Source organism: Balaenoptera acutorostrata, chromosome 1 (genome assembly GCF_949987535.1).
Source record: "Balaenoptera acutorostrata chromosome 1, mBalAcu1.1, whole genome shotgun sequence".
In the NCBI taxonomy this organism is placed as follows: Eukaryota; Metazoa; Chordata; class Mammalia; order Artiodactyla; family Balaenopteridae; genus Balaenoptera; species Balaenoptera acutorostrata.
Window position 1 is genome coordinate 72,738,431 of NC_080064.1, and position 72,089 is coordinate 72,810,519.

The window sequence follows — 72,089 nt, forward strand, 5'->3', positions numbered from 1 at the left end:
TAATGGATTGACTCATAATAGACAGTCAACAATTACATGTTAGAATGGCTACACTAGGAAGAGTTGAGCACATAACCTGGAAATAGAAATCATTTTTGGAAAGTGATTTGGGAGCATGGCTGGATTAGATAATAAGACCTTAGGAGGCTGAAATAGATGGCTGAGGAGGACAGGAGAAGTCATTCCAGTTGAGGAAATTAGAGAACCCCTTGCCGCATAATAAAATCAAGAGTATTTTTTGTTCCCATCATGATTGATCTATCAGCAGTATTTAATACTATTAATATATTTTTCTTGAAACACACTCTTATCTTGGTGTCTATATTATCACACACAAATGGTTTCACCTCTCTTTTCTTTTCTTTTCTCTCGCCTTTGTTAGTTCTTTTTCCTAAAACTCACTTTTCAATAACATTCAAATTGGAAACTGCAGATGACATGATGCTATACATAAAAAATCCTAAAGAACCTCCAAAAATCTACTAGAACTCAACAATAAATTCAGTAAAATTGTAGGATATAAAATTAACATACAGAAATCTGTTGCATTTCTATACACTAACAATGAATTCTCAGAAAGAGAAATTTTAAAAGACAATCCCATTTATAATCACAAGAAAAACAATAAAATACCTAGGAATAAATATTCCTAAGGAGGTGAAAGACCTGTACTGGGATAACTATAAGACCCTGATGAAAGAAATTGAAGAATAAACAAACAGAAAGGAAAGATACACCATGTTCACTGTAAAGACTAATATTGTATATTACCCAAGGCAATCTACAGATTTAATGCAATCCCTATCAAAATACCAATGGCATTTTTCACAGAACTATAACAATTAATTCTAAAATTTGTATGGAAACACAAAGATCCTGAATAACCCAAACAATTTTGATAAAAAAGAACAAAGCTGGAGATCTCGTGCTACCAGATTTTGAACTATACTACAAAGCTACAGTAATCAAAACAATATGGTACTGGTACAAAAACAGACTTATAGATCAATGGAACAGAGTTAACAGCCCAGAAGTGAATCCACATTTATATGGGTAATTAATCTATGACTAAGGAAGCAAGAATATACAATGGGGAAAAGACAGCCTCTTCAATAAATGGTGTTGGGAAAACCTGACAGCTCTATGCAAAGAATCAAACTAGACTACTTTCTCACACCATATACATGAATAAATCCAAAATGGATTAAAGACTTAAATGTAAGACCTGAAGCAATGAAACTTCAAGAAGAAAACATAGGCAGTCACTCTTTGACATTGATCTTAGCAATATATATATATATATATATTATTTTTTTTAATCTCTGGCAAGGGAAAGAAAAGCAAAAATTTTAAAAATAGGTCAACATGAAACTAAAAAGCTTTTTGCATAGCAAAGGAAACTATCAACAAAATGAAAAGGCCACCTACTGAATGAAAGAAGTTATTTGCAAACAATTTATCTGACAAGGAGTTAATACCCCAAATATACAAAGAACTTCTACAACTCAACATCAGGAAAACAAGTAACCCAATTAAAAAATGGGCAGAGGACCTGAGTAGATATTTTTCAAAAGAAGATATACAGATGGCCAACAGGCACATGCAAAGGTGCTCAACATCACTAATCATCAGAGAAATAAAAATCAAAACCACAGTGAGATACCAGCTCACACCTGTCGGAGTGGCTATTATCAAAAAAAAAAAAAAATACCCAAAAAACAAAAAACAAAATACAAAAACAAAAGCAAAAACAAAAAGCAAGTGTTGGCAAGTATGTGGAGAAAAGGGAATCCTTGTGCACTGTTGGTGGGAATGGAAAATGGTGTAGTCACTATGGAAAGCAGTAGGAGTTTCCCCCCAAAATTAAAAATAGAACTACCATGTGATGCTGGGTATTTATCTGAAGAAATTGAAAGCACTAATCAGAGAAGATATATGCATCCTCTGTTCATTGCAACATTATTTAAAATAGCCAAGATATGGAAGCAACTGAAGTGCCCATCGATAGATGAATGGATAAAGAAAATGTATGTGTGTGTGTATATATATATATAGTGGAATATATCTCAGCCATAAGAAAGAATAAAATCTTGCCCTTTGAGACAACATGGATGGACCTAGAGGGTATTATCCTAGGTGAAATAAGTCAGACAAAGACAAATAATGTATGATTCCTCTTATACGTGGAATCTAAAAAACAAAACAAATGAACAAACATAACTAAGCAGAAACAGAGTCATAGGTATAGAGAACAAACAGGTGGCTACCAGAGGGGAGGGGGTTGTGGGTAGGAGAAATATAAGTGAGGGAGATGAAGAGGTCCAAACTTTCAGGTACAAAATAAATGAGTCACAGAGAATATAGTCAATAATTATGCAATATGTTTGCAGGGTGATAGATGACAAGTAGACTTATCTTGGTAATTATTTTGAAATTTATAGAAATATAGAATCATTATGTTGTGTACCAGGAACTAACAGTGTTTTAGGTTAAATATACTTTAAAAACAAACAAATAAACAAACTCATAGGAAAAGATTTCAGATTTGTGGTTACCAAAGGCAGGGAGTGAGGGGAGGGAGAACTGGATGAAGGCAGTCAAAACGTACAAACTTCCAGTTATAAGATAAATAAGTACTAGGAATATAAGTACAGCATGATACATATAATTAAGACTGCTGTAAGTTTTATACAAAAGTTGTCAAGAGTAAATTCTAAGAGTTGTCATCTTCCTTGTCATCCACAAGGTAGAAAGTTTTTTCTACTTCTTTAAGTTGTATCTCATTGAGATGGCGGGTATTCACTAAACTTATTATGGTAATCACTTCATGATGTATTAAGTCAAATCATTATGCTGTACACCTTAAACGTATACAGTGCTGTATGTCAATTATATCTCAACACAATTGGAAGAAAATGAATTTTTTAAAAGCCCTCTAAATCAGTAATTCCACTATTTAGAATCTCTCCTGAAAATTAAAAACTCATAGAAACATGAGTATAAAGGTTGTCAGTGGTAATATATTCGCAAAAACTGAAAACCATCTACATTTACTTCAGTAGAGGAGTGATACAAGAACTTATGTTAGATTCATACTCTATGGTATACTGTAGTTATTAGAAATGTGTAAGCTATACATCAAAGAGAATGTAAGCTTTAATTGGGCAGGGATTTTTGTTCCCTGTTGTATTTCCAGCAAGTAGGAAAAGGACTGGTACATTGTAGCTGTTTAGGAAATATTTGGTAAATAAATGAATTTAATATGTGTTGTTATGGAAAGTTACCTATATCATAAGTAAAAAAACAATTAAATTCCAGGATAATTCATGGGGCAAGATCTAATTTATGTTCAAAGAAACAAACATAGAGATAAAGAACCAGAATTATACCTGTTAAACTGTCACCAGAAGTAACCTCTGAGTTGTGGAATAGGAGTGGTGGGGATAAAGGGGAGAGCTTCAGTTATGTTTCATATCTGTAGATAGCTATTGCTTGCCTCTTTTAGAAAAAGCATATATTCATGCATCATTAAAAAAATCATCATACATCATTTAAAAATCATTTAAATCATGATCTAAAGTAGGACAATTATACTTTGAAGAGGAAATAGTAATATTAGCTAAAAACTTACTGAATGTTGGTCATGTGCCAGACACTGTATAAATGCTGTGCATGTATTAACACACCTATTTCTGACTCATTTAATCCTAAGAGAGAAGTGTTAGCACTCTTGCCATTTTACAGATGAGGACACTGAGGATAAGGTGCTTGTCTAAGGCCACACAGCTAGGGAGTAGTGAACACAGAATACAAACCCAGGCAATCAAGCTTCAGAATTCACAATCTGAACTGTCCCATTAATGCTGTGTTTGAATAAAGTCGATACTCTGAGCCAATGAAAACCCGATTGGAATATTGAGAAAGAAGAGAGGGACAATAGGTCTATGAAGGCTGATAGCAACTCTTAAAATCAAATACTGAAGTATATAGATTTTTTTTTTTTTTATTCAACAGAGGAGTGTGAGTATGATCAACTCCTGTAAAGATGCTGATGTTTTTTGCAAGGGGAATGGAGTGTGGAGTGCCTAGAAGATAGTCATCCTGACTAATGTAAGAATAGGGGAAATGGATAAAAATAACATACTTTAAAATCCATTATTGAAAACAAAGGTAGCCACATTTGACAGTGGATGATCATAGAACTAATGGATAAAGATATCAAAACTGACTGAATTGTATATTTAGAATAATGTTATTATTAATAACAATGGTGAGTATTGGAGAAGATGGTTTCTTTAGTAAAGCTGAGGGCATTGGGTCCTCTAGCCAGGCCTAACTCACTTTCCAGGCACAATGTGTATTTGAACACCTTTGAAACATTGCTCATTCTCTTGGCTGGAAATTTCCCTACCCCTCCTGCAATGGCACATTCCTACTCATTTTTCAAGGTCAAACTCAAGAGCTATCTCTTTTTGGGGTATTTCCTTGAATACCCCAAAAAAGAAGAGATAAATCATTTCCTCCTCAGTATTTCCTTGCTCCTTTAGTAATTTTTCTATTATCATACTTATTATGTTGCCTTATTGTGAATTATTCACATAAGTATCTCCCTAGATAGATGCTACGTGTTCTTCAAGATCTAGTCTTAGTTTATTGGATCCCTGTTTGGCAAAGGCCAGCACAGTATCAGGAAGGACAAGTGTTCATGAAACAGTAAATGAATGGATGCATGATATTAATACATTTACTTAATTATACCCTTATAATGTCTTACAAACTTAATAATAAATTAATAAATTTCTTGTAGCTAAGTTTATTGAACTTGATGGACACTGCTAAATATGTGTGTGTGTCTCATTTCACTGTTGATCCATTTAGCAGTTGAAGAAACTAAGGCTAACAAAAGTGAATGTGACAAAGGTCAAACTAGTTACAACTCTCAAAGTCAAGCTTCAATCTCAGGTTTGTTTGACTCCAAAGCTTATAATTTCATTAGATGAAAATTAGAAGCCATGAGAAAGATAAGCAAAGGCAACCAAAGTGTAAGAAGAAAATGTCTGCTGGTTAGAGCAGCGTGATCTCTACCACTGGTCTGGAAAAACACCGTGATGACTCAGGCACACACAGTGAGCTAATTCAAACTTCCATGCCAATATTTCAGGAATAAACTAGAAATAAAACAATGACCACGGTGACAGCACCTCTATCTTATTTCTTACATTTATATTGAATGTTAGACTCATTTCATTCAGTTCACAATTTTTTTTTCTTGTATTATCCAGAAACTTGACTTTATTTTGTCCAATAGTAGACATAATGTTCAAATAACTTTAGATATCTTATTTCCAGATTGCGAAAACAGAAACTCTAGCTGTAATGCATCGGGAAAAATAATATTCTGTGACTATTAACCATCACCTCTGAGTCTGGAAATACATCCTAGGAATTAGTCATTTGAAGCTGATAAATTCCAGACATCTTTCTATGCATAAGTTGTCAATAATTTTGTAGGAGAAAATATTCCTAAGAAGAATTGACTGATATAAATTCCTTTTAAAAACCAGTGACAGCCAAAATCAGATTATCTTACCTACTAATATTTCATATTTAGATAGATATTCTATCTTGATAAATGAACAGGATGACGAAAATTCTCTAGAACTTGGAGTCTTTAATCATCTTCTTAATAACATATTCTAAGTTATTCAGGGAAGTATTTAGGAGCTGACTATTATTAACTTGCTTAGTTGATGACTGAAGCAGTGTGGATCCTGCATGATAGAATTTTTCTTTAATTACCACAAGGTTAGCTGAAGATGAATCACGCAATTTGAGGTGACTCCTCCCCAAATTGGTTGGGGAGGTTCGTCATTCTCTTGTTTACGTAAGAATCGATCACGAACAGCTGATGTTGCATCTGCCTCTCATAGAATGTACTTTACAAAAAATAACAAAAACCGGAATCTGCTTACTAGATAAGATAGTGGCTGATCTCATGCAGCAGTAAAAATTGATCCTGGTCATTCTGCCAAGCGTCACATATTTTGTAGGTCTTTCTGCTGAGTTGAAAAAAAAAAAAAAAAAAGTTGGGTTTTATATTAAATTTTGCCTTTGGGCATTATTACTTTGAAAGTAATCCAAATATTTTGTTTATATTAGAAGGGTTCAGTGAGACATACTTAACTGAGAATAGAATCCAAAACAATAACTCTGGAAAAGAACCATTCCCTTTGGTCAGAGGCTATTGTGTCAGCGGTTAGGCCGAGTCAATCAAAAAGAAGAAAGAAAGAGAGAGGACACCAACTGTGAGAATGGACCTGTCCAGCTGATTGACTAGATAGCAATATAAAATTTGAAATGTTTTTTGTCATAAGGTAAATACTCAATTTTTATCTGAGCATTGGCAAAAACTAAGTACAACAACCTGAAAATCCTACAGAATTGTCATCATAGAGAAATATAGAAAAACTAAATTACCTTTGCATAAAACTGAAAGCAACGACAACAGAAATTGTCTAATGACACTGTTTCATTCCATAGAGACTTTTCAAGAAGAATTTATGACTAAATTTCAGAACTGCATATGTGCTCAGTAGTGAATCTTTTTCTTTTCTACAAGATCCACTAGATTTGTTTTAGTTGTTTTATGTGAGTTATTTGATCTTTAGGAAAATGTTTTAAACTGTAAGAGTGGAGCACTAGAGAACTTTTTTATCAAACCCTATTGATTTGAAGAATAAAACTGAAATAATAGAAAATACAATTTATTTAATTTGTTTTTTTAATTTATATTGCAAATTACTCTTAAGCCTCTTGTGCATGGTTCCATTTGACTTTTCTGCTATTGCTAAGAAATAAAGCATTAGAGACCCCATGTTGGTAGGCATCTGTTAACTTTCATTCCTTAGCTACAGTGCTGTTGACCTGAGCAATTGGTCAATAAAGGGTTCAGTGAACTGATATTTCTCTATAATTAGTGTTCCTTCTTATTTCCCCATTCATATCTTGGCTTACCATCCATTTTCCATTTTGTTGGGTTTTTTTATTTGGCCTATATAGATTTTGATTAACTTATATTTTGAAAATTTAATTAAAATGGGCTATCTCATTACATTATCCATCACTTTCTCTGCTTACTGATAGATTTCATGTCAAGTCAAATGTTTTCCTTCCTATATTAAATATTTTTCATTTGATCTTTTAAATTAAATATAAAATACTCTTCATTTGGCTAATTCTGTCCTTCTGGCTCATTTACTATCTCCTTCATTTTGAACTCTTTATATAGACTTAAAATTTTGTTTTGAAGTTAACTCCTATATACAGAATATAAATCAATTTTCCCACTTTTTATTTCATCTATTTTTAAGTGCCATCTGAAAACAAATTTGTTCTATTTCCTGTTTTACAAGTTCCTGTCTACATTTCAGTATGTTCATAAAAAAATATTTAAAGAGCATTTGCATCCTCTTCATTTTATGGTTCAGTACATTATTTACTCTTTAAACTATTTCTAAGAAAACATGTTTGTTATTGCTATATCATTATCCCAATTGATGTCTGTGTGACCACTGAGCATGTCAATCCAGTGTTCAGTCAACCACAGTAAAATGAAGCTGAAAAGGTCTCTATAATTTATACTCACAGTTGAAAGAATTGTAACTGAACATTTGGAAAGATCTCTGGAAAGGGAAGAAGTAAAGAAACAATACGTTATTTAACATTTCAAATGCATTTTTATTCATTTGTGGAATATCATATTTTCTCAAATTAATCACTTGCATTTATTTTCTTAAAGAACAGTGAAAGTGTTAAACTGGAAATCATTAAGTATTTTGTACAAATTTAACTATTTTGTCTAATTATGCAGTTTTCTTTAATCCTTTGGGCACTGCACTTTATTAGATATATATCATTATATTTGATATATATCAATATAATATTTGCATTATATATTGGGTTGGCAAAAAGTGCCTTCAGTTTTTAAGTAAAAATAGACACATTTTTCATTTTCACCAAGAACTTTATTGAACAACGTATTCACCCTTTTGTTCCACTATCCTCTGCCATTTTTCAGGCAACTTCATAATTCCATCTTCCCAAAACTTTTTATCTTTTTGAGCAAAGAACTGTTCCAGGTGCCTTTTACAGTCTTCCAGGGAATTGAAATTTTTTCCATTAAGAGAATTTTGTAAAGACCAAAATAAATGGAAATCTGAAAGTGCAATGTCTGGTGAATATGGCAGATGAATCAGAGCTTCCCAGCCAAGTTGTAACAGTTTTTGCCTGGTCATCAAAGAAACATGCAGTCTTGCCTTATCCTGATGGAAGATTATGCGTTTTCTGTTGACTAATTCTGGACGCTTTTCTTCGAGTGCTGCTTTCAGTTGGTCTAATTGGGAGCAGCACTTGTTGGAATTAATCATTTGGTTTTCCAGAAGGAGCTCATAATAGAGGACCCCTTTCCAATCCCACCATGTACACAACATCACCTTCTTCAGATGAAGACTGGCCTTTGGTGTTGTTGGTGGTGGTTCATTTCGCTTGCCCCATGACCTCTTCCATTCCACATTATTGTACAGTATCCACTTTTCATTGTCTGTCACAATTTGTTTTAAAAACAGAACGTTTTCATTACATTTAAGTAGAGAATCGCATGTGGAAATACAGTCAAGAAGGTTTTCTTTCGCTTAACTTACGTGGAACTCAAACATCAAAGCAATTAACATAACCAAGCTGGTGCAAATGATTTTCAACACTTGATTTGGATATTTTGAGTATGTCAGCTATCTCCTGTGTGGTATAACGTTGATTGTTCTCAATTAATGTCTCGATTTGATCGCTATCAACTTCAACTGGTCTATCTGACCATGGAGCATCGTCCAGCAAGAAATCTCTAGCACAAAACTTCGCAAACCACTTTTGACATGTTAGATCAGTCACAGCATATTCTCCATACACTGCACAAATCTTATTTTTGCATTTCAGTTGTGTTTTTACCTTTCTTGAAATAACAAAGCATCATATGCCGAAAATGTGGCTTTTTTCTTCCATCTTCAATATTAAAATGGCTACACAAAAATTCACCAAATTTGATGTCTTTTTTTAAATGCACACTGATATGACAGCTGTCACAATACAATCTAAACAAATTGTTTCGAATGAAGTTAAAGACAACTGAGCGCTACTAGAGTCATCTTACAGAAAAAACTGAACAAAACTTTTGGCTAACCCAATAAAACTGTATGTAGTTATTAAATATAATAGTTTATTGCAGTAGTTACACTTTCAATTAAAACTGTAATGCTATTTTTAATATCTTTTATGGTAAATTTCAAGAGCTGGACTTCATACGGAAAGTCCTGCCAACTACACTGTTCTTTGGAAGCAGCTTGGTATCTTGTAAGTCTTGGGAATGCGAAAGGGCCTGTCTCTGCTAGTTAGCTTTGTAATCTTGAAAAAAATATTTCTTCTTTCTAGGCTCAGTTTCCCATGTTATGGAATAAAATTATTGGATTAAATTACTTCAAATCTATTGATGCCTCTAAAACTTTGATAACATTATAATTCTACCCCAGTTTTTACAGATTCCTTATGAAACAGCAATCTTTTGAGGGAATATTAAAAAACATGTATATTACAACATGCACAAGGCATTGATAGTATATGGGAGTATAATATAAGCAAATAATTTTATAAACTGTAGTATTTTAAATTAGTGTTTTATATTAGATTGATAAATTTTTGTTTGTTTGTTTTTGTTTTTTTTACTCTGCAGTTTTCATGTGGCAATCTGTGATTCTCTAAACTTTGAGAAGACTTTAAAGTTTATATTAGGAAACTATGATTAACCAAATAATGTTACGAAATTATTCTCTCTGTCTTTGCTCTGAAAACTCATGTTGGCTGCTCTCAATTAGAAATGAAGATAAAATTAATTGTCTGATTTTTGATAGGGATTTTCAAAAGCTTAGCAGATTTTTATTAGCTAATCCAAACAATGTCTGGGTGAAACACTTTCCCCCTTCTTTTCTCCTTTCTCCTGCCCCCATCACTTTTCATAATCTGGACTTGGAAAAGTAAGTTGACAGGTGAACACTGGAGCCAGAGGAGTTGGTTCTTTTTCTTTCAGAGTCCTTGTTCTTTTCAGCTTGGCTTATATTCTAATAATAAGGAAAAAGTCAGCATTTCACATCCCAAGAGCATGAACTTCCTGCCCTGCTTTGACTTAGGCAAAGAACATCTCCAGGTGTATAAGATGTATACACCGTTTCTAGTGGTGTATAAGTATACTGACAATTTTTATCACATGGCCTGCCTTGCAGCCCTTTCTTCAGTACCTTTCCATGATTAAGAACTCACAGATGTAAAAGAAACCTGCCAGTGCCTTGAAGTGAAATCTCAGAACATCACAGCATATCATGCTGAAAGAAATGTAAATAAAAACAGGTATTGAGGTCTGAAGAAATAAGAGAAGTTGAACACCACAAAGTCTAGGACAAGGCTCTTTAGTTCGATGCCTCAGCACTCAGCTTTGGCACGGGAAAATGTTAAAGAAGGTGGTACACCTTTGGCTTTGAATGTTTCACCAATTGATTCCCCTGGCTGCCTTCCCAGAGTCTATGAGTATCACAGTCCCCTAATAAAGGTTTCACTGCATTCTTTTGAACTAATTCCTGCCAATATCAAAGCAGCACAGCAGAAACAAAAACACTGCTGTGATGTTAGAAATCACAATCGTTAACTTTGAAAAGAAATCTTGGTATGTGGGTTAGAACAATATCCATGTGGTTCAAGTAGTAGATTGATGAATTCACTGGGAGGCGCTCTAGCACATACGTGGCTGGGAAAAATAGTTTTTTTCTGGAAACCTATTTAGAAAAGTAGAGGTGGATTTAAATATCATGACGCCATGTTTAATATTTTAAAGCATTTGCTTCTTGCAGGGGACTTTACAGAGGAATGGAAATGCAAAGATGTAAAAAAAAATTTTATTGTGTCCTCTAAATAGAGTTGAAATATATGAAACACATAAAGACAAAAATGTAAAAATTCTAACAAGATTGTGCTATTTCTTGAAAAATGTAGTGTAAACCATGCAATCTCATTTTGAAGATTTGTAACATCTGGCAGTCAATACTCTTGTGATATCTCAGAAAAGTACTGACATTAAACTTGATGTTTCTGGATTTGAAGTGACCTTAAAAAGTTATGAATAGCTTCTTAGAATACATTCTTTTTCTAGATTTGTCCCTCAGAGGCTAATTGTTGATGTTATTAATAGCTGCCTTTCCCAATTTTAAGACTTCCTTCATTCTACATTAGAGTATATGACTCAATTATTGTATCATGTCCATCTTTTATTGATAAATCTTCTATACTCAAAAGTCTTTAAATGCATTATATCTAGTGAAAGTTCTCATTTTATAGAAGTTACCAAATTTATAAATTCATTGCTGATTTCTTGTTCTGCCCTGGGTTAAGTCTGCCCTGGGTTAGCTGCTCTGTGCCTCAGTTCCTCTACCTTTATATACTAAATCAGGTCACCAAAATAATGTTATAATGTGCCTGAAGTTGACAACTTGGTCCCAGATAAAGCACAATAGCTTTACTTTTAGGACAAATGTATGAACAGGCAGAGCTGGTTGTCTGCTCACCAACTCTAAATACAACTGCCTTTCTTTAGAAAAATCTGTTTAATGAGACTTTGCAGCATTTAGTATATCTCTCTAATCCAATATTCCTTGGTAATGCTCTAATAGCTGCTTGTCTTCTCCACACTAACCTCGAGCTCCTTAATGAAAAGGGCCATGACTCTCTCTCATTCTCTCACTATGTACAGCCCCTAATACCATCCCTTGTACAATATGGACTCTCAATAAGTGCTTGTTAAATACATGGACGAATGAGTGAATGTATGTATGGATGCTTGGAATGACCCCGGTCAAACCTGCAAATGACAAACTTGTTTCAGTAGGCTGCCTCCTTCTCTTTCTTTTTCACCTGGCTATGAAATTAAGCTTCATTTCATAATAAAACCAGGGTGCGAATCATAACACTCAACCAGATTACAGTGATTCATCTATTTTAAAAATAAAGGAGAAACAAATCGGGAGGGAAAATCTTTATAGGTATGCGTAGGGCTATTTGGAGAAGAAACTAACTTCGCTATTATTGCAAACTTATTAATGTTTGCAGTTGTCCTGATTATTCTAACGCAAACCAAATGGCATTTAATTTGGGAGAAATTGCTCTGGACGTGCAATCTAAAGAGGCGAGAAATGGAACAGACTTTCTTTATGCAGTGTTTGGGATGTGGTTAAATTATTTTAGGATGTTCAACAGTGTAGTGCAAATTCAAATCCTGTGGGCAAAGCTAAACAAGCAATGCTAGGCAGCTTAGCCACTTAATCTTTTGGTGTTCAGTCTGTTGGGTCTGAGCTGTGAAATGGCTCCTGTGGCTTTCATGTGGAAAATGAGACTGTTCTGTAACGGCTGATGTGGGAATAAAGAAGTAAATACAAGGAAACTCTTACAAGCTCTTAATATTAACTGCACTAAGCAAGTGTAACTAACTGCATTAAGTTATTGATTTATCAGGGCTTGACCAAATACTATTTCCCTTTGTCCTTTTTAGGGACAAGGACAAAAAGTACAAGGGAGTTAAATGAGGCAGTTGTTAACTGGGTTATTGATGAATGTACTGACTATCCTCCTAGCTGTCTTAGGAGAATGTCCAAGGGACCATTTATAATGGCAGGAAAACTGACGAAGACTTATTGATCCTGATCATCTAATAATTAAGCTATCAATAAATACATATTTCTACAGAATTTTGTATAGTTTGTCTCCTTAATTAATTAAACACTCTAGAACCATCTGGGCTGAAACTTCAAATTTTATACAGGTGCCCCATTACATTTTATTTTCTCTTTTAAAATATTACTAAGTTACTTTAACCCTAGTTTATAATGATGGGGGAAAAAAAAGCATAGCCTGTTTAACATGGCTAAATGAAATAAACTATTAACCGGTAAATAAACAGTAGATTGGTGTTTGGGGATGAAGTTTAACGTGATACATTTAGGCCATGCAAACGACACTTCAATTTCAGTCACATTTGGGTGGGTTCCAGACCCTATTAAAACTGACAATGAAGGCAACTTTATTTACTTAGAGCTGTGAGGGGTGTTCTAGGGGTTTTCTCTACCACTAACTGCCAGACTCAGAGGAGTTGTAGTGTCCTTTCTCTCGAATTGGTGATTAGACTTTTGGACCATTTTATAGGATGCAGAGGGGGTTTCTCTCTGCTTCTAAGGCTTTTAAGCACAAATCCCAGTTGTGAGCTTCAACACACTTGAATTCTGATTACCTTTTCAGTCCCTAATTACCCAGGAATCAGGTTATAAGCAGGCACTGTTAACAACAACAAAACCAGAAAATAGTGTATATGGTTTCCTGTCTAGAGAATAAGCTGTCTTTCAGTATATACTCACTGAAAACATAAATTATTTGGTGCACCAGAAACACTCAACACTGCCTCCCCCTCTGCCAAAAAAAGAAAAACAAGCAAAAACCTAAAACCAAATCAAACAAAAAAGTACAAACAAAACAAGTTCATCTCCCTAACCCTACCCTCTTCGTAAAACTTAGGCATATTCAGGCAGAAAAAGGCAAGTCTTTCTAACCATAAGATACTAAAGTAAACCTGAAGATTACTCATAATGCACATATGTAAAACAAGTCTTTGAATGGTGCTGCTTAAATTATTCCATTCCTAGTATAATCCCTTAAAGAAAACAGATATTATTTACCACATCATTGCCTTTTCTATTAATCATACTAAAAACTTCCCTAGCTGAATTTTCTTGATGATAGGGACTGTGTCTTATAATTTTGCATATCCTTCACAGAATATAGTAGAAAGAAGGTCAATAATAATTAGCTACCTGATATAAAATAAACATATGTTTGAGTATTATTTTTCCACAACTCTGATTATCCTCTAAAAGATCAGAAAGTAAAATGTTAGGTTTTGAGATCGTATTTTATAAGTTATAATCAGGGATAGAATTTTCCCTCCCAGAGGGAGTTTATAAAAGATCACCAGAAAGACTACTTTTTTCTATTTTGTTATTATGGAATATTTATATTTTCCTCTCAAAGTATACTTATTCACGCTTATAAAAAAATTATCTTTTGTTGGCCTAGATATTACAGCTGCACCTTACTTTTTCCTATCTGTTCCCACTGCCTAGGCTGGCCTAGTGCAGCATTTCCCAGGCTTTAACCCACTAAACACATATCCTATGAATATAGGTTGCAAAGTTCTAATGGGTTATAAGAAATCGATTGATACAATTTTGAAGGAATATTATATATAAGTATTGAATAATTATCTAGTTAATAAATTTAAAGAATAATTAATATTTAAAAATGATATTCTTACTAGACAATCATCTCCAGCTGTTTACCTGATAAGGTATTCCTCACTATCAGTTCTTTCTTAGTATCATACAAATATACTGTTATACCTTGCAACTTAAAAAAATGAACAAAATTTTCACCCTACTCACCTTTCAAATTATTACCCATTTCTTTTCTTTCTTTATTTTTCTCTTTCTTTGTTTCTCTCTCTTTCTTTCTGTCTCCCTTACTCCTCCTTCCCTCCCTCCCTCCCTCCATCTCTCTCTCTCTTTCTTTCCTTCCTTCCTTCCCTCCTTCCTTTCTTTCTTTCTTTCTTTCTTTCTTTCTTTCTTTCTTTCATTCTTTCTTTCTTTCTTTCAAAGTCCTAGGGTAATATCCATCATGGCTGCTCCAATGCCTCTTCCCCCCTTCTCTCTTGATTTCACTCCATTCAGACTTTGGCCTTCACCACTGCAACAAAACTGCTCATGTCAAGGTGTATATGTGTATACCACATATTTTAAATTGAGAGTATCCATATAAAATTTCAATATTTAGTTGAATTTTCACTATTATATTTTTTAAATGATTATTTGAACTATATAAGAAAATTCTTGGCTTTCATATATTGATTTTGGTCCTAGTTAATTCAGTATGTTCTCTAATTAGTTCTAAATAATATATCTGTTGTTTCTTCTGGTATACAGTCTTCCCTAGTATCCATGGGGGATTGGTTTCAGGACCCCCAGAGATACCAAAATCTATGATGCTCAAAGTGTCTTACACAAAATGGCATAATGCAGTCGAACCTGGGTATTTGCCGATACAGAAACTGCCCCACCCAGAGGACCAAATGTTTGCCACTTTATCTAAAAATAGTACTGATTTTTGTCTTTATTGTTAATCATCATAAGTCTTGTTTCTGTTACCAAACTTATTACATTTGCAAAACATTAAGGCATTTGGTCTTGCTCCCTCCTCGCCGGGTCTCTGGGTCTGTCTGGTGGTCGGGCTGTCTTTGTGGACCCTTTGTGACTGGGAGGGACCTGGCAAGCCCAGTGTAAGGTGTGGACGAGGATGTGGTGGGGCAGCTTCCCGCTGGCATCCTCTGCACTGCCCTCCGACCCCCACCAAGCTTGGGAAGTAAAATCAAACCAAAAGGGAGGGAGGCCTGGAGGCAGGAGCTGGCCAAGTGAAGGGAAACGCATGAACCAGGGACGAGAGGGTCTTGGTGCTTCGGCCAGGTGTCAGGACTGAGCCTCTGAGGTGGGAGAGCCAAGGTCAGGACATTGGTCCACCAAAGACCTCCCGGCCCCTAGTAATATCAATTGGTAAGAGCTCTCCAGGAGATCTGCATCTCAGTGCTAAGACCCAGCTCCACTCAACGACCACCAAGCTCCAGTGCTGGACACACCATGCCAAACAACTAGCAAGACAGGAACACAACACCACCCATTAGCAGAGAGGCTGCCTAAAATCATACTAAGTTCACAGACACCCCAAAACTCACCAACAGATGCTGTCCTCCCCACGAGAAAGACAAGATACAGCCTCATCCACCAGAACACAGGCACCAGTCCCCTCCACCCAGAAGCCTATACAATCCAAGGAACCAACCTTACCCACTGGGGGCAGACACCAAAAACAATGGGAACTACGAACCTGAGGCCTGTGAAAAGGAGACCCCAAAAACAGTAAGTTAAGCAAAATGAGAAGACAGAGAAATATGCAGCAGATGAAGGAGCAAGGTAAAAACCCAGCAGACCAAACAAATGAAGAGGAAATGGGCAGGCTACATGAAAGAGAATTCAGAGTAATGACAGTAAAGATGATCCAAAATCTTGGAAAAAGAATGGAGAAGATACAAGAAACGTTTAACAAGGACCTAGAAGAAATAAAGAGCAAACAAACAATGATGAACAACACAACAAATGAAATTAAAAATTCTCTAGAAGGAATTAATAGGGGAATAACAGAGGCAGAAAAACAGATAAGTGACCTGCAGGATAAAATAGTGGAAATAACTACCACAAAGCAGAATAAAGAAAAAAGAATGAAAAGAATTGAGGACAGTCTCAGAGACTTCTGGGACCACATTAAATGCACCAACATTCAAATTATAGGGTGTCAGAAGAAGAAGAGAAAAAGAAAGGGACTGAGAAAACATTTGAAGAGATTATAGTTGAAAACTTCCCTAATATGGGGAAGGAAATAGTTAGCCAAGTCTAGGAAGCACAGTGTCCCACACAGAATAAATCTAAGGAGAAACACGCCCAGACACATATTACTCAAACTATCAAAAATTAAATACAAAGAAAAAATATTGAAAGCAGCAAGGGAAAAGCAACAAATAACACACAAGGGAATCCCCATAAGGTTAACAGTTGGTCTTTCAGCAGAAACTCTGCAAGCCAGAAGGGTGTGGCAGGACATATTTAAAGTGATGAAAGGGAAAAACCTACAACAAAGATTACTCTACCAAACAAGGATTTCATTCAGATTCGATGAAGAAATTAAAACCTTTACAAATAAACAAAGGCTAAGAGAATTCAGTACCACCAAACCATCTTTACAACAAATGTTAAAGGAACTTCTCTAGGCAGGAAACACAGAGAAAGAAAAGACCTACAATAACAAAACAAAAACAAGAAAATGGTAATAGGAACATACATATCAATAATTACCTTCAGGTTTCCCTGGTGGTGCAGTGGTTGAGAGTCTGCCTGCCAATGCAGGGGACACGGGTTCAAGCCCTGGTCTGGGAAGATCCCACATGCCGCAGAGCGGCTAGGCCCGTGAGCCACGACTACTGAGCCTGCGCGTCTGGAGCCCGTGCTCCGCAACAAGAGAGGCCGTGACAGTGAGAGGCCCGCGCACCGCGATGAAGAGTGGACCCCGCTCGCTGGAACTGGAGAAAGCCCTCGCACAGAAACGAAGACCCAACACACCCAAAAATAAATAAATAAATAAATTAAAAAAAAAAAAACCTTTAAAAAATAATTACCTTCAATGTAAATGGATTAAAGGCTCCAACCAAAGGACATAGACTGGCTCAATGGATACAAAAACAAGACCTGTACATATACTGTCTACAAGAGACCCATTTCAGACCTAGGGAAAAATACAGACTGAAAGTGACGGGATGGAAAAAAATATTCCATGCAAATGGAAAACAAAAGAAAGCTGGAGAAGCAATTCTCATATCAGACAAAATGGACTTTAAAATAAAGACAAGAGACAAAGAAGGACACTACATAATGTTCAAGGGATCGATCCAAGAAGAAGATATAAAAATTGTAAGTACTTATGCACCCAACATAGGAGCACATCAATACATAAGGCAAATGCTAACAGCCATAAAAAGGGAAATTGACAGTAACACAATAATAGCGGGGACTTTAACAGGCCACTTTCTCCAATAGACAGATCATCCAAAATGAAAATAAATAAGGAAACACAAGCTTTAAAGGACACATTAGGCAAGCCAGACTTACTTGATATTTATAGGACATTCCATCCAAAAACAACAGAATACACTTTCTTCTCAACTGCTCATGGAACATTCTCCAGGATAGATCACATCATGGGTTACAAATCAAGCCTTGGTAAATGTAAGAAAATTGAAATCGTATCAAGTATCTTTTCCAGCCACAACGCTATGAGACTAGATATCAATTACAGGAAAAACCAAAAATACAAACACATGGAAGCTAAACAATACACTACTAAATAACCAAGATATGACTAAAGAAATCAAAGAGGAAATCAAAAAATACATAGAAACAAATAACAGTGAGAACATGACGACCCAAAACCTATGGGACGCAGCAAAAGCAGTTCTAAGAGGGAAGTTTATTGCAATAAAATACTACCTCAAGAAACAAGAAACATCTCACATAAACAACCTAACCTTACACCTAAAGCTATTAGAGAAAGAAGAACAAAAAACCCCCAAAGTTAGCAGAAGGAAAGAAATCATAAAGATCAGATAAGAAATAAATGAAAAAGAAATGAAGGAAACGATAGCAAAGATCAATAAAACTAAAAGCTTGTTCTTTCAGAAGATAAACAAAATTGATAAACCATCAGCCACATTTATCAAGAGAAAAAGGGAGAAGACTCAAATCAATAGAATTAGAAATGAAAACAAAGAAGTGTCAACTGACACTACAGAAATACAAAGGATCATGCGAGACTACTACAAGCAACTATATGCCAATAAAATGGACAACCTGGAAGTAAAGGACAAATTCTTAGAAAAGCACAACCTCCCGAGACTGATCCAGGAAAAAAAAGAAAATATAAACCGACCAATCACAAGCACTGAAATTGAAACTGTGATTAAAAATCTTCCAACAAACAAAAGCCCAGGACCAGATGGCTTCACAGGCAAATTCTATCAAACATTTAGAGAAGAGCTAAAACCTATACTTCTCAAACTCTTCCAAAATATAGCAGAGGGAGGAACAGTCCCAGACTCATTCTATGAGGCCGCCTTCACCCTGATACCAAAACCAGACAATGATGTAACAAAAAAAAAAAGAAAACTACAGGCCAATATCACTGATGAACATAGGTGCAAAAATTCTCAATGAAATACCAGCAAATAGAATCCAACAGCACATTAAAAGGATCATATACCATGATCAAGTGGGATATTTCCCAGGAATGCAAAGATTCTTCAATATACGCAAATCAATCAATGTGATACACCATATTAGCAAATTGAAAGATAAAACCATATGATCATCTCAATAGATGCAGAAAAAGCTTTTGAGAAAATTCAACACCCATTTATGATAAAAACCCTCCAGAAAGTAGGCATAGAGGAAACTTACCTCAACATAATAGAGGCCATATATGACAAACTAAGAGCCAACATCATTCTCAGTGGTGAAAAACTGAAACCATTTCCACCAAGATCAGGAATAAGACAAGGTTGCCACTCTCACCACTATTATTCAACATAGTTTTGGAAGTTTTGGCCACAACATTGACAGTAGAAATAGAAATAAAAGGAATCCAAATCAGAAAAGAAGAAGTAAAACTGTCACTGTTTGCAGATGACATGACACTATACATAGAGAATCCTAAAGATGCTACCAGAAAACTCCTAGAACAAATCAATGAACTTGGTAAAGTAGCAGGACACAAAATTAATGCACAGAAATCTCTTGCATTCCTATACACTAATGATGAAAAATCTGAAAGAGAAATTAATGAAACACTACCATTTACCATTTCAACAAAAAGAATAAAATACCTAGGAATAAAGCTACCTAAGGAGACAAAAGTCCTGTATGCAGAAAACTATAAGACACTGATGAAAGAAATTAAAGATGATACAAAGAGATGGAGAGATATACCATGTTCTTGGATTGGAAGAATCAATATTGTGAAAATGACTATAATACCCAAGGCAATCTACAGATTCAATACAATCCTTATAAAACTACCAATGGCATTTTTCACAGAACTAGAACAAAAAATTCACAATTTGTATGGAAACACAAAAGACCCCGAATAGCAAAAGCAATCTTGAGGAAGAAAAACGGAGCTGCAGGAATCAGGATTTCTGACTTCAGACTATACTACAAAGCTACAGTAATCAAGGCAGTAGGGTACTGGCACAAAAACAGAAATATAGATTAATGGAACAGGATAGAAAGCCCAGAGATAAACCCACACTCCTATGGTCAACTTATTTTTGATAAAGGAAGCAAGAATATACAGTGGAGAAAAGGCAGCCTCTTCAATAAATGATGCTGGGAAAACTGGACAGCTACATGCAAAGAATGAGATTAGAACACTCCCTGACACCATACACACAAATAAACTCAAAATGGATTAAAGACCTAAATGTAAGGCCAGACACTATAAAACTCTTAGAAGAAAACATAGGCAGAGCACTCTATGACATAAATACAGCAAGATCCTTTTTGACCCACCTCCTAGAGAAATGGAAATAAAAACAAAAATAAACAAATGAAACCTAATGAAACTTAAAAGCTTTTGAATAGTGAAGGAAACCTTAAACAAGACAAAGGGACAACCCTCAGAATGGGAGAAAATATTTGCAAACACAGCAACTGACAAAGCATTAATCTCCAAAATATACAAACAGCACATGCAGCTCAATATAAAAAAAAAAAAACAACCGAATCCAAAAAATGGACAGAAGACCTAAATAGACATTTCTGCAAAGATATACAGATTGCCAACAAACAAATGAAAGGATGCTCAACAACACTAACCATTACAGAAATGCATATCAAATCTACAATGAGGTATCACCTCACACTGGTCAGAATGGCTATCATCAAATAGTCTACAAACAATAAATGCTGGAGAGGGTGCGGAGAAAAGGGACCCCTCCTGCACTTTTGGTGGGAATGTAAATTGACACAGCCAGTTGAGAGAACTGTATGGAGGTTCCTTAATAAACTAAAACTAGAACTACCATATGACTCAGCAATCCCACTATTGGGCATATACCCAGAGAAAACCATAATTCAAAAAGAGTCATGTACCACAATGTTCATTGCAGCACTATTTACAATAGCAGGACATGGAAGCAACCTAAATGTCCATAAACAGATGAATGGATAAAGATGTGGCACATATATACAATGGAATATTACCAGCCATAAAAGAAACAAAATTGAGTTATCTGTAGTGAGGTGGATGGACCTAGAGTCTGTCATACACAGTAAAGTAAGTGAGAAAGAGAAAAACAAATATCATATGCTAACACATATATATATGGAATCTAAAAAAAAAAAAAAAAGTTTCTGAAGAACCTAGGGTCCGGACAGGAATATAGATGCAGATGTAGAGAATGGACTTGAGGACAGGGGTAGAGGGAAGTGTAAGCTGGGACAAAGTGAGAGAGTGGCATGTACATGTATACACTACCAAATGTAAAATTGATAGCTAGTGGGAAGCAGCCGCAAGGCACAGGGAGATCAGCTCTGTGCTTTGTGACCACCTAGAGTGGTGGGTAGGGAGGGTGGGAGGGAGACGCAAGAAGGAGTGGATATGAGGATATATGTATACGTATAGCTGATTCACTTTGTTGTACAGCAGAAACTAACACACCATTGTAAAGCAATTATACTCCAATAATGATGTATGAAACAAAAATACCTTTGATCTTATTGTTGATTTTAATAGAATTACTCTAGTATGTTAGTGGTCTGGGGGAGTACAACTAGGGCCTCCCAAGGTGAGGGTCAAGTAAACCAGGGAGGGAGAAAGGAAGCATGTAAGCACTCAGAAGTTCATCCTATAACCATATAAAAAAATTCTCTTGGCTCTACCTTTATATACTTCTAAATTCTATTTCTTCATGCATCAGTGCTCTTACTTTGTTTTTTAGTGCTGTAAATCTGGCCATGACCTGCCATGAGAAATTATTAAAATGCTGGTATTCTATTTAATCTACTTATATAATGTATTATGTTAATGTATTTCCTAAAAACTAAATGAGCTTTTCTTTCTTGGTATTGTCCTGACATGTTTAGGGTATTTATTGTTTAATTTACAATCCAAATTTTTTTAAAGATTTGGCAACTAAAGTATTCTTATTTTAAGATTGCTAATATTTTTCTTATTTTGGTTAAAGTTTACTTTGGCAAGGATCAGCAATAGAGTTTTTCTTGCTTCTGAAATGATTTTGTGGTTTTTCATCTTATTTGATGTCCTGGAATAGATATTAGTATATTGGAAATACATATTTCTTAGAACACTGAAACTGTCCGAGCCAGGAATCCTTTTGCAGATATTTCTTTGATATAGAAGCTGAACACATTATCAAAGAAATTGATATTAGCAGTTTGCTTTTCTGGAATAAACATTTTTTTCCCCTAGAACATTAAACAGCTTATTGAAATATTCAAATTTTTAACATACATTTTCAAAACCAAAATATACGATGTAAAAAATAGCTTCATCTATGTTGCTCTATTTTCTTATTTATAATTTACTGGCTTGTGTTTTATCTTTTCAAGTTAATTAGTTTGTTTTCATCTTTTTTATTTATTCTCTCTTGTTTTTTCTTGCAATTTTGTTGTTGCTATTGTTGTTTCCTATGTCTTAATTGAATTCTAAATATCGATTTTATTTGCATTGTTTAATAAGTAAGATGTTAAACAGAGTGTTTTGCCTCTGAATACAGATTTGAGAGCATCCCATACCTTTAATTATCAAGGTAGTTTATTCTCATTATTTTCTATATAGTTTGTAATTATATTTTAATTTTTTAATCTAAATGCTACTAGAAAAGTTTTTAACCTCCATTTTATTTATTTACATGTATGTTCTTATTTCTCCTTTCATTGAATGGTAGTTATAAAATATAATCTGCACCTTTTCACCTTGTAAAATTTTCCTTCTTGCCTAGTCTATGGCCAATTATTATAAAAGGTTCATGGACCCTTGTAATGAGGGTATAATTTCTTAAAGGTGAAAAATTGATCAATTATAGTGTTCATCAAAGCACTTTTCTATCTAAAATTCTATTTTTTCTAACAATAATCAATATCCCTGATTACTTAATTTTTTTCCTAATATCATCCATATCTTGTCTGCTGCCATGTTAATTATAAATCTGCTGATTATCATTTATAAATAAGGGCAGTACATGGATTTGAGCCTAGATGTTGGAAAAATCTATATCCAAAGAGATAATGTATTAGAGATGTTGCATATGCCTTTATAATTCAAATAATAGAGGGCATAGATACCAAAAAAATCAGAAATCAAAATTATCTGTAATTATCTATATTTTGTCTACAGCATCTATGTTCAGAGTGTAGGAATAAAATACCAGGTGCCATTTAATGTGAAAGGCAACATCTTGTAGTTTTAGAAATTCCTATAACAACTCAACTTTGAAAAAGATTCCTACATGAGACCCTGCAAACAAAAAGTGAAATAAAACAGAGTTTATTAATGAGACATATCTTCATCCTTTTAACAAGTCAATTCAGTTTCATAGAAATGATGGAAAGTTGACAGGCTCGAGAAAGTGTTTTTTTTTTGTTTTACTTTAAGTCCTCTCATTTATGAAACAGATATCATTAATTAAATAGAAAAGTAACAACAAGAACAAAACAGTAAATGAAAAATAAAGCTCTTCTTTTTTTTTAAGTTGTCTTGGGGCAATCAGCTATTTTCAGTGTCTGGTTTTGTAGTAACAGCTACTACTTATACCAATGATGAGACAGTGAAAACCCAAATTTAGAACATTCACACTGAAGTTCAGTGATGAGACAGTACCTGTCCAACATAATTTTCATATCAATGAACCCAGACAGGGGTTGGCTTTTTTTAGTTTTTATGCTATAGAACAATGGTGAAACTGTTATAAAAAGCTCCTGCTGCTACTTCTGAGGTAGCTGTGTTGTAGTTAAAAAAAAAAAAAAAAAAAGCTTTAGAACTAGAAGGAATTTTGAGATTTAGTTCTGACACTACTAACAGTTTGATATTGAGAAAGTCATTGAACATTTACGTTCTTGTTATGTTATTTGTAAAATGAGAAACTTTTGTAAAGAGAAAATAAAATTTAATGAGAACCTCTTTTTCTGGACACAATATCAGGAGCTCTTCATACATTGTCCTAAGTAATCTACACAATGATCCAAGAGTTATGTGTGATTATTCTCAATTTATAGATTTAGAAGTTAATATTTCTAGAAGTTAAGAACCAAGCTTAAGGTCAAAGAGCTACTAAGAATTTAGGTCCAAAATGTAGTTTGACTCTAAAACTGTGCTCTTTTCTCTGTGTTTATTATCATGATTTCTGCAACTAAAACTTTGTATGGGGTTCAAAACGCACTAATCTTTCTTCAAATATATTCTCTGAGAGGATGGTATATAATGTAGATAGTTGAAAATCTCCAAGGAAAAATACTAAGTAAATCTAAAATACTGGCAATATTATTACTTCATAACATTTATGTACCATGGAAATTATAGTAATAGTAGTCAAAGATTATTGACTGTAAATTGTTTGGACCTGTTAAACTTCTGGTCTGCAAGATATTTCCTGGACTATGGGGTTCTAACCAGCTTGTAATATATTTTTTTTTCAGCTTGTAATATTTTATTACAACTACCTATAGCTTCACACTAAGACTTGGAATTTAAATGCTATAGTGGCTGGGTGGGGGGGGACCTTCAAGATGGCAGAACAGTAAGACATGGAGATCACCTTCCTCCCTACAAATACATCAGAAATACATCTACATGTGGAACAACTCCTACAGAACACCTACTGAACGCTGGCAGAAGACCTTAGACCTCCAAAAAGGCAAAAACTCCCCACGTACCTGGGTAGGGCAAAAGAAAAAAAGAAAAAACAGAGACAAAAGAATAGGGACAGGACCTGGCCCTCTGGGAGGGAGCTGGGAAGGACTAAAAGTTTTGACACACTAGTAAACCCCTTCATAGACAGAGACGGGGGGAGTGGCGGGAGAGGAAGCTCCAGAGACACAGAGGAGAGCAAAGCAATAAGGGTGCGGAGGGCAAAACAGAGAGATTACCGCACAGAGGACCGGTGCCGACCAGCACTCACCAGCCTGAGAGGCTTGTCTGCTCCTCTGCCAGGGCAGGTGGGGGCTGGGAGCTGAGGCTCGGGCTTTGGAGACCAGATCCGAGGGAGAGGACTGGGGTTGGCTCTGTGAACACAGCCTGAAGGGGGCTAATGCGTCACAGCTAGACAGTAGGGAGGCCGGGAAAGAGTCTGGACCTGCCTAAGAGGCAAGAGACCATTGTTTCAGGGTGTGTGAGGAGAGGGGATACAGAGAACCACCTAAACAAGCTCCAGAGAAGGGTGCGAGCCACGGCTATCAGCGTGGACACCAGAGATGGGCATGAGATGCTAAGTCTGCTGCTGCCGCCACCAAGAAGCCTGTGTGCGAGCACAGGTCACTCTCCACACCTCTCCTCCCAGGAGCCTGTGCAGCCCACCACTACCAGGGTCCTGTGATCCAGGGACAACTTCCCTGGGAGAACACACGGCACCTCAGGCTGGTGCAACATCACACAGGCTTCTGCCACTGCAGGCTTGCCCCGCATTCCATACCCCTCCCTCCTTCCTGCCTGAGTGAGCCAGAGCCCTTTACTTAGCTGCTCCTTTAACCCTGTCCTGTATGAGCTGGAACAGACGCCCTCAGGCGACCTACACGCAGAGACGGGACCAAATCCAAAGCTGAAACACAGGAGCTGTATGAACAAAGAAGAGAAAGGGAAACCTCTCCCAGCAGCCTCAGGAGCAGTGGATTAAATCTCCACAATCAACTTGATATACCCTGCATCTCTGGAATACCTGAATAGACAACGAATCATCCCAAATTGAGCAGGTGGACTTTGGGAGCAAAGGTAGCTCCCAAAGTAGTTTTGCTTTTACCATTTGTCCTAGGGTGCTGTCTCCATGTTTTTTGGGGGTTTTTTAGTATAGTTTTTAGTACTTCTTATGACTGGTGGATTTGTTTTTGGGTTTGGTTGCTCTCTTCTTTCTTTCTTTATTTCTTTTTAAAATTACATTTTCATTTTTTAAAATTTAATAATTATTTCTTACTTTAATAACTATTTTATTTTATTTTATTATTTTTTTCTTTCTTTTCTTCTCCCTTTTATTCTGAGCCATGTGGATACCAAGATCTTGGTGCTCTGGCAAGGTGTCAGGCCTGTGCCTATGAGGTGGGACAGCCCAGTACAGACATTGGTCCACAAGAGACCTCCCAGCTCCATGTAATATCAAAGGGCAAAAATCTCCCAGAGATCTCCATCTCAATGCCAAGACCCAGCTCTACTCAACGACTAGCAAGCAACATTGCTGGACACCCTATGACAACTAGCAAGACAGGAACACAACTCAACCCACTGGCAGAAAGGTTGCCTAAAATCATAATAGGGTCACAGACACCCCAAAACACACCACCGGACGTGGACCTGCAAACCAGAAAGACGAGATCCAGTATCATCCACCAGAACACAGGTACTAGTCCCCTCCACCAGGAAGCCTACACAACCCACTGAACCAAACTTAGCACTGGCGGCAGACACCAAAAACAATGGGAACTACGAAGCTGCAGCCTGTGAAAAGGAGACCAGAAACACAGTAAGGTAAGCAAAATGAGAAGACAGAGAAACATACAGCAGATGAAGGTGCAAGGTAAAAACCCACCAAACCAAACAAATGAAGAGGAAATAGGCAGTCTACCTGAAAAAGAATTCAGAGTAATGATAGTAAAGTGATCCAAAATCTTGGAAATAGAATGGAGAAAATACAAGAAACATTTAACAAGGACCTAGAAGATCTAAAGAGCAAATAAACAATGATGAACAACACAATAAATGAAATTTAAAATTCTCTAGAAGGAATCAATAGCGGAATAACTGAGGCAGAAGAACGGATAAGTGACCTGGAAGATAAAATAGTGGAAATAACTACCGCAGAGCAAAATAAAGAAAAAAGAATGAAAAGAATTGAGGACAGTCTCAGAGACCTCTGGGACAACATTAAATGCAACAACATTCGAATTATAGGGGTCCCAGAAGAAGAAGAGAAAAAGAAAGGGAAGGAGAAGATATTTGAAGAAATTATACATGAAAACTTCCCTAATGTGGGAAAGGAAATAGTCAATCAAGTATAGGAAACGCAGAGAGGCCCATACTGGATAAATCCAAGGAGAAACACGCCAAGACACATATTAATAAAACTATCAAATATTAAACACAAAGAAAATATATTAAAAGCAGCATGGGAAAAAACAACAAATAAGATACAAGGGCATCCCCATAAGGTTAACAGCTGATCTTTCAGCAGAAACTCTGCAAGCCAGAGGGAGTGGCAGGACATATTTAAAGTGATGAAAGGGAAAAACCTACAACCAAGATAACTCTACCCAGAAAGGATCTCATTCAGATTCGATGGAGGAATTAAAACCTTTACAGACAAGCAAAAGCTACGAGAATTCAGCACCACCAAACCAGCTTTACAACAAATGCTAAAGGAACTTCCCTGGGCAGGAAACACAATAGAAGGAAAACACCTACAATAACAAACCCAAAACAATTAAGAAAACGGTAATAGGAACATACATATCGATAATTATCTTAAATATAAATGGATTAAATGCTCCAACCAAAAGACATAGACTGGCTGAATGGATACAAAATCAAGACCCATACATATGCTGTCTACAAGAGACCCACTTCAGACCCAGGAACACAGAGAGAATGAAAGTGAGGAGATGGAAAAAGTTATTCCATGCAAATGGAAAACAAAAGAAAGTTGGAGCAGCAATTCTCATATCAGACAAAATGGACTTTAAAATAAAGACTATTACAAGAGACAAAGAAGGACACTAAATAATGATCAAGGGATCAATCCAAGCACAAAATATAACAATTGTAAATATTTATGCACCAAACATTGGAGCACCTCAATACATAAGGCAAATGTTAATGGACATAAAAGGAGAAATCAACAGTAACACAATCATAGTAGGGGACTTTAACACCCCAGTTTCACCAAAGGACAGATCATCCAAAATGAAAATAAATAAGGAAACACAAGCTTTAAATGATACATTAAACAAGATGGACTTACTTGATATTGATAGGACATTCCAACCAAAAACAACAGAATACACTTTCTTCTCAAGTGCTCACGGAACATTCTTCAGCATAAATCTTATCTTGGGTCACAAATTAAGCCTTGTTAAATTTAAGAAAATTGAAATCCTATCAAATATCTTTTCCGACCACAATGCTATGAGACTAGATATCAATTACAGGAAAAAATCCGTAAAAAATACAAACACATGGAGGCTAAACAATACACTACTTAATAACCAAGATATCACTGAAGAAATCAAAGAGGAAGTCAAAAAATACCTAGAAACAAATGACAACTAAAACACAACAACCCAAAACCTATGGGATGCAGCAAAAGCAGTTCTAAGAGGGAAGTTTAGAGCAATACAATCCTACATTAAGAAACAAGAAACAACTCAAATAAACAACCCAACCTTACACCTAAACAATTAGAGAAAGAAGAACAAAAAAATTCCAAAGTTAGCAGAAGGAAAGAAATCATAAAGATCAGATAAGAAATAAATGAAAAAGAAATGAATGAAACAATAGCAAAGGTCAATAAAACTAAAAGCTGGTTCTCTGAGAAGATAAATAAAATTGATCAACCATTAGCCATATTCATCAAGAAAAAAAGGAAGAAGACTCAAATCAATAGAATTAGAAATGAAAAAGGAGAAGTAACAACTCACACTGTAGAAATACAAAGGATCATGAGAAATTACTACAAGCAACTATATGCCAATAAAATGGACAACCTGGAAGAGATGGACAAGTTCTTAGAAAAGCGCAGCCTTCTGAGCCTGAACCAGGAAAAAATAGAAAGTATAAACAGACCAATCACAAGCACTGTAATTGAAACTGTGATTAAAAATCCTCCAACAAACAAAAGCCCAGGACCAGAAGCCTTCAAGGAGAATTCTATCAAACATTTAGAGAAGAGTTACCATCTATCCTTCTCAAACTCTTCCAAAATATAGCAGAGGGAGGAACACTCCCCAACTCATTCTACGAGGCCACCATCACCCTGATACCAAAACCACACAAAAAAAGAAAACTACAGGCCAATATCACTGATGAACATAGATGCAAAAATCCTCAACAAAATACTAGCAAACAGAATCCAACAGCACATTAAAAGGATCATACACCATGATCAAGTGGGCTTTATTCCAGAAATGCAAGGATTCTTCAGTATATGCAAATCAATCAATGTGATACACCATATTAACAAACTGAAGGAGAAAAACCATATGATCATCTCAATAAATGCAGAAAAAGGTTTGGACAAAATTCAACACCCATTTATGATAAAAACCCTCCAGAAAGTAGGCATAGAGGGAACTTTTCTCAACATAATAAAGGCCATATATGACAAAGCCACAGCCAACATCGTCCATAATGGTGAAAAACTGAAAGCATTTCCACTAATATCAGGAAAAAGACAAGGTTGCCCACTCTCACCACTATTATTCAACATTATTTTGGAAGTGTTAGCCACAGCAGTCAGAGAAGAAAAAGAAATAAAAGGAATCAAAATCTGCAAAGAAGTAAAGCTGTCACTATTTGCAGATGACATGATACTATGCATAGAGAATCCTAAAGATGCTACCAGAACACTACTAGAGCTAATCAATGAATTTGGTAACATAGCAGGATACAAAATTCATGCACAGAAGTCTCTTGCGTTTGTATACACTAATGATGAAAAATCTGAAAGAGAAATCAAGGAAACACTATCATTTACCACTGCAACAAAAACAATAAAATACCTAGGAATAAACCTACCTAAGGAGCCAAAAGACCTGTATGCAGAAAATTATAGAGAGTGATGAAAGAAATTAAAGATGATAAAAACAGGTGGAGAGATATACCATGTTCTTGGATTGGAAGAATCAACATAGTGAAAATGAATATACTACCCAAAGCAATCTGCAGATTTAATGCAATCCCAATCAAACTACCACTGGCATTTTTTCATAGAACTAGAACAAAAGATTTCACAATTTTTGTGGAAACACAAAAGACCCCGAATAGCCAAAGCAATCTTGGGAAAGAAAAATGGAGCTGCAGGAATCAAGCTCCCAGACTTCAGACTATACTACACAGCTACAATAATCAAGACAGTTTGGTACTGGCACAAAAACAGAAATATAGATCAATGGAACAGGATAGAAAGCCCGAGATAAACCCACACACATATGGTCAACTTATTTTTGATAAAGGAGGCAAGAATATACAATAGAGAAAAGACAGCCTCTTCAATAAGTGGTGCTGTGAATACTGGACAGCTACATGTAAAAGAATGAAATTAGAACACTCTCTAACACCATACACAAAAATAAATTCGAAATGGATTAAAGACCTAAATGTAAGGCCAGACACTATAAACTCTTAGAGGAAAACATAGTCAGAACACTCTATGACATAAATCACAGCAATATCCTTTTTGACCCACCTCCTAGAGAAATGGAAATAAAAACAAAAATAAACAAATGGGACCTAATGAAACTTAAAAGCTTTTGCACAGCAAAGGAAACTGTAAACAAGATGAAAAGTCAACCCTCAGAATGGGAGAAAATATTTGCAAATGAAGCAACTGACAAAGGATTAATCTCCAAAATTTACAAGCAGCTCATGCAGCTCAATATCAAATATCAATTTGAAAAGCAAACAATCCAATCCAAAAAATGGGCAGAAGACCTAAATAGACATTTCTGCAAAGAAGATATACAGATTGCCAACAAACACATGAAAGGATGTGTGACATCACTAATCATTAAAGAAATGCAAATCAAAACTACAATGAGATATCATCTCACACTGGTCAGAATGGCCATCATCAAAAAATCTACAAACAATAAATGCTGGAGAGGGTGTGGAGAAAAGGGAACACTCTTGCACTGTTAGTGGGAATGTAAATTGATACAGCCACTACGGAGAACAGTATGGAGGTTCCTTAAAAAACTAAAAATAGAACTACCATATGACCCGGCAATCCCACTACTGGGCATATACCCTGAGAAAACCATAATTCAAAAAGAGCCATGTACCACAATGTTCACTGCAGCTCTATTTACAATAGCCAGGACATGGAAGCAACCTAAGTGTTCATTGACAGATGAATGGATAAAGAAGATGTGGCACATGTATACAATGGAATATTACTCAGCCATAAAAAGTAACGAAATTGAGTTATTTGTAGTGAGGTTGATGGACCTAGAGTCTGTCATACAGAGTGAAGTAAGTCAGAAAGACAAAAACAAATACCATATGACAACAAATATATATGGAATCTAAAAAAAAAAAAAAGGTCATGAAGAACCTAGGGGCAGGACAGGAATAAAGACGCAGACCTATTAGAGAATGGACTTCAGGACATGGGGAGGGGGAAGGATAAGCTGGCACAAAGTGAGAAAGTGGCATGGACATATATACACTACTAAATGTAAAACTGATAGCTAGTGGGAAGCAGCAGCATAGCACAGGGAGATCAGCTCGGTGCTTTGTGACCACCTAGAGGGGTGGCATGGGGAGGGTGGGAGGGAGGCAGACACAAGAGGGAAGAGATATGGAGATATATGTGTATGTATAGCTGATTCACTTTGCTATAAAGCAGAAACTAACACACCATTGTAAAGCAATTATACTCCAATAAAGATGTTAAAAATAAATAAATACATAAATAAATAAATGCTATGATATTTGGAGGCTCCTTCCTCGATTGTCTTCTACAGATTTTAGTAGACCTGAGAGTATGAAGTGATTTGTAGTTCCTCCAAGATATTTATTTAAAATTTAAAAAGTTAAAACTTTCAAATTAAAATGAAAACATCTGTGAATTTCTTTTTCTAGGAACAATCGAGTAACTGGTACCGCATCTGCTATCCTTCTGTAAATAGCTAGGAAAAATGGATGGATTTATGGAAAAAAGATTGCTAGGAGTTATAAATATTTTGAAAAATAAAAGATTGTTTTCTTTTTTCTTATTTTAAGAGAGAATTGACTTTTAAAGCAAAATTATTAGTATACTGACATGTTTATAAAAAATGTAGAAAAAATGTGTAACAGAGAAAGAACAAAGAATAAGAGTATAAAATCAGCCATATATGATTGTGAGGTTCTTACATATATGTGCAGTCATTTAATATATTCTGAGGGAAGGTTGTAACAGGTAAAAGTTCATATTGTAAACTGTAGATCAGTCAATAAATTTAAAAAGCAGTTAATAAGGAGATCTAATAGAATACTAAAATATGCTCAATTAAACCAAAAGAAGTCAAGAATAGAGTAACAAAAAGAAAAAACAATGAGATAAGACAAATTAAAATAAGTATTAAAAGGAAGATTTAATCTCAAGTTCCTTGATAATTTCATGGAGTGTAAATGATCTAAACATATGAATAAAAAGCCAGCAATTTTCAAATTTGGTAAAAAAAAATACTCAACTATATGCTTTTACAAGAAACTACTCTAAATATGCATATAGATAAAAGTAAAGGAAGGAAAAATTGCATACCATATAAACATTAATCATAAGATAGTTGGAGTGACTATTCTAATATCAGACAAAATAGATTTCAATACAAAAAATATTACAAAGAATATATATTAGAAAGACTCAAAAAGGTACTTTTCATAATAATAAAGTGGTCAGTTCATCAAGAAGACAAAACAATCTTAAATGTGTATGAAATGAATAACAGAATTAAAAAAGAATTAAAAAAAGCAAAACCTTATGGAACTAAAAATGAAATAGATACAAATATAGTAGAAGATTACGACAATATCTTTCAGTAACTTACAGAACAAGTAGATTGAAAACCAGCAGGAATATAGTTGCCTTGAACAGTGTTGATTAAATTCAAAGTTATATAGCAGTATGACAAAATGCACAGAATACTCAAAATTTTAAAGTATACATAGAACATTAACCAAGAAAGACCATACCTTAGGACATAAAACAAGCCTCAATAAATATAAAAGTTTTGATACAATACAGAGTATGCTCTCTGATCCTAACTGGATGATATTAAAATTTACTAGCAGTGAGATAACAGATTTGGAAATTAACCCACATTTATTTAAGCCATAGGCAAAGAAAAAAATCTGGAAAAAAAATTAGAAAACATTCGAAATGGAATGAAATGAAAACACACTATGTCAAAGTTTGTGAGACACAACTAAAATAGTGTTTAAAGAGAAATTTAAAACTTCTAATATTTACATAAGAAAAAACAGAAAGTTTAAAATCAGTTTTTCAGCTTCCACTTAAGAAGGTGATAATGAAGAGTAAATTATATGCAAAGTAAGTATAATAGAAGGAAGAAAATAATAAAGACAAAAGCAGAAATTAATAAAATTTAAAATGGACAAATAACAGAGAAAATTGATGAAACAACAAACTGGGTCATTAAAAAGATTCATAAAGTGGATAAACTCTAGTTGACTAAGCCAGAGAGAGAGAGAGAGAGGAAGAGATGGAACATGTATCTAAACAAATGAGGAGCCACTAGAAATATTACATGTAAAAGGGAATATTATGAACAAACTTATGCTAACAAATTCTATGACTTAGAAGAAATAAGTGATGTTTTTGGAAAAACTTAAGTTATTGAAACAAATATAAGAAATAGAAAATCAGAATAATTTTCTATCTGTTAAAAATACTGTGTTTGTAATAAGAAACTTTCACATAAGAAAAACCCAGGCCCAGTGGTGTCACTGGTAAAATCTATCAATCACTTAAAGACAAAATAATGACAATCTTTGACAGACTTTTTCATAAAATAGAGAAGAAACACTGCACAACTCATTTTATGAGGCTAACATTACCCTAACACCAAAATCAGAAAGAGGCATTTCAAAAGAAGAACTGGGCAGGAGGAGGAAGAAAAGAAAAAGAAAAGAGAACAATCTCATATCATTCCAGAACCAAGATAAAAAACATCTTAACGAATGTCATCAAATTAAATTCAGCAATATACAAAAAAGAAGATAAATCAAGATCAAATGAGATTTATCCTGGAAACGCTAGGCTGGTTCAACATTCAAAAATCAATCAGTGTAATTCAGTATGACCTAATTAGTAAGAAAATCCATATGATTATCTCAAAAGAAGCAAGAATGCATTTGACAAAATTCAATACTCATTCCCAATAAAACTCTCAGCAAACTAGGCGTAGAAGTAAACATTTTTAACTTGATGAAAGATATTTACAAATAAACCTATAGATAATCTTTTACTAAGGAAACTTAAGAAATACGTAGGAGAAGCAGTCATCCTGTGACCTGCCGCCCCTCTCAGGAATTGCCTAATCAGTGCACTGGGCCGGGAACAATCCCTTGTATGGAAACTGGGTACCAAGTTGTCACTTAGCTCAGATTCTTTTTCCTTAGTAGAAGAAACTTTCCCCTTGTTCTGGATATGTAGTGAACTTCCTTGTATTGCTTAAGTATGTACATTATATGACACCTGGCCATCCCCACCAGTATATCTGTCCTCCACAGGAAGGAAACGGGGTCTTGCCTGCAGCACAGAAGTGGTGTGTGCAGTCCATTGCCCTACATCAGCTATCTGGAGGAGCCCACTGACCATGGGATACTGGTAAACACTGCAGATGCTGATCTTACTGTGTCCATTCTCTCCTTTCAGTTAGTAAAGCATTGTTCCTACCACTGATTGTGTGTTGAGTACTCCTTGGCAACTCTGAACCTATAGAAGATGCAGCAGATCGAGTATATGGGCTCCTACTTCTGGTGGTTGGCATTGTTATACTCTTTGCCGTTGTTTACATGTTGGGAATCCTCACTTGGGTTTGGTACCTGGATATCCTTGCTCCCTAAAATGCTTAATGGGGAGAGACAATAATTTGTCCCTAAGATCAGGAACAAACCAATGATGTCAGCTTTTACCATTTCTATTCAACAGTGTACTGGAAGTCTTAACCAGTACAATAAGGCAGGGGAAAAAAATAAAAGTAACCAGATATAAAAGAAGAGGAAACTATATATTTTCACAGAGAACATCACTGTGTATAGAAATCCTAAGGACTATTTACAAAAAACTATAAGTTAATTTAAAAACTTTCCAGGATGCAAAGTCAACTTACATACATCAATGCATTTCTATGTATACTTTCAGCAGACAATTGCAAAATAAAAAGAAAATAATGTTTACATAACATCAAAACTATGAGATACTTTAGTAATATATTTAATGAAATATGTGCACAACCTAAACACTAAAAACTGCAAAAGAGAAATTAAAGATCTAACTGTCCATGAAATAAAGAACTGTCATTAAAATATCAATTCTCCCCAAGTTGATTGATACATTCAACTCCATCCAAAAAAAAATCCCAGCAAGCTACACTGTAGATTTTTGATAAGCTAATTATAGAATTTATATGGAAATATAATGGACTTAGAAGAAGCAAAGTTGCTTTTAAAAAGGAACAAAGTTTTTGAATTATACTACATACAAAGAACAGTCATCATGACAACTAGTATTGGCATATGACATACAGCTCAATGAAACAGAAGAAATAGTTCAGAAATGGGCCAATACATATATGATCAATTTCTTTCCAGCAGGTGTTCTAAGGTAATTCAGTTTGAGAATTAAGAAAGATCTTTGCAACAATGAGTACTAGAAAATTCGAAATCAATATGGAAAAAAAAAATCAACCTCAACCTTTACTTCATACTAAAAATTTAATTCAAAATGAATAGGCTTCAGTGTAAATGCCAAAGCTAACAATCCTCTAGAAGAAAACATATAAGAAAATCTTTGCTATGTTGAAATTGACAGATATTTCTTAAAATATGGAGGACACTAAACATGAAAAAAAGTAAACTGGATTTCACAAAAATTAAAAGCTTTGCTTTTCAAAAAAATGAAAGATGATGCCACAGACTGGGAAAAAATATTCACTATATATCTTATACAGCTCAATACTAAGAAAAAGTCAACCCAATTAAAAACAGGCCAAAGGCTTAAACACACACATAAAAAAGCAGAAATATGAATGGTCAATAAGCATATTAAACATACTCAAACATCATTAGTCATTAAAGAAATTCAAATTAATTCTACAATATTAAATTATTATATAACTGCTAAAATGGCTAAAATTAAATGTGACAGCAATTTCACTCTGAGGTAAGTATGCAAGAAAAATGACAACATATGACCATAAAAACTTCCTAGCAGCTTTATCATCATAACCCTAAATTAAAATCAATCCAAATATCTATTAATAGGTGAATATGTAGACATATTAATTCACGCAATGAAATAGCATTCACCATTAAAAACACATGAACTGCTTTTGGTAGGCGAATCGATAAACAAAGAGTGGCACATCCATACAATGAAAATCAGTCATCAATAAAAAAGGAGCTATCAAGCTACAAAGACAAGAAGGAACTTTAAATGCATATTGCTAAGTGAAACAAGGCAGTCTAAAAAGGGTACATACTGTTTGATTCCAAAAATATCACATTCTGGAAAAGGCAAAACTATGAAGACAGTAAAAAGTCAGTGGTTGACAGGTATATGCAGGGAGGTAGGGAGAGAGAGATTGATGCAGTGCAGGGGAGTTTTAAGGGCAGTAAAACTATTTCATATGATACAGTAATGGTGGATACACGTCATTATACCTTTGTCAAAACCTATGGAATGTACATCATAAAGAGTGAACCCTAATAGAAACTATGGACTTTAGTTAATAACAATGTATCAATATTGGTTCATCCATTGAAACAAATATACCACACTAATACTAGATGTTGATAATAAGGGAAACGGGTTGGAAGCAGGGGTAGAGAGGGGTGAAATATTATGTTGAACAAAAGAAGCCAGATATAAAAAATTCATAGTTTATGATTCCATTTATATGAAGTTTAAAACAGGCAAAATGAAATTACAGTGACAGAAATCAGGTTACTGGTTGCCTATTGCTAGCCAACCGGGATGTGTATGCGCATCTGTGTGTGTGTGTGCATGGTTTACCTGTAATAGACAGAAAACTTTTTTAGAATGATGAAAATGTTATGTATCTTAATGGGGCAGTGTTTACAGTAGTGTATCCATTAGTCAAAATTCAGCAAACTGTATATTAAAAATGGGTACTTTTTTAGTATAAATTAAACCAATAAAGTTGATTTACAAAATAAACAAATGAACAAACTATCCAATCAACAAAATCAAACATAAAAAAAACCATTTAGGCTCATGGAAACCAGACTGAACAACTAATTCATGAGCTATCATCTCAGACTTACTTCATCTAAATGCTCTGTAAAATTCTAAATCAATAGACTGTAAGTAAATATCATTAAAGATATAGATAAGCCAAAGGAAAAAAATGTTTCCTATTGGTAACAAGCCATACTTGATGTGAGTAGAAACATTATTGCAAATTTAACTGTAGGTAAAAACAAATTAAAGAGTGAATTATGTTGATGTATGTCAGAGGTGTCAATACACTCATTCAATTCTTTATTCAATATTTATTAGGCACTTATTTTATGCCAAGCATAGATATTCATATGTTTTGTCCTTAAGAACTCACAATATAGAGGGTGAGAAAAAAATGAGTCAACACTGCTGTAATGCAGTGTGATGGAGAGAAATAAGCCTTCCTCATGAATGATGAAGAGCAAGTATGAAAAACATGCAGGCATTTTCATATATGATTTTCTACTCTATCCGAAATACTGCTCTAAAAAATTACCTTTCCGAAGATAGAAATACCAGACTTTAGCAAAATTTTGTAAATTAAGGAAACATTGTGCTAAGCGCAATATGAATTTTATTTTATCATTTGAAAATCTCAGAGATAAACAACGTCTTAATGTAGAGCAAAGGGAACTGTGTTCAATATCCTGCAATAAGCCATAATGGAAAAGTTTCATATGTATATGAAACTGAATCATTTTGCTATACACCAGAAACTAACACAACATTGTAAATCAACTATTTTCCAATTTAAAAAAAGAATGAAAATCTCAGAGACTTAAACTGTTTAAATAAATTGTTCACATGATTTCTAAATACCTATATTAGTTGCAATACCCATGGTTTTATTTTAAGGTTTTTGAGCTTTATTGAATAGACATTGGATAAATAAAACATTTCTGTGAAGTTTGCCAAACACTTATGTATGAAACTTTTTGTTGTAATTTCTGACAACTGTATTTATAACTTTACCTATAACTGTGGCTATAGTGATGGCCACAGATTGTGTGGGTGACTTTACTTGGAAGATGTGTTACTTTCTTCTCTCTTGTTGATTAAAGACTTGAAAAATGTTGAGGTTCCCACTTTCATTACTTCCCCTCTACTCACTGAAGAATTTCTATGCTAGGCATCTCTCTTCTCCCTCAATCATTCTCTCTGGCACAGGTGCCAATTGAAGGCTTCCTACCTTCAACTGGCATATTTGAATGATCCTAGAAGCGGTGTGTGTCTGTGTGTCTGTGTGTATTGTCCCTACACATTGTTGCACTCGCTCTAAGAAAAAGTTACTTTGGGCCATAGTGATCCAACTGAAAGATACATTATGAGTGGCAAACAGATCACTGGATTAACCAAGAATGGAATCTGCATTTTAAGTACTGATGCTAATTTGCAATTGACCTCGAGTTTCATCAGATTTCTTTCACACATCACCCTCAGGAATACTGCATATAATCCAATTACACTACAGGTTATACAAATATGAGATTGTAAGAGTTTAATACAAATCTTTAAAAATATTGCTTACTGGTAGGTGAAACAGTTCACATTTTGTGGTTGAGAAACCAGGTGTGCATTTCAAAAGACTCATGACAGAATTTATAAGCAAGACCATTAGGTATGAAAAAGAGACCATTTCTAAGGCATTAGCTAAAATCTGAAATTAAAAAAATACTGTCATTTTGAATGACAGGATCATTTATGATAACATTCCCCCTTAGGTCACTCGGAAGTCACAAATCATTTAAGGTGTATAGCTTTCTAGTAAACTCCTCACGTTATAAGTGAAATTCAGGAGATGAAAAATGATAGTAGCTGCCAGGTGAGAATATGGAAAGTAAACTGTTCGTATCTTGCCTCTTGTAGCTAAAAAAACATGGGGAACTGGATTCATGCAATTACAAAGGTCTACTTTAGTCTTAGGACATTAACGTGTTTTGTATCTTTGGTTTTAACTGTAGGTCTTAAGTGTTTATAAGAGTTCAGCCTGAAACTTTTAATTTGTTAGTTCTTAGAGGAAATAACCTAAATGTCAGCATTTAAGTTAGTCTTTCCAAGGGCATTAGCCATCTTTTTAAAAAATTTCATTGACGTATAGTTGATTTACAATATTATGCTAGTTTCAGGTGTACATCAAAGTGATTCAGTTTTATATATATATATACATATATATATATATATATATATATATATATATATAACTCCTAATTTATCCCCCCCATTCCCTTTAGTAACCATAAATTTGTTTTCTATGTCTGTGAGTATATTTCTCTTTTGTAAATAAGTTCATTTGTATCATTTCTTTCAGATTCCACACATAAGTGATATCATACAGTATTTGTCTTTCTCTTTCTGATTTACTTCACTTAGTATGAAAATCCTAGATCCATCCATGTTGCTGCAAATGGTATTATTTCATTTTTTCTTATGGCCTAGTAATAGTCCATTGTGGGCATATACATATATATATATATATATATATATATATATATATATATATATACCACATCTTCTTTGTTCATTTGTTGATGGACACTTAGTTTGCTTCCACGTCGTGGTTATTGTAAATAGTGCTGCAATGAACATTGGGGTGAGTGTATCTTTTCAGATTAGAGTTTTCATCTTTTCCAGAAATATGCCCAGGAGCGGAATTGCTGGATCATATGATAACTCTATTTTTAGTTTTTAAAAGAACATGCATACTGTTCTCCATAGTGGCTGTACCAATTTACATTCCTACCAACCGTGTGAGAGGGTTCCCTTTTCTCCACACCCTCTCCAGCATTTATTATTTGTAGACTTTTTGATGATGGCCATTCTGACTGGTATGAGGTGATACCTCATTTTAGTTTTGATTTACATTTCTTTAATAATTAGCACTGTTGAGCATCTTTTCATGTGCCTGTTGGCCATCTGTATGTCTTCTTTTGAGAAATGCCTATTTAGGTCTTCTGTCCAATTTTTGATTGAGTTGTTTGGTTTTTTGTGGCAATAGTTATCTTAACTGCTTAATGTATGTTGCCATCATACTACTATTTTACCCCTAAATACTTCACTGCATTTTCTAAAAAACAAGGGCATTGTACTATAGTGAAATTCAATGGTCAAAATCAGGAAATTAAAATTAATACAGTACTAATATATCATCTAAAGTTTTAACTCAAATTTTGTGAATAGCACCAGTGAGGTCCTTTAAAGAAAAAAAAGATTTTTAAAAAAATTCATTATCAAATCCAAGATCACATGTTGCATTTAATTGTCATGTCTCTTTCATCTGGATCGCTTCATCACTGTGTTTTTTTTCATGATCTTGACATTTTTGAAATGTACAGATCATTTATTTTGTAGAATGATGCTCAGTTTAACTTTGTCTAGAGTTTCCTCATGATTAGATTCAGGATATGCATTTTGGCAGAAATACAATGGAAATGGTGTGCACTTCTCTGGGCATTATATCAGAAGGCATATGACACCTAGTTATCCCATTATCAGTGATATTAACTTTGGTCACTTGGTTAAAATGGTGTCTATCAGGTTTTCTCCACTATTAAGTTACTGCTTTTTCCTTTAATTAATTTGTATCTTGTGGAGAGATATTTTGGGTTTATATAAATTTCCCATTATTCATCAAACTTTCACCCACTAATTTTAGCATCCATTTGTGATCTTTTTGCTTCAAACATTTATTACTATCATGGTTGCCAATTAGTAATTTTTTAATTCCAACATTTCTGCTTATTTTGTTACATGGCATTTTACTCTAAGGAAGAACTGCCCTTGCTTTCTCCTCTTTAATTATTTACATCAGCTTGATCTTATAGATTCTATTTTATTCTATGAGTTACAATACATTACAACCATTATTTATTTTGATGCTTAAAATGACCCACATCTGGTTATTGGGAAGCCTTCAAGTTGACTCCTGTTATCCTTCTGATATAGCCCTGTCATTCCTTGAGCAATTGGTTACTTTTGGGCACACCGAGGTATTCCAGGTTTATTTTAAATATCCTAGCCCCAGCCATGAAATTAGAATTTTTCCAAGGAGTTCAACTTCCTTGTCGCAGGTATTAGTATTTAAAAACCAAGATCTGGGCTCCAGGTGTCAGCTGAACTTTAAATGATCTTTTATCAACTCTATGCCCACTTGGCAACCCTTTTCCATGGGCCTTCCCTAAACACATGAGGGCATTGTGGTAAAAGCTGAGAGCAGGAAAGGAAAACTGAGAGGGATCAGTCTTGAAGCTTTGCCCAAGTATGATGCAGCCATCCTCTGAAGACATGGTACAGGACAGAAACATCTATAAAAGACACTATTGATTTTTACCTGCAGAAGACAGGATACACAGCTGGAGGGCTGGGAGAAATCCATCTGAGGCCATCTCTGCTTTCACTTACAAAATGATGGGGTGAGCAGGAGAACTGAGAGAAACTCCTCTGTGAACTTCTGGATTTTTATCTACGTGAAGCTGGGGCAGGGCAAGAAATCTATGGGAAATACTACCTATGCATTTCGGGTTTCAAAAGATATGACAACTGCCTCCCAAACCATAGATAGGGCAGTAGAGCAGAGATATCTCCAAACTTGCAGAAAGCTTGGGGCAGGACTGGAGGGAAAAAAATATTCACTTACCCAAAAAGTTGGCAATAGAAGTGAAAAGCAGAGAAAAAGAGATTGGGGCAGAATAAATATTTGAAGAGACAGCCAAGAACTTACTAAACCTGATCAAAACTTCAGCTCACAAACTCAAGAAGATCACTAAACTCTACAAAGGATAAGTACAAAGAAACAATATTGGCCAGAAAACAATGGAATAATTTTTTTTTAAAAAAAGTGCTATAGAAAACTGAAACAAGCACACAGCAAAACATTCAACTACAAATATATATCCAGTGAAAATGTCCTTCAAATGTTAAGGCAAAATAAAGATAATTTCAAACAGAAAAAAAGAGAGATAAATTGTTTCTAGTGACCTGCACTTTAAGAAATATTAAAGGTAATTCTTCAGGTGGAAGGAAAACATTACCATACAAAATCTTGAATCTACAATGAGAAATAAAGAATATCAGAATGAGTGAATATTTGGGTAAATATTAAAGCCCTTTTTAGTAGGTCTGTATTCATATACATCAGTGACCCCCCAATTTAGTTATCCTTGTGTTTTGTATACTAGTGGCCCCCAATTTACCCTCTTCCCAAAACTAATGCCATTATGCAATCCCCTCCCACATTCACTCTTGGCATAACCATGTGACTTTCTCTGACCAATATACAAGCATGACATAAGCAGAAGCTTTATTGGAGCTCGTGCATAGGGGCTTCTCCTCTTAGAATGCTTCTTCATGGAGTCCTGCTCAATATTATAATGACGTCTGATTAGACTACTGAATGATTAGAGGTTATGTTGAGACATACCCTGAGGAATGAGAGTCACTCACAGCTGAATTCAGCCATTTGAGTGGCCAAACCAATATCACAGTGAGTAGAGGAACTGCCCAGTTGAGTACTCCAAATCACTGACGAACAGGATGTGGAAAATCAATGTCATTCTTGTTTTAAGTTGCTAACATTTTGATGAGGTAGATGTATCTCTACAGAAATGGAATTATGTAAGATTCTTATCTTTCTCATGAAGTAGTATGTCTTATTTAAGGTAGACTATGGTAAAATAAGAATGAACATTTTGGGGCTTCCCTGGTGGCGCAGTGGTTGGGAGTCTGCCTGCCGATGCAGGGGGCACGGGTTCGAGCCCTGGTCTGGGAGGATCCCACATGCCACGGAGCAGCTGGGCCCGTGAGCCACAACTACTGAGCCTGAGCGTCTGGAGCCTGTGCTCCGCAACAAGAGAGGCCGCGATGGTGGGAGGCCCGCACACCGCGATGAAGAGTGGCCCCCGCTTGCCCCAGCTAGAGAAAGCCCTCGCACAGAAACGAAGACCCAACACAGCCATAAATAAATAAAAATTAAAAAAAAAAGAAAAAAGAAAATGCTCCCTATTTCACTTACAAAATTAATTTTTTTAAAAAAAGAATGAACATTTTAATCATAAGTAGCTATTAAAAGTGCAAAGAATTTTAACCAAAAAACCCCAAAACAATAGAGGAAATAAAATGAAATCCTAAAAAATTCCCAATTAATTCCAAAGAAAGCAGGGACGGATGAATAAAGAATAAATGGAACAAGGAGGGAAAAAAACCCAAGGTAGTAGATTTAAACACAAGATGTCAACTATTACAATACAATAAAAATAAAAGGACTAAATACTCAATTGGAGGTAGAGAATATAAGACTGTACAAAAGAGAAGGAATCATTTAGAGTCTATTTATAAGAAATAGGCATAGATGACAATAAGAAATATATTAGTTAAACATGCTGTGTAAAGCTAATGCAGTAATTTGTTGGAAATTTGCAGTCTAAGATGCTTATAAGTATAGGCTAACAATAGTGAGCTAAGCATTCAACTTAAAAAACTCAACAAAGAAAAAAGAAGTCAAGAGAATGTAGAAGGAAGGAAATAATGAAATAGAAAAAAGTTACATTATACAGACTCCAATATGTGGTTCTTTGAACAACTAAAAAAATGTACAAATCTTTGCAAGACTGATTAAAAAGAGATAGAGAGCAAAAGTAAGCAATATTAGAAACGAAAAGTGGACCAACCAAGACAAAGGAAACAATTTCAAAAAGGGAGAAATACTGTGCACAGCTTTTGGCAACTCATTTGATGAGTCAGGCGAAATGAAAATTTCTACAACATTATAAATTACTACACTGAATCAAGAAAATATAGAAAACCTTAGTGGACTTGTACCCATTAAATAAATTAAATCATTCATTTAAAATTTAACCTCAAAAAATAAAACAAATTTATCTGAAACTTGTAAGCCTTATAGCAAATAAGGCAGTGTGACATCAGCACAAGGGTAGAGAGGGAAACCTGTAAAACAAAACATAGAACACTAAAGCTGACCCCTTAATAGCAATGTTGAAAAGGAGTAGACTAAATGACCGAGGTCCAAGCAGCTGGTTGACCAGCATACACAGTGAAAAGACCAAGAGTTTAAATCAGACAAGATGGCTTCAAGTCCTAAGCAATATTGTGCAAGCCCCAGGTTCATTTCCTCCAGCTTCTTCAGCTGTAACATGGGGTAATAAAACCCAATGTGCAGTCTACTTGTATATATTGAGTGAAAAGATTTGAGAAAAAAATAAGTACTTAATATATCCTTAAATAAGTATTATTCTTCTTCTCCTTCAACTAAGATAACTACACACTAAAAAGAAGGATGCTGGATTAAAGAGAAGGTGGGTAGGGAAAAAAAGGGATAGCTCACACCTATGACTATGTTCTTTCCTTATCTGTGAGTTTTCTTTCTTTATGTTCTTGAAATTGCACAAATTTTAAAAAGTCAAAATTGGCAAAGTAAAACCTAGATTTGGTCTGTAAGACTATAGCTAGTTTTTTCTCTGTGTCCTATTTCATTCTTCCCTTCCTCTCTCTTTTCTTTCTGTCCTTTCCTTCCTTTTTTTTTTCTTCCAAAAAGAGTGATTGCTATAATTTTCATTAAAACCATGCAACAAGTCATGTTATGAAAGCATGCCTTAGGCAAGGGACAGAGGGACTTTGAGAAGTCTCATGGGCCTAGTACAATTCAGGAAACTGTTTTATTGCTGGCTTTTTTGCGTGTTAAAATATTCCCAGTTGATAGTTAGGATAATGACTTGCAACAACTATTTTAATTAATTAATTTTTTGTTTGGATTTTTAAAAACTATTTCTTTTGTTTTTAAAACCCCAGGGCATGAGCAGCTTTTTAAAAATCATTAATTAAATATTCTAAACAACCAACAGTAACATTAGTAAAATGAAAAGGAAACATTAAGCTTTCAGGAAATCACTATACTTGGTAGACAAACTGTCTTGTGCATCAAGATCAAGATCAGAAATTCTCAGCTTGCTTAAACTTCAATACTGGACACCTAAAACTGTGTCATGGAAGCCTATGCAATAATGTTGGATTTCTGTTCTATTCAGCAATTCTTGAGGTCCTAAGGATGCGAAATGTCCACGTGCCACTATTTTGACAGAGTTATAGAGACCCTAAATTAACCTTATAAAGATATTCCTGTTTCTTCATGACAGGGATAGATTTGACATCTTATGACTTAACATTATCTGCTTTGTGAGTGTTACAGCTTTGTGAACTTTTTCTAACAAGGAATTTCTAGCAGGGAATTTTCAGAATACATCCAAATTATATGCAGTAATAATTGCTTTTGTGAATAGTAGGTGTGACATTTCTACCAGGCAGTTTAATATGCCATGGTGAGATTAATGAGGTAAGGTCTAATAAGTTTGTTATTATTATTATGTTCCTTTTTGGGTTAACAAAATGGAATAATAACTCAGTGATGTATTGACAATTTTTTTCACATTAACTCATCTTCTCATTTTCATTCCTGCTAATTTTCTCTTTACCCCCTGACTCCTGTCCAATACACAGAGAATGAAGAAAAGGGGGAAAAAAGGGGGAAACTAGCATGTGTTTTGTACTTGTTATATACAGGGAACTATGGTCCTTTCACCTTTGTTATCTTATTCAATTCTTAAAACAGCCCTATGAGGTAGTCCATATATTCTTATTACTGATGAAACAAATAAGACTCAGAGAGCTTATGGCACTCTCCAATGCCACACAGTTAATAATCAATACAGTGGGAATTTGAGTGCTGGGCTATGAGACTGCAAAGCCTAAACAAAATATTTATACACAGTCCCTTATTTCTCACTCCCTATTTATTGTGTGATATCTTATGGTGTCTCAAACATTTGTCTTGTAGATTCTGCTTTCTGACTTTGAACATGAAAAACTTTAAGCAAAGGAAAATAGATCACACTTCCTAAACACCAGGCCATGTTATAGTAATGGCAATAGTAATCCTTTGCGACTGGTATGAGGTTAAACAAGTGCAAAATAAGCAAGAAACTTATCCAAGGTTATGCAGGTAGTAAATGTTGGAGACAGACTTGATCTTTTAATGATCATGTAATTCACTGCCTCTATAATGTAATATAGCAGATAGTTTAAAAAGTGGCCAAGAATTTTAATTTACATTTGCACTCACATCACTTTAATTACCATCTTTCTGATAAGATATATAATATCATGGCATCTAGGCAGGATGGCTCAGAGTTACTGCAGCCTAATCCTCACACACAGCATCAGAATGCAAGGCATTTTCTTCTATAATTAAGCTCATCATTGAAGCTAGATGAACATTGCAAATAGATCTAGCTAGAGGCAAAAAGGTACATGAAAAATAACTGGGTATAAATTGACCTGATGCCAGAAACAGAGTTCCATATTTCAGATTTTAAAATTGTTACCAGAGGGCGTCCCTGGTAGCACAGTGGTTGAGAATCTGCCTGCCAATGCAGGGGACACGGGTTCGAGCCCTGGTCTGGGAGGATCCCACATGCCGCGAACCAGCTGGGCCTGTGAGCCACAATTACTGAGCCTGCGCGTCTGGAGCCTGTGCTCCGCAACAAGAGAGGCCGCGATAGTGAGAGGCCCGCGCACCGCGATGAAGAGTGGCCCCCACTTGCCGCAGCGACAGAAAGCCCTCGCACAGAAACGAAGACCCAATGCAGCCATAAATAAATAAATCAGCCCAACAGAAAGTACTAGTGTTCCCAAGTTTCTCTTTAAAAAAAAAAAAAAAAAAATTGTTACCAGAATATTATTACCTCAACATATTATCAAGCTAATGGGAGTAGGTTCAATCTTTCCCATAATAAGATAAATACTTTTAAAATATTTTAAAAGTTATTTTCAATAAAACTGATACTTTGTACATTGTAAATATAAAAAGGATTATGATTTACCCAATAGTCCCAACAGCAAATGATAAGTATTAACATTTTGGTGATGTTTTTCTCTCTTTTTTTGTATGTGCAAGTAGTTTATGGTGGTGAAATTACACTGAAGGTGTTATTTTGTTTCATGCTTTTTTCAGTTTGTGTTCTAACATATAGATTTCCCTCCTTGTTCAGTTACCTATTGCTGCATAACAAATCACCTCAAAACCTCGTAGCTTTAAACAGTGCAAATTTGTTTTCTCAAAATCTCTGTGGGTCAGGAATCTTTTATTTATCTCTGTGATTCTGGCTTGGCAGTCTCTCATGAGGTTGCAGTCAAGATGTTGGAGAACACTGCCGTCACTTGACGACTTTGCTGAGACTGGAGGATCTGCTTCAAAGATGGCCCAGTGACAGAGCTTTGGCAGGAAGCCTCAGTTCCTCACTGGCTATTGGTGGGAGGCTCAGTTCCTCCCGACGTGTATCTTTCGGCAGGGTTGCTCAGGTGTCCTCATGGCATGTCAGTGACTTCTGCCAGAGTAATCAAAGGGTACAGAGATGGAAGCCACAATGTCTTTTATGACCTGGCCTTCAAAGTCCCGCTTCATCATTTCTGCACTCTCCTTTTGGTTACATAAGTCAGCCTTATCTGGCATGGGAGGGGTCTGCATAAATGTGAATACCAGGATACAGAGATCCTGTAGCCCAACCTGGAGGTTGGCTGTGATGCTATTATTAACACTTCTTAAATTACTTTAATGTGGTGAGGTAAAGAAATGTTCTTGTTTTCTGGGAAGTGGCTTCTCAAGTTTACAGCTGAAAACAAAGATAGGTAAATACATGCCATTTTGGATTCAGGCAACACCCAGAATTTGACAAGAGACTCCTGACTCTCACAGTCCTCTGAGAATTGTTATTTCTCTGTCTACTACATTCCTCCTCCATTATTTCTCATGACCTTTATCCCCCAGAGGACAACCCCCAAGGGGTGACCAAATTGGAGATGATGTGGGAGCCTTGTCCTCAGGGACTGTTGCATGTCAACTCATCCCTAGTGAATTCTCAGGGAACAACAAACAGATAAGGGAAAAAGACTTCACCTCATGTCTCTCTCTTCTCCTCATCCTAACCCTCTCAAAACAAGAAAAATAAATTCATGAAGAGAAAGGGTGTGTGTGAAAGTAAATCAACATTTGTACGTGGGTGTCCTTTGGAAGTGTTCAGTGAAATCACAAATGATATCCAAATATTATGCATCAACATGCATTGGCACTTAGTCTGGGGAAGAGGAACACATCCGTCACTATGTTTCTTTAAAGTCCTCGATTAGAACATCTCAGATTGTGAGGATATGGAAAAAGAAACGAGAATTTATAAACATAGCAATAAGGAAATATTTTCCCCTTAAATTCATTCCTCAATGCTCTCTTTGCAGCAAATCTCTTGGCAACCCTCTGAACATCAAGCAAGAAACAGACAAAATGATATCTGTTGCAGACATATTAGCTTTGATCTTGTTTTATAACCTTGCATTGATCAAAGAACCATAGAAATTTAGTTTTACTTTTTCAGAGAGAACTAAAGGGACATTGGGGTCAAGATCACTTAGGAAATACCATGTACTGCTGATTTTAACTCTTTCCAGTCAAAACTGTGGCCTTGTTAAAGGTATCTAGTTGGAGGCAAGGTTCTGTAAGGGGTAGTTTAGGGACAGTCTCTTGAATCTTAGGGTCAGGGCCTCAGTAGTTTAACCTTTGAGTTCCTGAAACACAATGTCTCATAAAGACTTGTTTTATGTTTCAAAACTGGACTCTTCTTTATTATCCGAATGTGAATGCACACATGTCAACAGGCACTCAGTAGGGCTCCCTAAATGGCTTTCACTCCTCAAATGCAAGAGAGGTCAATGGACACAAAGCAATTGGGAATCTAAAGGCAAATCGTCAAATATTGATATGTTTTTTCTTTATTTTATTAAATTTCCTACCTCTAATTTTAATTTTTTTGCAGTTTTTCTACATTAAAACTGTAAAATAGTATTTTCCTGAGACAAAGCAATAATCATAAATGAAATCACTAATACAATGCCAACTACATGCCAGGCACTCTTCTAATTGCTTTACATATATTTTCTCATTTAATCCTCCCAAAGCCCCATGATTTTAACCCTATTATCTGGGTGAAGAAATTGAGGCATAGAATGATCAAGTTGTCTAAGCTGCTAGGGAGTGGAGCTAGGATTCAAAAGATGGGAGAATCTGAGTCCAGAATCCATGTTGTTAAGCACCCCTTTATGCTACCTCCCAATTACAGAAAAAGTGAAACATAGGAAACGTGTAGAGTTCTTGAGACCTAATTCATGTGATGACGGGCAAAATGTTCATAGTGGCCAAATAATAAATGCCTTACTCTGACATATTTAGAATATTTAGAAACACTTTGGACAAAAATTATGTACTTTAGGCAAATAGTGATGCATAGGTGCATAATGTCTTCCTCTTAGGGACCAACATCTGTAACATGGGTACTCCCTGCCGCCCTCTCAACTACCCCTCCTGTCTACATGTATTACAGCAGCAGAGGGTTTACTATAGAGTGAAAGAATTCTTGAGCCAAAAATAGTTCAACTTTTCTGCTCTATCCTTTTGCGTGAAGTCACTAATTTGAGGATGAATGCCTTTTTGTTTTTGTCAGAGCAGCCTAAGGAAATTTCAGTATTAGACAGTACTTGGATTTGTCTTCCTTCAGACTCTGAACTTGCAAATGAGGGCAAATATACAAATCATTACATTTAAGAGAAGACAGATCTCTTATCAGTGTCAGAAAAAATGGAAACTAAAAGCTCATAAAAATGCTAATGATCATATCTTTCCCAAATGCTCTGGTTTAGTACAAAGTTTCTTTTTGATAACACCATATAATGCTCTCTTCCCTCTCGCCTGTTAATCTCCATTTCTCAGTATGAGCTTGGAGCAAATAACATATATCTATAAAAAGAAACTCTGAATTATTTTCCAAATATAATACTTAGATAATAATGCAATTATTGGGCAAAGTAGCATGCTTTGCTCATTAGCGATGAACTCAGATGTGAATATGCTCCTCTGTACCAGCTTTTTCCCTACTCCCACGGCTGCTCTCCAGTAGCAGTGCCCATAAGCCTGCTGAGCACATGCTACAGAGGAGAGGCCACTCTCTATTCACCTCCACCAGTTTCTGTCCTTTGCTTACAGTAGAGTTCCTTGCAGCTGTTCCTTAAACACCAGCTAGGGAGAACTAGTTTTTCTAATTGTGTGGCGGTTGTCACCTCTATAGTTATAAGACTGAGTTTGCTTAAGTGAATAAATAAGGCCTTGTGTACTGATGCTAACGTATCCCCTGAGAAGAAATCTACGGCCTTGTCATTTATGTGCAGACTAGTTCAACCTGTTGTTTAAGTAACGTCCATTGACCAAAGTTGAAAAACATAATGCAAAGTAATCAAAGGCACATAATTAACTCTGAAGCAAGGGAAAGCAAGGAGAGATAATTTTTATGGATTCTTAGTAATAAGTCTTTTCCCTAGATAACAGGTATTGTCTTGTTCAATGAGAGACAGAGAAATTTACTAATCCACAATTAGCTGATTTTTTAGCATAACCCCCCACAGGTGACATCAAAAAACCAGAATGACCTGATCTATTTCTAAGACACGTGATAAAATGAAGTACCTGCTTACAGAATAATGAAAAGCTCCTGTTTGAGGATGTTTTACCTGCTTTTATCCAGGAATCAAATCTGTCAACTATACTTTAAAAAGCTATGAAAATGTAATGACAGAGTAGTAATTACATAGCAGATTATGTGATATTTTATTGCAAAATTGAGTGCAGAGTTCTATGATATTTGAACTTCACGTTTTTGTTTTTGTTAACTTTTCATTTAAAAAAAGGACTTATTACAAAACAACAGAGCAATTGGAATATACTGTGTGTGGTTTTGTTATGGTTCCAAAATATCTTATGTGACCTTAATCAAAAACCATTTTTACGTGAATATAAGATTCTCATTTTGTGGAATCTTTTTTTATTCTTTGTCCTGTTTCTAAAATCAGAAAAACAGTATGAATCAGGGAAGAGTTATTGACTTGTCCTAGTTAAGGCTGGCCTAAATGAAATTTGGTTGGAGATTTAAATTCCCAAGTATTGAAACAAATGTAACAAACCCCTAAAATGAAACCTAGTAGAAACAGTTTCTATAACAAGAATTTGTTAGTTGGAATATTAAATATGTTTTATGTAATCAACACTTGGCAATCTTAAACTGTCAGATTCCTCCTGTCCTTTGACTGGATCTGTCTGGGACTTTCCTGTAGTATCTGTGCTGGTGGGTCTTTGTTGTTCCATTTCTCTTTCCTTTCCTAATTTCCTAAAACTTTCTTCACTTCCTTTCTGGAGTGACACAGAGCAGAGCTTGTCTGCTTGCTCTGTGATTGACTTAAGTCTTATATATTGGGCAGGCATCTGGGACATTAAAAATCGATGCTGTAGAGATATCTTTTTTATCTGAATACTATTACTGTGACGTATGGATGAGTTTATAATAAACTCAATTGGCCTCAGTTGAAAAATTTACCTGGATATAGGACTGGCCAGCAGAATAAAACAAAATTGTATGCTACAGATGCATTTAACTGGTATTTTATATTTTTTTGAAGTAAGTTAGAGAATTCTCAGCAAGAAATACCACACAGTGGCTCTAACTTGCAGTCAGGCATGAGGTGGCATCAGCTGGCTGGTGTTCAGTCCATTTGGAGGAAGACCAGCTTCAGAAGGTCTCTGATGTTCTCTGACCCCTGGTATTCACACTCCTGTATAGTTCCCTCCCACATCACACCAGGGTTAATCTGTGTGCTCAATAAAATATGGCAGAAGTGATGGTGTTTCACATCTGAGATTAGGTTATAAAAACACACTTTGTCTCTCTTCAATCAGTTCCTTTTGGGAAAGCACACTGCCATATGATGAGCAGTCTTATGCAAGGCCCACATGGTAAGAACAGAGGCCAATGGCCAATAGTCACCTGGTGAGTTTGGAAGCAGATCCTGCAGATAAGTCAAACCTTCAGATGACTGCATTTTCAGCTGGCGTCTTGACTGCAACTTCATGACAGACAGAGTCAGATCCACACTATTTGTATATTCCTGAACTCCCGACCCAAAGGATCTCTGTGAGATAATAAATGTTTATTATTTTAAGCTGCTGGGTTTTGGGATAATTTGTTACACAGCTATAGGGAGCTAATACAAGGACTATAGCTAAGGCATGGGAAAAAGGTTTAGTTTCTTGGCTCTGGGAGCTGGCAGGACAGTGTTTTAAGCCACCAACTAAGTGGACTGCACCCAGGGCAACAATCAGTGCAAAAGAAAAACAGTCATGGGTACAGCTTCATATCCCACAGTGGAACCAGCATATGCCAGTTGCTAAATTAGTCTCTGTAAACATATTAACTCATTTAGATTAACTCAAAACCATTTAATGAGGGAGGTTTCTTTTCTGATTTTTACATATGAAGAAAGCAAGTCCCTGATCATCAGTAATGTTGAGGATACACAGATATCACGTGGCAGAACCATTAATTCAATCTTAGTTCTGTTTAACTATAAAGATCATATCCTTAAACTGGCATGGTTTGCAACCTCCGATTATTGTTAGCCTTTACTGAGCCACAATGAGCGCCCACTACCATGACACTTCTCTCTTCCTCTAGTAAAAAAAAAGAAAGAAAGAAAGAAAAAATCTCTCCTAATCCTAAAGCCCCCTCTAGATAGGTATCACTTCTGTAAATAAATAAATGGGAAGGGCGTTTTAGAATGTAAGTATTAACATGGGGAAAGGAATGCTTTTAAGAATTCATCTTGTTTCTCAGACTCTCCCCTAAGAATACCTTCCAGCTACTTACTCATTTTGTTATTTCTCTAAATTAAAGACTCTCATAATGCCCTTAACAGGTTTATCAGAAGGATTATTTCCTCTTCTAAATCATTTACTCTGCTCCTCCTTTCCATTCGCTTGGATAATAAGACATTACCTGCATGCCCTCTTTGTACACATACATTTGAGAGAAGAAGAAAGAAAAACTTGTAGATGTATCTGAAGACATTTAGATTAGAAACTCTAAAGAAAGGATGCCTTAGTATCAAATTATAAGGAAGATGTTCTTAACACCAAGGAAGTGGTTATCAGTATTAAAATAGGCAATAAAAATAAGAGAAAGACTTACACATGGATACAATCAAAAACTGCTACTGACACTTTATTTTATAACATAACTGCTCTTGAGGTGTGATCATTTAGTGCTGGAATTTAGGGAAGACACAGGCCATTTTATAAAGATTATCTTAAGGGACAGAGATTATACATGTCTTCTATCGGTTCAAATTTTTCTGAAAACTCCACCTCTATTGAAAACAAATATTTGGCAGTGACCAATAAATGTTTAAGTTAAAAGAGATATGAGATGAAAAAGATCCCCCTGTATTAACTATTAACTTTATAAGCAGCTGCTTCTGATTCCTCTTACTGTGGAGGTAGCACTTTGTGAGGCAACAGGCAAATACAAGCGTGTGCACACACACATACACACACACATGTATTTCTTATTCCTCTTCCTTTCCTCCCTTAACTTTAGAAGTAGTTGGCTCTATTCCCACCAAAGTACACAATGAAGAGACTGTCACAAATCGTCAACACCTGGAACACATTTTCTCTTGGCTATGGTCAAATAGGTATCTTCGTTCAGAATGGGGAAATAGATTAGACTCCTGTCATGCCTGACTCGAACATTTACTTGGTATTAACCTAGTTTCCTTAATTTCAGTGTTTTAGAATGAGATACTTTGAGTATCAAGATCTTTTTTCATTCTAAAGTAAAAGTGACCTTCTGCTTTCAAAAATTTCTTCATTGCTGCAATAGATAATAGATCCATGCAACCTTAAACTTTCATAACTTCAGGGGCCCATGTGATGGAAGCAAAAATAAATGTTTTGAGAAAGCATAACAGTAATATTCCCACATCCAGGCTTCAATATGATCAATGTTAACTCTGATTTATGTTTCAATTTAATTTCCCAAGTCATTAAAACATTCTTGGTTGCTGTCAAATGTGCCTAACACCCTTACTCTTGATTCTGGACCTAAACTCATCCAGAGATGTGTTTTTGATGAGTCAATACTTATTTACAGTTTGCTTAACCATTAGTACCACTGAAGTTATCAAAATGTAAAGTTGGTTGAGAACTTAATAAACATCCTGGGTATCTCAGGGTAACATACGTTGGGCCATTTTAGGGAAAGAAAACCCATCCTAATTGAGGAAATGGAAAATTAGTCCAAGAAGTGATAGGACAGTGAAGGAACATATCAAATATAACTTCTTCTGATGACACTTTAAGAGACAAACAAAATAATGATTATAGTGCCCATGGATGTTGATGGTAATGCTGTTGTAAATTATTATTAATGACTCGGGTGCAAGTTAATCTTTGATTTCTAAACTTTCCTGCAAATTTTTGGTAGCACTTCATACATACTCTTCTACATACCTCAAATGAGAATTGCTTACATTCCAAAGTAGCCCGCCATTATACTAGGATAAAACTCTAGAACCCAGAAGTGCTAATCTAACAAGTTTCAAAACTCTGCGGCAGTCCTATGACTGGCTTGTTCTCCCATCTTACAAACTGGATAAATATTCTCTCAAATTAACCAAACTGCTGTGATAGGATTTAAAATTAGCATTACCCATTTTAAAACCTATCTTCATTTTGAAACCTAAAATTTGTCTAATTCTGTCACCCATTGACACTTCTTCACACTCTACTCCTTGTTCGTGTCATAATATTTTTTCTGTGCATGTCTGAATCCACTCCAATAGATTATAAGCTCCTTTGTATGTTAGTCATCTTTATATCCTCCACTGTAACCAATAGAACATTTTATGCTGAAAATATGGTGGAGTCATATTTGTACTACAGCAGTGTAAATATCACATGCTTTCCATAAAAATAGAAAACTAAAATTAAAAAAAAAACAAACACAAAACATCTAGGAGTCCTAGAGACCTTTCTAATAGGCTCAACAAATTGTGATCATGTCTCTGCCATTTTAGTTATGTTAACATATTATTTATAAATAATGATGATAATGCTAATGATAGATAGGTTGATAATACTTATACTTACTATACTTAGTACTTACTTATATGCCAAATACTGTTGTTAAGTGCTTTATAAATGCTGATTCTAACGACAACTCTATGAAGAAGGTATTATGATTATATCCACTTAATAAATGAAGATACTGAGGCAAAGAGCAGTTGAATAAGTTGCCAAGGTCACACAGGTAGCAAACAGAAGACACTGGATTTGACCCCACAAAATCTTGCTCCAGAGTCCATTAATTGAGCCAGTATATTGAAAATAAAATAGACAGGACATATTTGGTGTCATCTCTCCTTCTCATCAGCTTCTTAGTCGGTGTCCGGTGGTCATTGTCTCATTTACGTGAAGAAAGTTTATAAGGCAGAGTAGAGACAGAGGAAGAGAAACATCACTTACCATTGGCTTTTTTCTTCTACATAAATGTACCTGCAGCTAGTCAAGATTTCCTTAATTTTGTGCTGTTACAGTGTATAATTCTTGATTTGGGTTAAGCTGGAAAAAGAATCTCTTTTCATCAGAAGACTGACTGAAAGCCTTTGCCTCTGCGCAAATTTCTTTTTTGTCTATGATTATTTGCCATCTTGCTCTTTAAAATATATGCCTGTCTATTTTTCAACATTAAAATCTAGGGTCTGAAATAGGCAAATGAGGTAAGTAACATCCTTTTACTGAATGGAGCCTGAGCGGAATCAATGCCCAGATGGGTGAGCCAACCCTTTCCTAGGTTTCTGTATATCTTCCTGTGGGAATAAAAGATTATTAACAAACAAATAAACCAGCAAATCTTCAGGTATTTAACTAAGCCTAGTCAAGACTAACCCTTGGTAGACACAGCGGATCTGGCTCTAGACTCACACTAAACAGGTTTGATTGATTATACTTTTGGTGTCCTCATTTTTTGGAAGGTGAGAAAAAGTTAATTAAGCATTTAGACCCACTTGCTTGGCTACAAGTGTGTTCATTATGCTCCAGCTGGATAGCACATTGTTTAGTGAGTACTTTCTTTGCATCCCTAAATCAATTCGTCTGTTAGATGAAACCCAATGATTTACCTGCTGTCATTAATGCACTGAGAGGTCACATAAGCATTGTGTGAAGTATGCTCCTGGAGAAAGTTGATTCTTCCTGCAGGATGTCATATTAGGAGAGGAGCTTGTAAAAGCATACCTCTATTTCATACAGCATCTGGCATTCACCCCAAGTGGCCACAGGATGCCATACTTATGGGAAGGATGCTATTGTATTAGCAAGTGATTTATGAACTCCATCTAGGATTTAAGCAGGAAATATTGTCTAATGTGGGGAAAACAAAAGCAAACTTCTAAAACTGACTTTAAAACAATCAAATCAGATCAAAACCCATTATTTAGACTCATGACTTTAAAAATAAAATTAATAACTTTTTATTTACCCATTCAATACTGTCTCAGGCACTGGAAATAGAATAATAAATATTCTTCATTTAAATATAGATTCTGACTTCAAAACATTTTTAAATGAACCCAGAACTCAGACTATAAGAGTGTCTGACTTTGTTTTCTATTTTTCTAAATATTTAGTATACAAAATGTTGTATTTCAGTAGAGTAGATATTTTACAGGCATCGTGTTGGGTCACATATATACATTATTTTATTGTTTCATGTAACCATTTGTTATGGGTGTCATTATCTTTATTTTACAAATGAGAGAACTAGTGCTCAATAAGATTAAGTGACCTAGCTATAAAATTGTTGAGACTGGTACTGAAATATCATAGGCTTGAATGTCATGCTCATTTCCAATACATTTACATATGGCAACTGTATTTATGTCTAAATGTTCCTTTGTACTGAGGCCAAAATAAAACTCATTTACTTTTGTTGAAGTTTATCAGAAGTGTTTTTCTAAATAAACTTTCTTCTTGACACTGCCATTCACAGTCATACCTTAAAAAATTTGCACTAGAATCTCTTGACCTTTAGCATCTAAAACTTAACTATTACATTGCATTTTCAAAGGGAGGTTTCCATTCTTATGTAGAACCCCAAAACACTAGAGAATAGCTTCTGGGTTATAGTGAATAGGATTTTTGTTCATCATTATGTTGGCATTTAGAAATCAGAACTTGTGTCTTTCTTTTAATACTGTAAATTTAAATTGCACTATTTCCTGCCACAAGGAAAGGAGAACTGAATTGATTCAACTGAATTTAACCCATATTTTTTGGTTTTTCAGGTCCATGGCTTAGCCTAATAAGGCAGAAATTAACTTTTAGATCAATCTTTTTGAGGTCCAAAAGGCAGTCATCAAATTCTATTGATTTATTTTCCCCATATCATTTTTCCAAGGTTGTATTTTCAATAAAACTTTTTTTGGATTCACAAAGGTGCCAGAATTCTCTTTCTTTTCTATTAGACCTTATTTTTTCCCCAAATGATGTTCAGGAGAATGATAATAATAAGTGGCCACAGTTTCTGAGGACTTGCCAACATTTTTTTAGAAGGAATGTGATAGTCTAGGCCTACAATCATTTCCACATGTCCTAGCTCTGAAACTGAGGGGAATAAGTGCCAATCCCAGTTGCCTTATCTTAATATTCAGTGAGCCCAGGAGGTTGCAGACAAATTTGCTTTCGATGCAGGCACTATCATACGTCACAGCAATTTCTTAGCCCCTTCATCATGCTGGCTCAGGGTTGTATTAAGATAGCCAGAACAGCTGTTTTATGCTGTATACTGAGTTGTCTCAAAGAATGATCTGTCTTTGACATCAGGACAATCAAAGCCCAATTCAGAGGTTCTTAGGCCTTCAGTTTGGTGGGAGATAACATTTTAGCTACTATGACTGTATCATTAAGTCTTATAAAGTTTAATTTGCATGATTCCATTCTAATCTTTAGGGAAATAAAAGAAGCAGTGTTATCTGTTTATTTAATCTATAGCTGTATCCCCATACACCTCCCTGGCCTAGCTTCTATAGTGATAGTATTGTTTACTTTGCATGTTCTGACCACAGAGAATATAGTCATCATTCAATTTTGCCTTTGGGGGATGTACATAGGAGAGAGTAAACAACATTGAACAAAATGACATACTTTACAAAGCAAATTTTGTACAGTGCATAATAAATTTTGTTGAGGTCACATTTTGCACTTTTATTAATAAGATTTGTGATTCTAACTGAGCACTCATAAACTTAGTCTTTCATGTTAGTTCTTTAAAAATCTCAGCATGTCAAATTTGGCAAACTCTAACTTTACTAAAATGTACCATGTTATATTCTTTCGCTGTTCCCTTTCATGGTGATATCACATGCACTGCCAGAGCTTACTGCATTGCAAAATGCTCATCTTTCTGTGCATAAGGCTATAAAAAGGAATTTATTTTGCAGAATATGCCATATACTCATTTGGTAGTTTATATCTGATTTAAATTAGTGCCTTCACATAATTATTAAAGCCTAAGATGCATAATGCCTACTTTGCCCTATGGAACAAATATATGCTTTTAATATTATAGATTTGATCAAGGTAGTATTGCTTGAAATAAGTACCCTTGAAAGCTGCTGTTAGGAAAATGAACATCACTGAAGACAAAGCAAATATTTCAAGTTCATCTCAACCTGAGCTACATGTCTTTCTGGCTCAAAGGGAAAAAGAAACTCATTTGTCCTAAACAGAGATTATACCTAAAGTGTAGTTCTCTGCCTTGGGAGAATAGGAAACCTAACGGCCTTCTGGGCAGTGGGCTCCTCTAGGAGGGAATGGTGGTCTTGCTCTCAGTATGGATCACTACTGTTTAATACCTACCTACCCCTCTCTTCTGCCCTGGGTCAAGGCTGTTTGAAAACCTATTGATCTACAAAAAAAAAAAAAAAAAAAAAAAGTACTTCCCTGGCCATCCAGTAGTTAAGACTCGGTGTTTCCACTGCAGGGAGCATGGATTCAGGGAACAAAGATCCTGCATGCCTCACAGCGCAGCCAAAAAAAAAAAAAAAAAGAAAAAAAGGAAAAAGAAAACCTCTTGATCTGGAAAGATACAAGTGATGATATTATCTATTGTTTTAAAAACTCTGTGTGGCAGAAGAGGACAAATTAAAGACTGAAAGGCAGAAAGATTACTAGAAGGTCTAGGGTAGAAATTGTCAGGTCAGGGTTGACGTGTGACAGTGAGAATGAAAAAGGATATAAAGGAGTGAAGAAAGAGGTAGGATCTGTAGAAGCTGGAAAAGTCGACAAGCTTAAAAATCTTAGCAATCAAAGGGATGTGTGTGTGCCAATTTCTGAAGTGATTTCATAGTGTACCATTTATTTGATATTAACTCTGGTCTAGCCTTATGACTTGAAGGTTCAAGAACCTCACATTTCCAAGTTCACAAAGCAACTACCTTAATAGAAGGGGATGATTTAATAAATTTCCTTCAGAACTCTATCAAATAAAGCAGCTGACTCAATCATAATGAACCACCCATATCTTCATGGTGCTTCTCTGGCAACATACAAAACAGCCCAGTTAAGACTTCTTCAATTGGATGTCATTCAAATGGCACAAAAATGATAGTAGGTTACTAGGAAGTCTTCCAGATCTGGAAGACAGAACAAATCTGTTCTGTCTCTTTAGGATAACTGTGCCTCTCTCTGATTTGGTCCAACATGTGTCTCAGAAGCCAATCTTATTTATCCAATTTCTAATTTCCTGAGGAAGGCCTCTCTGGAATAATCACATACTTAGTTCAAAAGACAGTTAACTTTTAATAAAGGAAAAATACAGGAAGAGCAGGATTTAAAGTTGATTCCAGAGTTTCTATCCTGAGAAAATTACTACCGAGGTAGGAGACATTAGAAGAAAAAGTACTCAACCAAGAAAGGTAATATATTCAAGATTTTAATGCTGAGTTAGTGCTCCTAGGATATCAATGGTATAGATTTAATTTGATAGTTGGAAATGGCTCTGAAAGTACAGTGTCTTTGGGATAAAAGAAAATATTCATATTTTCTCCAGTTTATAGTTCATTGGCTCCTGGATAATGTGAGAAAGGTCTGAGCTAGTGATATTTATCTTCAAATTAGCTGCATATAGGTGATTGCTTAATTTGGGTTAAGGGAGAGAGAGCTAGTGGAGAATACTGACTCACAGTGATCTACCTCGTGCCCCGGTGATCCATGGATAAATTTCACTTTATTTGCTTAGTGTTTAAAAACTTGGCATTTGGTTTCTTTTAGATAAGTTGTGTGCCTTGCAGTTTGTCCCAGTGCCCTCTACTTTATGTTTTTCTCTATGAAGTTTATTTCACTCATTTTTGTTTGCTGCCTGGCTCCTGAAGTTAAAGACTATGATCATGGGAACAAGAAGACAAGGAAAACAGAATTCCTTGATCAGCACTTAACACTTTAGCAGAAAAACAGGATCTGAAGAAAGCGATTGTGAATCCTAAGAGGAACGGCAGATGGATATTTTCTATCAGATCCAAAGAAAGAGAGAAAGATGATGAAAAGCATGAAAAGCATGTAAGCATGTAATTCAGCCGAAAACTGAATAAAATGAAGATTAAATGCAGTACACTGAGAAAGTTGTTAGGGAGATATTGTTGAAATTTGAGAGAGAAATTTCAGAAAGTATTGAGAAAAGGAAGCAGAGTTTGAAGGGCTGAAGAGTCAATGCAGAAGGGGTGCATACAAGGATTATAGACAGACAACTTCAAGAATACTGTACCTGAGCACACTCACGGACTCTTTCCCTCACCCTGGCACTCACATCTATATATCCAACTGTCTATTCAGCTTGGATAGCTAATTAACAACTCAAAGGAAATACATCTTGATTAAATTTGTGAGTTGTCTTTTCATGCAAAGTGCTTCATTCAAAATATCCCCCATCTCTATTAACTGAAACTCTATCTTTCCAATTGCACAGATCAGACAATGAGTGGAAAAAGCCATTGGGAGGAATGAGGACACTTACCTCACTAATGAAGGCCTGAATTAATGCACTGTAGGATTTAAAACAAACAAACAAACCTCTAAAGTAGCCTGCATGGAAAGAAGTGCTCTCCAGGGGCAGCCAGGTATTAATTTAAAGAAAAAATGAACAGAACATTTGGAAAGAATTTGAGAATATGCTAAGAGTTTAATGATGATAAACCTTAACTTATAGAAAGTGGAAGAGGGGATTCAAATTATGATATACTCAGTTAAGTATGTGGCTCTGCTTCTGTACAATCACCACATAATAGTTATGTGCTTAACCTACTTGTATCTTAAAATCCTCATTGTAAAATTAGGGTAAAGAGAGCTGACCCATAGTCTTGTTTTTGTTTTATTTTGTTTTTTTCTTTGTATTTTGTTCATTTGCTTTTGGCTTACTATATGTGAAGCTCTACAAGCAGCATCAGGAATACAAAGAGAGGTGGGCTTTCAATAAGTGTTAACTGTTATTTTCTATGGTACCTAAATAGTTCTCAAAACTTTCTAAACTCTATCATTCACACATGAGCTCATCTTCCTCTCAATTTCTCCAATGCTGATTATGTATTTCATACTTTTTTGCATTGTGACATTTGTATATATCGTATTTTTCCTGATATGTTATAAGGTCTTAGAAGACAGGGACTTCTACTTCTTCGTGCCCCTTATTACCTAATCCACACCAGTGCTTTCAATGAACTGTTTTACTAATAACCTTCTTTCACAACCCCTGGGGAAAACTTGGGAAAATTATCTTGTAAATCCTCAATTTCCTTCATTTAATAATATCTACCATGCAAGGTTTTTGTAAAATATCAGGCACGTATTAAGTATCACATAAGTGTCTGTTCCCCTCTCTTCTATACTACATTCAATAAATAATTGTTGTCAGTGGTAATGTCTATTATTTTCTAATTAGCATTTGGAAGAGCATAGATAATGGGTAAAAGGAGGTGGGTAGGGCCAGAGGTGCCTAAAGGGCAAAGCAATTATAATGTGGTCCCATCTTATTAACTAGAAAAGAATAAATGTTAAGAAGACAAAGCTATTTCAGGTGTGATGTGACATCTTATTTTAGTTACAAAACCACCCTATTTTCTTATCCATATGATGTTTTCCAGGATAGAATAATAGTTTCAAATACAGGAGTATCTTTAAAAGAAAGCTGCTCTATTTTAGGATAATCATCCAAAGTTTTGCCTCAGTCATAACGTCCTCTTTACCTGTCCCAAATCGAGAAATTCATGACAGGTCACTTTAATCCACAAGCTTTCTGTCTTTTCTTTGAACCAAGTGGTAAGAACAATCCCGTTCCTTCAGCTGGAGAAGGTGAGCATTGCCTGCTGGCGAGGGGGTTTAGCAGCTCTGATGCTCTAAAGTACACCAACTTCTCTCTAGACAGCAGCTAAGGCATACGAAAGTGAGAAATCCATTATAATAACATGCTTTCTGAGGAAAGGGGATTACAGGTAATTTTCTTTTATTCCCTAGTAACAGGGTTTTAATACAGTGCTGAGACAGTAGTTGAAAATCAAATACCTCATTGAATTAAGGTGAAAAACAGACGAATTGCCTTATTCTTTTTCAAGGCTTTGAACATGTGGAAGTTAGAGGCTTTTTTAGTGAATAGTTCTTTGAACATCAGATATGCTTCAATATCTAGAAAGCACATTTCTCCCCCCAGGCAGGATTCAATATATGAACAATTGTAAATTCCATGAAATTCATGTTAATAGGGTTTTGAAAAGAGAACCCTTGAAAATGACCACATACCCTAGGAAATATACATTCCAATGAGCATATACTTGAACTTGCAGTCACAAATTTATCATGTCTGTCAGTGAATTTCTTGTTCTGAGGCAGGACTAGAGACATTTAGGAAAATTGTGGCGGAACTGTGGCTTTGTTCTTTCTTACCACTTTTTCTTTGCTGGTTAGCCTGTTGACTGACAGTTGTGGCTACAATCAACAAAGTTTCTTCCCTCAGGCATCTCTTTCCTTATTGGACTGTAGTCATTGTATAAAATGTTTGTTTCTAGCATGATAATTAGGCAGCCTATCCTGTTGATTCCCATAGATGAACAGCCTAAATTCCCTGAAATTCTCTCTATATTCATACATGTGAACCCCTGGATACTCATTCAGTATAGACTGCGTGAGTACTAGAAAGATTGCTGGACCAGAAGCCATACCTGACTTGCCCACATCCAAGGAAAGTCACGTACGCTTTTGGCGCCTTAACATTTTAATTAAAAAAATGGAAGAACCTGGGCTCCCCTGGTGGTGCAGTGGTTAAGAATCCACCTGCCAATGCAGGGGACACAGGTTCGAGCCCTGGTCCGGGAAGATCCCACATGTCGCAGAGCAACTAAGCCCAAGCGCCACAACTACTGAAGACTGCGAGCCTAGAGCGCATGCTCCACAACAAGAGAAGCCACCTTAATGAGAAGCCCACGCACCGCAATGAAGAGTAGCCTCCACTCACCGCAGCTAGAGAAAGCCCACACGCAGCAACGAAGACCCAGTGCAGCCAAAAATAAATTTAAAAAAATAGAAATTTATTTTAAAAAAAATGGAAGAACCTAATTTAGATCATATATTATCCAGACCAGCTCTAAAATTCTGTTACACACACACACACACACACACACACACACACACACACTCACACACTCACTTCACTAACCAGACAGTAGCTCCTTCAGAGTATGGTTTGTAAGTTCCAGCACATAGAAGATGATCAATAAATATTTGTTGAATAATTAAAAGGAACCTGCACATGTGTATTTTGTTCAATAGCATAGCTTACTGAGATACCAAAAGTTACTCATTTTCTTCTAAGTCTTATTTGTAGGCTTCAAAGCTGTGTGCATAATTTTAGATCTTCTGCAAGATGGAATGTTGATATATTAGATCCTGAAAATGGCTTTCTAATGGAAAAAGCAATTGACCATTAAGTAGAGTGGTTTCAGCAGTACTTCTAATAGTATATTTATAATGAATAGCTGATTAGCACCATCAGCTAATGGTGATGAACCTTCTATTTTATCCTCTTCTGAGGACTTGTACTCTATGCTAAATTGTTTTGGAGCTCAGCTTTGTATTACTCCTGATTTTGCTGAGTGAATAGGAACCTGAAATTATGGTTTTCATAAGAATTTACTCAGCTTGTCTTTCATAACAATGTCAACACACAATGTTTTACTGTTGGGATCCCAAAAGTAAATACAGAATGCTATCAGTTTTTAAAAATAAAATAGCATAAACTCAAGGTTGAAAGAATAGGTCCTCATAACTAACTTAAAATTAAGCAAGGCAAACAAAATCATCCACCTGCAGAGGACAGTTAACATTTGATGCAGTGTAAACAAGAATCCTGATCACACTGTAGAAACACAGGTGAAAAAATATTGACATCATAGTTTGGCAAAGGAGCATGTGGGATTTTGCAGGAATGGTGACATATCTTTGCTGCTGGTAAAGCTTCAATTAACTGGCCCAAGGCTTCTGAGTACAAAATGTCTCTTTACAAATTTCAGAGGGACAAAAATGAGGAGAAAGAAGGTTATCTCTAATGTATGGGCAAACTTCCTTCATTTCTGCTTGTGAACTCCAGCATAAATCCAAAAGCCAATAGAAACTGATTGAAGTGGAACTGAAGCCAGATGGTGACACAGAAGAGAGAAGGGTCCTCAGCTGGCACTCACTACTACCCAACCATGCCATGATGACAAGGCAGGGAGTTGTTGGAAAGAGAAATACCGTTTTTCTCCCTGTTAAATGCAATTTCAATCATGGCTGATTTAAGGTATATTACAGTTTAGTGGAATTTCCAATGTGTTATTTATATGGATCTGTAAATTATATTCATTTGCTTATAATACATGAAGTTGCATATTAAAATTTTACTGAACTTGTCTCTCATATGAGATAATACATATTATTACTAATATTTACACTCATCATTTTTCTTAATCTCCAGGGATAGAACAGCTGGGGGTTGCCTTTAATCTACCGGATATTATATCAGATACAAATGCACAATCTTCTGAATCATTTCCTCAGTTTCCAAAACAAGAATATAAACATGAGTTATCATCTGTCACAATAGTTTTAAGTGATCAAGCTCCTGCAATTGATCAAAATTAAGCCATTAAGCAAAATTATAATAAACGGAAGTTTATGATTAAAGGATCCCTATGTATCCTAAATATTTCACAGCCATAATGGAATTTCCCAGAGGGTAAGGGAATATATTTTTCATGTCCCCAGGGTTCTCTAATATTAGATATCTACATCCTTGAGGCTAGAAATTAGGCCTGAAACCAGTAGAATTGTTGAAGCTTCAGTGGTAGAAACTCATGAGCAACACAGATGTGAAATCTCTTGATACATTTTTCTTAAAAACAGTTAATACTGCCCCAAGTAGGTAGTCTTTAATCAGTCATAGTTTCTTTATGCCATATATATATATATATATATATATATATATATATATATATTTGTATATAGTAGATGCACAGAGCTAAGGGAGAGTCAAAGTCCAAGAATGTGCATCATTTTCTCTTTACCACTTAAATGTCTGATTCCTGTATTACTATTATTATAAAATGTGTGCCCATTGAGGAGAGTTGAGTAATAGTATAAGCACAGCAACTGAGGAACAATACATGAAATCAAGAATACGAAGTTGAGCATTTGACAATCTCTTCTTGATTGCAAATAACAAATGCCAAAAGCTAAATTCCTCTCCAAAAAATTGCAAAAATACTTGGGGAAGTAACAATGTCATGAATCACCCATACTATCCTGCCTCACAGGAAATCAACTAGGTGACTGAAATCCATTTCTGGAACTAAAACAGGTACTCAGGATACTATGCAAGACTCAACAAAGTTACTTTGTTGATAACACCTACACTACTCTCAGCTATTAGTCCCTATACTGTTGCCATTATGTGTTTCAAGAAAAACTTCCTATGATTCTTGGTAGAACTGCAGTCTATTGGCATTCAACTATTCACTTTCACCAGATATTTATTGAGTACCCATTCTTATGCTAGATACTGGGGATTTATGAAAGCAAGACATACACAATCCCTACCCTTGTGAAGCTCAGAGTCTGGCAGGAAGAAAAGTACCTAAGTATGATTCCACAATTAAGATAATGTTATGTAAGAAAAGTATAGGCTTCTATGAGAGGAAGTAATAGCTTTTTGCCCTGTGTTTTCTACTTGTATGTGCTTCCTACTATCTCATGGCTCCTGTTTAGTAGGTCCTATTTTAGATTCTACCTATGAACAATGACACAACATTCTGTCAGAGAGAAATTGATTGATTTATCAATTGATTGATTTGGTCACTATTGACTTAGAGCATCTGTTTTGGGAAGATCATATTGCCAGGATGTCTCAAAAGTCCCTGGACACCTATAAGATTGCTGGCTCTGCAGAAGTCACTCATTCATTTGTGTTCAGGGTGAAGGGGACATATAGTAAAAGCATGTGGACCTATTTATAAGGAATTCCTTGGAAAGGCTATAGGTATAGCAGGGATTCCAACTCTTCTATTTGAAATAGAGAGGTCCTTTTTGTGACATAGCCAATATTTGAATATAAACATCTTGTTCTTCTTGTAATGGTTGACTGCTTCTAGAAAATTCCCTTTCAGACTTAGTCAAGGTTATTCAATAGACAAAAACCACACCTGTAATATGAACAGGGAAAATTTTAATATTAAGATGTATTAAATTTGTAAAAGGAGATTAACTACTAAAAAGGGTATAAAGAGAACCCCCCAAAATACAGGCATAGCAGAGTTGGAGAACACTATCTCCAGAGCTGAGGAAAGAACACAAGGCAAAAACAGACTTGGAGGTGGGTTCCTCCCACCTTCTAGCTCGAAGTTGGGATTCAGATCTCACCCGAGAGATGTGGCTGAGGCCCCTTTGGAGCACAAAATTCACTGAGGTGCCACAGGAAACCACTCTGGGGATGCCAGTAAAACTCCCCAGGAATTCATCTAATGGAGTGGCCTTGAAAGTCACTTAGAAGCTGCGTGCTGTGAAGTTAGGAAGCTAATTGGAGACCTGTCAGCTGTGGTGCTGCTGAGATTCACTGGCAAGCTGTCGCTAGGATGATGGTGAGACTTGCTTCGGAGCTGCCTTGAGGTGTCCTGCCAGCCCCATTTACTATCACTGTGTTGCTAGCAAAGGACGAGGTTGGCAGCGTCCAGCTCCAGCATCATAAAACATGGAAAGAAAACTAGATTGAGCAGCTGTAGGCTGAAAACTAGCATATACTCATAACTAGACTTGAAGTGTTAGCTTTCCTTCTTGACATGGTTTCCAATTATCTTGATGACTTTTGTGATGCTCCGATGAAAACTTACATTTTATTTAACTTACATCTAGAAAAAATGGTTTATTCTAAAATTATTTATTCAATATCATATTGCCTAAATACAACGCTACATGATAATATATAATGTTGAATTCAGCTATTTTATAATATTATTAATGCTCACATACAGATTTATTAGATTTGTACATCTTCAGAAAATTTCAGAGATCAATTTAATTCAACAGTTATTCACTACCTACTATGAGCAAATCTCTTTATAAAGATGAAAAGATTTAAAGACGACGCTGTTCTCCCGATTATATAAGTGAAACAAATTGATACAAAAATAACTTTAACACAAGACACATTTTTGTGTGTTATTGCATTCAGTCATTTGACTCACACTGTTTGGCCACCTACCATGAGCCATGTAACTTATTATAGTTACAAAATATGAAGACATTAGGGAATTCCCCTGGAGATCTCAGAGATTCTTTGTAAAAATTGAGATTTGAATTGTGCTTTGAAGTGTGGAATTATTCCTTCAGTAGCTGAATTTGGGGAATAGAAAATGAGCAGTCAAGACAGAGAGAGCAACCTTAACAAAGAACTGGAGGAGAGTGTAGGAATTGTTCCATTTATTATGTTCAAATAGTAGTCAGCCTTCATTATCTTTTACCTAAATAGATTCCCTTGTCCTCTCTCTCCCGTTTTTAGTCTTCCCTTACACTACAGTTAGATTAATCTTTGCACAACAAAGTTTAGATTGGATTGTTATTGGTCAATATCTCAATACCTTCAAACCCCTGCACGCTGAATTAAGAATAAATAACTTCTCCTGTTTTTCAAGGCCTTCCATGGTAAAGTCTCAAACTCACTCTTCAATTTGTTAGCCCACAGTGCTCCAATGTTCAACTCAACTAATTTACCTCAAGTGCCATTGTTCATATGCACTCCTTCACCTGGAACACCGTTCACAACTCTGTCAAAGAAATGCCAGCCATTTATCCAAGCCTGTCTTAAAAGTTAAGTTTTCCATGAAGAAAGTTTTTAATCTCTCAATCAATAAAGTTTCTTTTCTGAACCCTCATATGAGGAGAGGTAGAGGAAGGATCGGTAAGATCAACGATGAGGCCTGATGTGTTTTTATATCTCCAAGATAACAGTGAGTGTTATGGAAAAGCTATAGGGCTACAGAATATAAGATATCTGGAGAAAGTATCTGCAACAAGAAAGGATCAAATGTGATGTCAGGAGAATGTCATTACCTATTCAGGAAGAAGATGGGTCCCAAACCCCAAAACCAAACAGACCAAAAATAAATAACACATTTTCTCTTGGATCAGAGAAATAGCCCTTGCATTCTAATATTCTTCTCAGACTTCTAGAAGTGAATGACTATCCCCTTCATGTCAACTTCAAAGGTCAGGGATATGCCTCCACAATATCCTGGATTCCCTAATGGAACTTTAGTAGAAAGAGAGAAAGCTGGAAGCAGATTTACTGTCTATCTGTAGTTGTCTGATTATTTATATCTCTTCATTCTGCCAGGGCTTCAATGAATAGTAAATTTGCAGTTGGCATTTTGCTTGCACTTCAGGTGGTATAAATCAAGATGGAAAGAGCCCACATTTTAGTTTTTTAATGATCAAATGTTGGCAGTCATGGGGGCTTCCTAAAGAAGGCTGTTTTTATTATCCAAGTGAAAGCTTATTATGAATATTGAAATATGAGTTAGATTCCAGATGTGTCTGTAGACAAGATTGGAACAGGAGAATAAAATGGTATGGAAAACCATGGTCTCATTCTAATTTCAGTATTTTTGCTCAGTTACCTGTCTGTCTTGGTACACTATTGAAATGTAGCATCTAAGGAAACATGTATTCTTGTGCTGGAAACCACTCCTTTTGAATTAAAGACTGCTACGGCATAGCAGAATTATATGTTTCTGTGGTCTCTGATGACTTGTTGTGGATGAGGCATACTATATACCTCTCACTTCCTTTTCTTTCTAGAGAGTTGGGCTTATTGAGGTATAACTGATGTTTCTTTATAATATGTCAAACTGGCATTTTATTGATGTAGGTAGTAGTGTAATACCATAGTACTTTTGATGCAATTTTATACTATAGTGGGATTTGGGAGGGGGAGAGTTGCTAGCTTATCAGTACTTTTTTGAAAAAAATGTAAAACTTAATATAGATTTTCTTCCTTTGGTATTTAATAGAACAACATATTTAGGTCACCAATAAAATAACTTTTTTGAACTTTTTGCTGATTAGCCTGTATATCTTTCAAACTTGACTTGAAGAAACTCTGACCAGTCATTTAAAGCAAAATATAATGACTCCCAAAATCATAACCAAAAAAAAAGATAGTATTTTTATTTTTGGACTGGTGGGATAATCGTTCGTATTCTTATTTTTACTTATTGGGACCTAATAAGAACTAAGAACATTATCGTATGTAAATTACACATTAATGTCAATTATAGTGAATAATCCTATCTCTAATTATTGGAAATATCTGTTTTTCTCAATCTTTTAGAAGATTAAACCCTTCCATACTAAAAAGCAATAATTAAATTATTTAAGCTCAATTGAAGGCAGCTTTAGGTTTACAGTCGCATGGAAAGTTTTCGACATAAACTCACTACTAACAAAGAATGAAACATTTCAAAGTATTAACAGTTAACTGCTTAACAATCAGCTTAAAAGATCTGGCTTTAAAAGTACATGCACAGACGCTTATTGTCTCCATGACTGGCATCACACAAGTGAGACTGGCTTTTTATTCTTTTGCTTTTCACTCAGGGCACCTTTGACTATGAAGACCATTCATCACGGTCACCATTGTCTGGCACTTTAGAGATCTCACTACCAACAGGAGCAGCAGGAGACTCTGGTTTAGAAGAAGAAACGATTCCAAAATCATTTAAAGAATGTGAGCCATTTAAAATTCTTTGTATTTTGACTGGTTCTATATTAGTAACAATGTCAGTCACACTATTGTCGATGTGCTCTGAATACATACTTATTAAGGGGCAGCTAAGACATTAGAAGGTATAACTCTTAAGGTTGGCCTCCTTTTTATTCTTTCGCCAAAGGGCTGTGACTAAAAGGCAAGGGGATGGCTTTAGTTGAGCCGGTTTCCGTAGCATCTAAAATTGATGGGCTAGCTGAGTCCAGGGAACAAGCTGGGAAGAAGTCTGGTACTAGTCAAGATACCTGGTCTCTCCATAATTTTGCAATTATCAAACTTTGAGCAGAAAATTTTAACAGCTGATAGCTTATAAAGGCATTTTAAATTAAACACTATTACTAAAGATGAGTCAATATAGTTTCAGTACAAAACCCTTCTTGAGCTAGAATATCTGCTTGTCTTTTGCAGGCTTTTGATAGCTGTTTTCTGGTATTCCTTGATCCTTCTGAGAGATTCAGCTAGGAATAGAGAATGTGGCTATTTTATGATAATGTTTTGTTGTCCATGGTAAATGGAAGAGTGGTTTTCCCTTTAACTTAGAAAACAGAGCAATGAGCATAATGCAAGGATTTATTCAGAATTGTTGGATCATAAAATTAATCCTGAAATGGTCTGTGGTCTAGAAGATACAAACTGGATTAGGGGCCAGAAGGCCTGGGTCTTATTTCCTGTATTGTCTGAGCTGCTCCAAAAGCTGAGAGGGTTGGGTTTCTTGGCCTGTAGGATCAAGATTGGAAATCTATAGCAGTTTTGAAATCTGTATCAGTTATATAATCGCTCAACCCCCTTGCTTTGCTTAGGTTCTCCATAAATCTGACCTAACCAGGAATCAGTGAGATTGGTGATAGATTCCATCTTCCTTTTAGCAAAGACACCATTGAGAGTAACTACATGTGACATATAACTTTGTGGAGGAAGTTATCTTAGGATAGCTGCATCCCTCTATTATATATTCTTGTTGGCACCTGTATTTTTCATTCAAAGCCCTTCTCATAACTGTACTTTAAATTTAAATACATGCAACTATCCATTTAGCGTCTGTTTTCCCCACTGGGCTCTACATTTTTAAGATGCAAGGAATTGTATCAGTCTTACTCTCCTCTGTGCCTAGCATAGTGTCTAACATATAATATGAGGACTTAATAAGTACTTGTTCTATGAATAAATTAATAAATGATAAATTACTAAATTAAATTACTAAAGTCATTTTATAAACTTTTGTTTGAAATTGATCAAAATATTCAGATATTTTTGATAATGATACTAACATATTTTAATAGAGCCAATCTAACTCTTAAATTTATAGTTAAATGCAATAGCATTCTATAGACAGACTGGCCTTTATGTCAACATCAAGAAAGAGATGCCTGTCTAAGAAATGACTGCTGTAATGAAAACAAGGCAATTTTTAGAAGTCTAGACACTTGAGTCAGTTAGAAATTCGAATCCTGGCTGAGTTTTTTTAGGCAGGTTGCTTAATTTTGTACATCCATAAAATATGGATAATATGA